The 72,089-nt window shown below is 46.3% G+C and overlaps 1 protein-coding gene across 1 annotated transcript; it reads right to left on the bottom strand.

The window, feature by feature from the left end:
- Positions 1-15,598: 15,598 nt before the first annotated feature.
- On the bottom strand, positions 15,599-65,989 carry Cds2 (CDP-diacylglycerol synthase 2). Its single transcript, XM_028878624.1, has 13 exons — positions 65,628-65,989; positions 32,400-32,536; positions 31,419-31,515; positions 30,177-30,274; positions 28,421-28,560; positions 28,079-28,137; positions 26,936-27,018; positions 23,117-23,204; positions 22,430-22,498; positions 21,505-21,657; positions 18,742-18,861; positions 18,278-18,381; positions 15,599-17,836 (listed from the first exon to the last, which is right to left on the bottom strand). The coding sequence occupies exons 1-13, from the start codon at positions 65,679-65,681 to the stop codon at positions 17,704-17,706; spliced, it is 1,335 nt and encodes a 444-aa protein (XP_028734457.1). The 5' UTR covers positions 65,682-65,989; the 3' UTR covers positions 15,599-17,703.
- Positions 65,990-72,089: the final 6,100 nt, after the last annotated feature.

Genomic DNA, 72,089 nt, shown 5'->3' with positions numbered 1-72,089 from the left:
ATGGAGTGGTGCTATGGCTTGAATGGAGAATGTCCCCCACAGGCTCAAGTACCCGGTCCCTAGCTGATGGTACCATTTGGAAAGGTTGGATAACTTTGGGGACATGGTGCTTCCAGGCAGGCCAGGGGGATGGACCTGTGAGGATCCTGTCTCACACCTACCTCCAGTCCTAGTCTCTGCCTCCTGGTCTCACAAGACACAGGGGCTGCTGCCTCCTGTCCTGTCACTATCAGGAAGCAGATGGCCACACTGCCGCTGCCATGTCTAGCCCACCACGGTGTGCTGTATCCCTCAAAGCTACGCATCCGAATAGCCCTGCCCTCCCTTACATTGCCGAAATGTAGCTCATACAGGTGGGCACTGCGTTACTCATTATCCAGTGGTTCTCAATCTGTGGGTCATGACCCCCTTTGGGGGGTCACATATCAGATATTTACAACAGCAGCAAAATAACAGTTATGAAGCAGCAACGAAATCATTTTATGGTTGGGGATCCCCACAACATGAGGCACTATATTAAAGGATCGCAGCCTTAGGAAGGTTGAGAACCACTGTGTTATTCAGTGAGGAAAAGTAACGGGCTACGGGTGGGCACTGCATTGCTCTTTACATAGTGAGAAAACCACAGTGCAGACAGGGTACCTGGCCAGGGCCACCCAGCCAATCGGGAGTCCGCCAACTGAAACAGGACAAGCCATCCACCTCTCCAGATGTGTTAGGACGTCCGTGGAGGGAGGTCCGGCGCTGGCTGAGAATCTGGACAAAGCCACGAAACAGTCAGCCGACAACATCACAATGTACTTTTCGTACCAGCTGGCCCTAGGGCGCCCGAGCTAAGTCAACTCTATAGTTATAACCTGCCCCCCTCTTTGTTCCCACGACTGAACTTGGCACACACAGCTGCAACATCCAACTCCGATTTCCCTGGAATACGGATGTCCGTTCTTTCCTTCACGTAGAAAGAGATTCACTTCTCAGACCATAGTGATCACGTTACAAACAGAAACTTCTGGCCTATGGTTATTAGATGCTAGGAACTGGACAAGTGCTTTGCATATTTTCTCAGTTACCTCTACTTCATACAGAGGAGGCTGAGTGGTTGAGCGATTTCATCAAGGCAGAAAAGCCAGTAATCCTACTCAATTGTGTCCTGTGCTGGAGCACGGGTCTAGCTCCTGATTCACTGCTGCCCTCTGCTGGGCCCATAACAGCACTGCCTGGCTGCAGTGGGTACTGCGTCTTTTGGGTGGTTGGTTTGGGTGTTTTTGTTTTTGAAAAAAACATTTCCCCTTCACTTTCCCCACTCCAAACGCTCCCAAATACCCTTCCTTGCTCTCTTACAAATTAATGGCCTCCCTTTTCATTAATTGTTGTTACACGCATATACATATACACATACATATTTCTAAATAGGTACTGTGTTTTACTCAGGTCTCTCAAACTGCAAAGACCAAGAACAGCAGTGTTTCCATGAAAGAGGAGATGGGGCAGAAAGAGAGGGAGGGCATTTCTTCTTCTCCAACCTACTGCGGGGCCCCTCAAATTTGCACCAGACAAGAGTTCACGTATTGTAGAAATGAGGATGTAGCTCAGAGACAGAGCCTGCCAAGCATGCGCAAGCCCTTCCCTTTCACAAATGATCAGGATTAAAGCTGGTAATTTCTCAGGAATTCTTCTGTGTAAAAAGACTCCGTACAAAGTAAAATGGCAATTCCTTTATTGCTGTGAAACATTCATCTATGTCACTAAAAAATACAGCAGGGTTGCTCTGGGTTTCTTTTTAAGAATCAGATACATTTTAGGTAGATAGATATGTAGATAGTAGGTAGATAAGTAAATAGATGATAAATAGGTAGGTAGGTATATAGATGATAAATAGATAGATAATAGATAGATAGATGATGATGATGATAGATAGATAGATAGATAGATAAAAGTTAGATGATAGACAGATTATAGATAGACAGATGATAGATAAATAGATAATAGATAGATAAATGATGATAGATAAAAGATAGATAGATAATAGATAGACAGATGATAGATGATAGATAATGATAGATAGATGATAGATAAAAGATAGACAGATGATAGATAAGTAGATAATAGACAGATGATAGAAGATAGATAGATGATAGATGATAGATAGATAAAAGATAGATAGGTAGATAATAGATGATAGATAGATAGATATGATAAACAGATGGTAGGTAGATAGATAGATAGATAGATAGATAGATAGATAGATATGATAAACAGATGATAGGTAGGTAGATAGATAGATAGATAGATAGATAGATAGATAGATAGATAGATATGATAGATATGATAGATAGATATGATAGACAGATGGTAGGTAGGTAGGTAGATAGATAGATAGATAGATAGATAGATAGATAGATAGATAGATAGATAGATAGTATGGTGGTCTGAACAAGAATGTCCACCATAGGCTCAGATGTTTGAATCCTCGTCCCCAGTTGGTGCTGTTTGGTTAGGTTTAGAAGATACGGCCTTGCTGGAGGAAGTAAGTCACTGGGGTGGGCTGTAAGGTTTCAAAGCCACACGCCATTACCAATTCCCTCTCTGCTTGGTGCTTGTGAGCCTTTAGCTTCCCCTCCAGCTGCCATGCCTGCCGCCTGCTGCCTCCACGCCATCCTGGACTCTTATCTCTCTGGAACTATAAGCCCAAATACACTTCCATAAGTCACTTTTGTCATGGTGTTTTACCCAACAAACAGGAAAGTAACTTTGTTTTGTTTTGTTTTGCTTTGAAGACAGGGTTTCTCTGTTTAGTCCTTGCTGTCCTGGAACTCACTTTGTAGAGTTTTGAATCGAGGCTCGCCTCGAACTCAGAGGCCTCTGCCTCCCGAAGTGCTGGGTTAAAGGTGTGCGCCACCACCGCCTGGCAGAAAAGTATTACAGATAGATAAGCCAGGTAGCTAGCTAGACAGACAGACAGACAGCTTGTGCATCGGGCATTTTGAAGCCCATGCTGAAATCCCTCCCTTTGTACAGTGTGAAAGTTGTGCATCTTTGAGTTGGATGGTTCCTGTTCTTAACAGCTGTTCCTGCTTTCTCTATTTCTGTTTGAATTATCAGGAAATGATTTAACATGTAAACAAAACCCTTAATACTAAAAATAAAATTATCCAAACCTTAAACCATTGAAATCAGTTGTTAACAAGCTAATCAATTTTTAATCATAGAAATAAATACCTTCTGTGGAAACATGCAAATGATTATGCCATTTGAAGACATCCTGCCTTAGTGAGTGGGACCAACTTGTAAAGTTTGTGACTTTAAAGAAATTTCTATGATTAAAAAGTTTGAGATCAACTCAAACTTATAAATAAGAGACTAGAGGTGGTCCCAGTGTTAGGGATGAAGGGGGATGGCAGCTTTCCAGAAAAAGACACACATACAATTATCTCCTATAGGAACTGCTAGGCAGGTGCTGTGGGACGGTCTGTATGTCAAATTGCTCTGTTTGGTCAATAAATAAAACACTGATTGGCCAGTGGCTAGGCAGGAAGTAGGTGGGACAAGGAGAGAGGAGAATTCTGGGAAGCAGAAGGCCGAGGAGGAGAGACACTGCCAGCCGCAGCCATGATCAGCAGCATGTGAAGACGCCGGTAAGCCACCAGCCACGTGGCAAGGTATAGATTTATGGAAATGGATTAATTTAAGCTGTAAGAACAGTTAGCAAGAAGTCTGCCACGGCCATACAGTTTGTAAGCAATATAAGTCTCTGTGTTTACTTGGTTGGGTCTGAGCGGCTGTGGGACTGGTGAGTGACAAAGATTTGTCCTGACTGTGGGCAAGGCAGGAAAACTCTAGCTACAGGCAGGCCTCTGAAAGGAGAGTCCCCAAACAAGGTTTTGATGCAGCCTGGTAATATGGGAGAAAATTGTGATTCAGCTCATTCAAATCCAGAAGGAACATTATTTTTACAGGAAAGTGTGTGTTTAATGGTCCTTATTTTTTTAGAAACAGGATCTCCTATGCAGCCAGTGATGGCCTCAAACTTAGGACTCTCTGCCGCTCCCTCCCAAATGTCTAGCTACAAGATAGCCCACACCTGGCCCCATTCACAATCCCCCATCCACAGCCCCCATCCACAGCCTCCTATCCACAGCCCCCCATCCACAGCCCCCATCCACAGCCCCCATCCACAGCCCCCCATCCACAGCCCCCCATCCACTGCCCCCTCCACAGCCCCCATCCACAATCCTCTATCCACAGTCCCCATCCACAACCCCATTCACAGCCCCCATTCACAGCCCCCATTCACAGCCCCCATTCACAGCTCCCACCCACAGCCCCCCATCCACAGCCCCCACCCACAGCCCCCATCCACAACCCCCATTCACAATCCCCTATCCACAGCCCCCATCCACAGTCCCCCATCCACCGCCCCCTCCACAGCCCCCATCCACAATCTTCTATCCACAGCCCCCATTCACAATCCTCTATCCACAGCCCCCATCCACAGCCCCCATTCACAATCCCCTATCCACAGCCCCCATTCACAATCCTCTATCCACAGCCCCCATCCACAGCCCCCATCCACAGCCCCCATTCACAATCCCCTATCCACAGCCCCCATCCACAGCCCCCATTCACAGCCCCCATCCACAGCCCCCATTCACAGCTCCCACCCACAGCCCCCATCCACAGCCCCCATCCACAGCCCCCACCCACAGCCCCCATTCACAATCCCCTATCCACAGCCCCCATCCACAGCCCCCCATCCACCGCCCCCCTCCCCAGCCCCCATCCACAGCCCCCATCCACAGCCCCCATCCACAGCCCCCATCCACAGTTCCCATTCACAGACCCCTATCCACAGGCCCCATCCACAGCCCCCAATCCACAGCCCCAATCCACAGCCCCATTCACAGCCCCCATTCACAATCCCCATCCACAGCCCCCGTCCACAGCCCCCTCCACAGCCCCCGTCCACAGCCCCCGTCCACAGCCCCCCGTCCACAGCCCCCGTCCACAGCCCCCGTCCACAGCCCCCATCCACAGCCCCCATCCACAGCCCCCATCCACAGCCCCATCCACAGCCCCCATCCACAGCCCCCATCCACAGCCCCCCATCCACAGCCCCCCATCCACAGCCCCCATCCACAGCCCCCATCCACAGCCCCCCCACAGCCCCCATCCACAGCCCCCTATCCACAGCCTCCTATCCACAGCCCCCACCCACAGCCCCCCATCCACAGCCCCCACCACAGCCCCCACCCACAGCCCCCACCCACAGCCCCCCATCCACAGCCCCCACCACAGCCCCCACCCACAGCCCCCACCCACAGCCCCCCACCACACCCCCACCCACAGCCCCCCATTCACAGCCCCCATCCACAGCCCCCACCCACAGCCCCCACCCACAGCCCCCACCCACAGCCCCCATTCACAGCCCCCAATCCACAGCCCCCCTCCCCAGCCCCCCTCCCCAGCCCCCATCCACAGCCCCCATCCACAGCCCCCATCCACAGTCCCCATCCACAGCCCCCAATCCACAGCCCCATTCACAATCCCCCATCCACAGCCCCCATCCACAGCCCCCATCCACAGCCCCCATCCACAGCCCCCATCCACAGTCCCCCATCCACAGCCCCCAATCCACAGCCCCCATCCACAGCCCCCATCCAAGCCCCCACCCACAGCCCCCATTCCAGCCCCCACCACAGCCCCCCATCCACAGTCCTTTTGTTTTGTTTTTCCTCTGCAGCATCAGGCTTTTACTTCTGTCTTCCACTTTCTTCAGGAATCATTTCATTGACTTTGCTGTAGTTGTGTTTGGTTCTACCCTGAGCCATCCAGCATCCCGATCCTGGCCATCTAAGCAGTGTTGGGCATGGGCTCCCTCTTGTGTCATGGGCCTCAAATTAGACCAGTCACTGGCCACTCCCACAAGCTCTGAGCCACTATTGCCCCAGCAGATCTTGCAAGCAGGACAAGTTGTGGGTCCTAGGTTTTGTGGCAGGGTTGGTGTCACAGTCCCACTGGAAGCCTAGCCTGGTTACAGAAGACGGCCAGTTCAGGCTCCATATCCTCCATTACTAGGAGTCTTCACTAGGGTCACTCTCATAAGTTCCAGGAAGTTTCCAGGACACTAGGTTTCCAGATAGCCCCCCAATGCCCACCTATTCCGGTTCTCTCTCCTTGTACTCTCCACCTCTGCCCCATCCTCCCCAGCGGATTCCTCCTGTTCCCATCACCACCCACCCCCAGTCCACCCACAAAATTTATTCTATTTCCCCTTCCCAGGGAGATTCATGATACCCCCTCGACCTCTCCTCTTTATCTAACTTCTCTGGGTCTGTGGATTGTAGCATGGTTATCCTTTACTTAACAGCTAATATCATGTTTGTCTTTCTGGGTCTGGGTTGCCTCACTCAGGATTTTTTTTTCCAAGTTCCATCCATCTGCCTGCAAATTTCATGATTTTTTTTCTAACGGTTGAGTAATACTCCATTGTGTAAATGTACCACATTTCTTTATACATTCTTCAGTTGAAAAGCATCTAGGTTGTTTCCAGTTTCTGACTATTATGAATAAAGCTGCTAGGAACATAGTTGAGCAAGTGTCCTTGTGGTAGGATAGGGTGTTTTTTGGGTATATACCTGAGTGGTATAGCACTGAGGAACTGCCATATTGATTTCCAAAGTGGCTGTGTAAGTTTGCACTCCCACCCGCAATGGAGGAGTGTTCCCCTTGTTCCACCATCTTTGAATCCCAGCATGCAGGAGGCAGAGGCAGGCGGATCTCTGAGTTCAAGGCCAGCCTGGTCTACAGAGTGAGTTCCAGGACAACCAGGGCCACACAGCGAAATCCTGCATCAAAAAAACAAAGTACTCTCTAGACATCATCCTACAAGATGAAGGTGTCTTGATTCAGAGACTGCCTTCCTGGGAAGACAGGGGTCTCTACAAGGTGGCTTCCCTTATAAGTTACTTACTATCTAAAACCATACAGTACATTTCTGATCATTGTTTCCCCTCATCTCCTCCAAGATCTTCCCCACTTCCCATTCTTCCAACTCCACACCTTTCTTTCTCTCTTTAGAAAGTAAACAAGCAAATAAAACAAACGAACAGGGCTGGAGAGATGGCTCAGCGGTTAAGAGCACTGGCAGCTCTTCCAGAGGTCCTGAGTTCAATTCCCAGCAACCACATGGTGGCTCACAGCCATCTGTAATGAGATCTGGTGCCCTCTTCTGGTGTGCAGGCATACAAGCAGGCAGAACACTGTATATATAATAAATAAATCTTAAAACAAAAACAAAAAAAAGAACAAATCAGAATTTTTTAAAAAAGCATGATAAACACATTCATATGTAAACACACACAGTCACACAGAGATGCACACAAAGACACACAGAGACATACACAGAGACACCAGCACGCACACCAACACAGACACACACACACACAAGCACAGATACACAAAGATACACACACACATAGACATTCACACACACACACACACACACACACACACACACACACACACACACACTAAAAACATGTAATTCTTAAACTACTACAAGTGAAAATTTAGAAAAATAACTAGGGCAAGCCTCAGAACCATGACAAAAGTTTTTACAAGTTGTGCATTTACTACTTGGGATCTGGAGATTGGTTTTGTTTTTTTAATAGCAACAAGAACGTGCAGTAATAGGAAAGTTCTAGAAGATGCAACCCTTCTACTTTAAAACGAGAATCTGGTGTTTCTGCATTTTATCACTTGCAATAAAACCATTCTTTTCTTCAAAAACAGATCTACAGCCGGGCGTTGGTGGCGCACGCCTTTAATCCAGCACTCGGGAGGCAGAGCCAGGCGGATCTTGTGAGTTCGAGGCAGCTGGGCTACCAAATGAGCTCCAGGAAAGGCGCAAAGCTACACAGAGAAACCCTGTCTCGAAAAACCAAAAAAAAAAAACAAAAACAAAAACAGATCTACTATGTAGCCCAGGCTAGCCTTAAGCTTGTAACTCCCCAGTCACAGTCTTCCAATTGCTAGGATTACATGTGTAAATCATCCCCACCCAAGAAAACTTCTGTTCAAAAAAGAAATTCATGTTATTTTACTGTGAAGGACACACTAAGATAACATGATGGTTGAATAAATCAGTAAAGGGACACTATGCCCACAATTTCAGAGTTCAGAAAAAAAATGTAAAGAGTGCATGAGAAAACACAATGCGGCAAAATGTTAACATCTGGGCAATTGAAGGATGTAGGGTGTTCTTTGTGCTATTCTTGTGACTGTCCTAGAAGCCTGAACTAGTCAAAATACAGGGCTAACAGCCACACCCAAGGGACCAGCGACGCTCTTTTGTGACCAGTGGCATTCATGGGTGACTGCATCTGTCATTTATGGAGCTTCCTGCTTGGCTCCTCTGCACGGTGACCACCATGGTAGGCAGGCAGTGAAAGGACCTTTTAAGGCACAGGAGGAAAGAGCTGCCTCCTGACAAGTGGCTCTGGGGATCTTCAGGGTAGAAGATACACACACACACACACACACACACACACACACACACACACACACAACTACAGGAAGTGATAGGGAACCCCAAAAGGATAAACGTATATCCAGACACTGGCCGGCACAGCAGTGGGGGGACTCGAGGAGCAGTCTGACTTAAGAATAAAGATGAGAAACTCGGGACAAAGAAACCAGGAGGCTAAAGGAGACAGATGGGAAATGTTACAACATTTGCAACTCTGAGGTGCCAGAAGGACTGGGCAGAGGTATCAGAGATACACATCATCACTCTATACCATGGGCCCCATTGGCTCAAAGAGCATGGCTACAGCAGAAGGGTCCCCTCGGAGCACCCTGGGGATGATCCAGCAAAGAGTGCCAGCCACTGTGAAGGATGGAGGATGTCAGAAGACTGTATTCCCTTCAGGGAGAGTCAACTGCTCTTATCATCCATTGCTGCACACTGGAACCAGAATGAGCTTTTTAAAAATATTGATGTACAGGTCTGATCCTCAGCATTTCTGGTTTAATTGGCCTCGGCTACCTGGGTACCGGGACTTTTTGAAACTCCTTGATATTTTTCATATGCGGCCAGGTTTGATAATCTCTGGCTTCAAACACACAGCCGTGAGGGTACTGCAAACCTAAAACAATGGACTGTGTGGTCAAGACTGGAGTCCACTCCTGCTGCAGAGATAACTCCTATTCCTGGTCATATGCGGACGGAATTTACCCTGAACGCCTCTGTCTGATGATGTGACATCTGCCAACTGTGACTGAACTCTACTACCATTCAGAAAGTTGTTGTTGTTGTTTTTTAACCATTTGGGAACTCCCTGGGTTTGGGTTGATTCCAGAACTGGTGATCATGTCTTTTGGTAACTATGGGGAGACAGAGGCTGTGACTCAGAATGCCACAGCTGAGTCCTTCCTGTAAGGATCCCCTTGACCCAGCTGCGCTGAATCATCAAACATGGAAGACTCTTGCTTTGCTTTCTTTTCTCTCCTTCGCAGGTCAAAGGTCATGTTACTCTTTCCCCCTTAAGGAGAAAACACTGCGTTTTGAGAATCCTGCCCTCCGAAGGTGGAAATTAACAGCTGCTTCTGAGTCAGGCAGGGATGGACCATCTGAAAACAAGCCTGTATATAAGGCAGGTGGAAATGGGATCTCACCTTTCTTGGGTCTGAGGATTAGGTAGAGATAAGAAGTCTCTCTAGTGGCTGGCTCCTTTACTTCTCTGATCTTTCAGCATTTACCCCAATATCTGATTCTGGGTTTTTATTATTAAGACCAATTGGAAGTCATGCTACAAAAAGGCCATGAGTTTGGGTTTGGTCATGTAAAGAAGTACCCGAAAGCACAGGCCCTGGACGCTACGGCACATGGGAATGTGGTGACAGAAGCCCTCAGAATAGTGGGAACACCTAGAAAACTAGAGCAGGCAGAGAAGCTTGGGCTGAATGCCCATCCATGAGATGGACAAGTGATGAACCACTTAGAAGGAAGGCTGAGAAGGAGCAACCCCAAGGGCGAGAAGAGGACCAGGAGAGCTGGCACTAAGACCAGGGGCAGAGATGCCCGTAGGAGCAGGGGTGGCGGGCAGTACCTTGGAAGGCAACCCTGGCTGGACACAGTGCCCACCCCAGTAGCAGGAAGTACACACACCAGGTCACCACACTCCTGTCCCACTTTCGGCTTTCCCAACTCCCTGGGTGTTGAGGAGATGGCTCAGCAGTTAAAAGCACTTGTTGGCTCTTCCAGAGGACCTGGGTTTGATGCCCAGTACCCGCATGGCATTTTACAACCATCTGTAAGTCCAATTCCAGGGGACCCAATGCCATCTTCTGACCTCCGTGGGCACCAGGCATGCAAGTGCTGCACATACATACATACATGTAGGGAAGCACCCACACATCAAATAAAAAATGAATGAATCTAATTTTAAAGTTTTTAGTATGTTAAACAAAAACAAAACCACTGCCCAGTGCTGGGGAGAGGGCTCAGCAGGTAAAAACACTTTTGCTGTACAAACCTCAGTTCAGACCTCCAGGACTCACATAAAAATTAGGTGGGCAGGACAGCCTGCCTGCAATCCCATAGTGTTGGAGAGAAGACAGGGAACCCACCAGACTATCCCAAAGCTGAGCAATGGGCTCATCATGAGACCTTGCCTCAGTATATAAGGTGGAGAGCAAATGAAGAGAGAAAGACACCCAATATCAACCTGGGGGCCTCCACACATGTGCCCACACATCCAAGTGCATCGCACACGCATACAGGCAGTAAAAACAAAAACAAGAAACAGTGATATACGCGACCCCAGCATTCAGAGGATATTACATTCAATTGTCAGCCTAAGCTACATAGTAAGACTAACTAGAAACAAACACAGAAAGCAACCTCTTGGGAACAGAGAAATGGCTCAGAGATTAAGAACACTGGCTGCTCTTCTAGAAAACCCGGGTTCGATTCCCAGCACCCATATGGTAGTTCACAACCATCCATAATTCCAGTTGCAGGGGGATCTGATGCCTTCTTTTGGCTTCTGAGGGCAACAGACACATGTATGTTACACACACATATATGCAGGCAAAACATCCATACACGTAATTTATAAAGGGCTTCTCCCATCAAAAACCACACACAGTCTAGAATTTAATATATGTTTATTTGTTTAATAGGAACATTCAGGTATATAAATAAGGTAGATACTTTCCAATATACAATATATCACATTCTTATACTGCACTAAAAAGAATCTACATGTGTCCTACACCAATCATAAGTGCAGAGAGAAAGGTGGGACATCGTGAAAACACTGATTTAGGGAAACCTGGCTTGGAGAAGTGGTCAACAGGAACACAAAAGCACAGATCTATCTGGGGAGACCCAAGGATTATCACATGGATTCCACACGGCCAAGTGCTGCGCCCCAGTCCCCCGAGTCCGAGGGCAGGAAAGCAGGCAGGCAGTGTAAGACAAGTGGACTCAGCGGGGCCCTCCACACACTGGACGAGGCTGAGAAACTGGGGTGCTCTGCCCTGCCACTGGGATCCATCCCCACTGCTGTCTGGAAGGTGTCAAACTGCAGCTGAGATCCGAGTCCACACAGGCTCTAGAAGGGGCCGATGAACCCCTAGGCTCCCAGGACATTTTTTCTGAAGTGCTGTCTGGTCCCTACAGCCACTGGGAGCACTGAACGGGTTTGAGTCTACCCTTTGGTTGTGTGACTCCCACCCCGTCCCCTGCTCTCGGTCCTGTTGTCCCCGTGGCTTCTCAGGAGCCTCTGAGCTGGACAAAGTTGCTGCCTCCCAGGGTCTGACTGGCAACCCTGCCTCCGCTCTTTTTCCCTTTGTACTCAGTCTTGGACACCCGCTCAGTGTGACCCACGACAGAAACCAAGACACAAGAAGAGATCTCACACAAAGGACTCTCATATGTATGTGCACGTTGAGCTCACTGCGAAAACACTCTGACCCTTTTGCTACATCAGTATTCCTTGGAGGAAAGCCAGGAAAACCAACACACGAGCCTAGTGGGTAAGGAAAAGATATCCACGTGAGGAGGGCAGAGATGGCCAAGAAGGTGACATCTAAAGCACACTTCCGCTTGGGGCACATGGCCGTGTGGCGAGTCTTTCTGAATGCTGTGTTCATCCAAAGTCCTTCAAGAGCCAAGGAGCTGGGCCTAGCCAGGGTCTAGGAAATCAGTGCCCCAGGACCTCTGCTAACACTGGACTTTTCTCTCCAGATAAAGGACCGCCTGGTCCATCAGAGGGCACAATGAAGGAAGAAGGGCCTGGGCTGGCCAACACAAGTCCAGAAGAGCAAGGGGAGCTCAGTGTCTGAATTCCAGCAACAGGCCTGCAGGTCCCATTAACACCCTGGGAGAGTCCACAGTCAGAACAGAAGTTCCTATTCACATGGTCTGAGAATCCCTTAGGTCATGCTAGCTAATGCCGCTCAAAGTGAAGACTTGTCCAAGACACACACACTCACTCTCTCACTCTCTCTCTCTCTCTCTCTCTCTCTCTCTCTCTCTCTCTCTCTCTCTCTCTCTCTCTCTCTCTCATTTTTTCTCCCAATTCCCTACATCCATTCAGAGAACTGATTAAGCACTTCTCCATTCATGATTAACAGTCTATGTGATATGTGATCCTGCTAATCTAGAACAGACAGAAACATCACCTGTCCTTAACGGTCACATGCTCTAACCTGTTCTTTTGAGAAACACAGAGTGGAATGGTTATGGTATCAAGAGTATAGGCAGGGCTTTTAGGGTTCTGGCTGGTGCACTCAGCCTCAGGACTGTTTTCTCTATCCTGCTCTATTCCTGAAAATACCCACTTACAGAGAGAATCATGGATTCCTGAACTGTACAACAGAGTACAGGCCTTGGCTGGGGAAAGTGGGGTCCAGAGCAAGACAGGCCCTTGCTATCCAGAGTGGAGGCACCCCAGGTCAGAGCAAACAGCCTTCCTGTGAGGGAAAAGAGGCTCGGAAGCAGCCTCACATCTTCCTTCAGTCAGGGTGGCCCTAATGCCACAGAAAATGCCAAGTTCCTGCTAGGGCTCTTTCCAATTGGACTGCTGAAGTGTGGATAGACAGTGTGATCACTTTATAGGACACAAACACCAAACTACGTGCAGGCAGTGAGAGTGTGGTGGCTGAATACCCAGCAGCCCATCAGTGTGGGCCAAACTGCTCACTGGGCTCAGTTTAAAAAATAAACTAAAAAAGCAACTACCATTTATTGAGTGCTTACTATGTGCCAGGCACCCTGCTAAACGCTTACATGCGTTAGCTCATTAAATCCTCACACACAACCTCACAGCCAGCTGGTTGGAAGTGAAGGCTGCCAGCAGCCTATAACCTGGCCAGATGTAGAGCTAGCTGAGCCTCAAGTCTGTCCTCTTCACATTGTTCTCAACCTCTAACACAGAGCTTCAGCTTTCCCATGGATAAGGTGGGATAACACCCAGCCAGAGCATCTTCTGGATTAAAGGAGATAACACATGCAAACCCTTGGCACTGTGTCTGGCACGTATTAAGCACTATATGATTACAATTGTTAATAACACACTGCTGCTATTTCGCCAGCTGGAGAATAAGATAAAGAGCCGGGCAGATAGGCACCTGACGAACGGGAAGGATGGGGACAGGGTCTTCAAACAGCCAATGGATTTGAAGATCACTGGTCAGAAAACTCTAGCTTTTGCATACTCTGCCCTTCTAGTCTCAAAAATCAACCCTATGTCCTATGACCCCAACAGCCCAGCATCCAAAGCACACCTCCGAACTGCCCCAACACCAGGGCCTTTGGACCTTTGGAAACAATAGAGTGGCTTGCCCAGTGAAGGAGCAACCCAATGGTAACCCAGGTAGGGTCGCTGCCAGTCAACCTGAGGAGAGGAAGGCTAGAGGGGGCAGAAAGGTGGACCACACTCTAGCAGAAGCCGTCAGCAGCTATGAACGCTCCTAAGCACGGGCCCACGCTCCAAGAATTTGAATGAGGACTGGCTAGGACACTGCAGACAGGCCTAGCAAAGCCCTTAAATAACGACCCTCCTCTACCACCTGATCCAAACCCTAGCACCCTCTGTGAGGTCCCCACTCAACCAGGGAAACCGAGTCAGGAAGTGGAAGCCAATAATCTCTTTAAAACCAGGATGCTGCGCAACTGCCTAGAGCGATAAAGAGGAAAGGAAGTCTCATTTACCAAGATCAGGAAGAGTCTGAAGCTGGGCCCCAGAACCAGCCTCCTCTCTTCGGCAGCTGATGGTTCCTTCTGGGTGCCCTCTGCACCCCATGCTCCAGACAGAGTCCATTCACTGACTCTCTCGTAGTCCGTCTGCAGCAGCCACCTTGTCACCCTCTCTTAGGCCTCCCTCCTCACCCTGTCCTAGAAAGAACAAGCCTGGGTGCAGGCGAAACCACCCTCCTCCCCACATGAGCCCAGTGCGCAGGAATGGTGGACACAGATATGAGACTCTGGAAGACAACAGACAACATGGCTGCGGATGGTCCTAACACAAGAACTTAGCTGTGACACCCCCACTGGTAGTGAGGACAAGTCTCCCCTGGAGATCTACCTCAGGCTGACTTCATAAGGAACATACAGTCTTGTGGGTGAGACACTGTCCTAAGCCCTTAAGTCTCTCCTCCTGCCAGTCCCATCAACACAGGGACTGACCTCAGCTTGCCATGGGCTCAGTGAACTCAGGGACTCATTCAAATCAGGCCCTTGCCAACCCAGCAATTAGCCTGTAAGGTCTTTGTTGATTCTTTTGAAATACATTGCTCAAATTTTCTTGCATATTACAGACCAGGTTACAGGATGAAAGCAAGCATTGAGTGAAATATCGTAAAATAGTTTCACAGTCCACCTATGTAAGATCACATATTAGATTTGCATACCCCTGAAGACTGATCATGTATACTACAGTACATTAAGAATCAATACATTTTAAATGTGGTTATAAAGCAGAAACTAAAAGGCTGAGACTGTGAAATAGGCCGTGTGTGTGTGTGTGTGTGTGTGTGTGTGTGTGTGTGTGTGTGTGCACTCTCCCAACTTCTTTACAGGACTTCACTTTCAGAAGTAATGCAAACAGGAGCTTTGTTTTCATACTGAAGTGGTTAAGAGGGTGGGAAATGCACACATAGAGGGAAGGCTCCGTTTCCTGGCAACACTCATGAGCAAACTCACCCTGGCTTGTTCTCTGTCAGTCTAGGTTCTGGGAGCCCATTGTCCACCAAATCCTTACCTCACCAGTTATAAGCTAACAGCCATCTAAGCACTGCCCAGGCCTGGCCTGGCTCAGGTCCTGCTCAGGCCTCTGGGGCCCGAGAGAAGGAACACCACAGCACTCCCGGTGTTGGGGACACAAGGACTGGACCCTCCTGTACGCAGGCACACTGTGAGATGGAGCACTGTCTGGTTCTACCCCACGGCTCTCATCTGAGTACCTCAGAAGGCTGTTAGGAGTAGAGGGCACACAACAGGAGAACCACGCCCTCCCAGTTAAGACTGCACAGTATTTACAGTCACCCAACGGGAACCACAAAGCCATGCATGAAAGGGACAAACACTGACTTCATGACAAGGAAAGGCACAAAATTTTATTTCTGACAAAACAAAATGAGTGTAAAGCAAGTTATGTGAGCCATTGAGATCTGCATGGTGCATGTTAAAGTAGTCTCTAGGATCTTGCCTGTTTAACGGGACAGACAGCAAGCTGGACAGACACACAGTGACATTGCTCTCCTGGCTACTTAACTGGGAAATTCTCTTTCCCGAGAACTCAGAAAAGAATCAAAACCTCTGGCTCTTGGGTTTCAGTTTTTCAGACTCCAGCAAGTGCTTCCTCAAGTCTCAGTCACTGCTGCTCAGGAGTGAGCCTCGCTGCTGGGGACTGGTGTGCCCTTCTCTATCTAGTTTGGTGATCTGAGGTCATTCTTCAGTCAGAAAAGGACAGTCTCATTCCTAACCTGAAAATCTTAAGACAACACTGACTCAACTCAAGGAGCAACTGTAAAATCTGCCTGGGTGTATTTCCTTTTTTGGGTGTCCATGACATGACTCAGTAGCAACAGGAACTTTTCTGTAGAGTTACAGAACTGGTCAACTTCAAGGTAAGTCAGAAAAGAAGAACCCTGAGAGCAAAACTTCCCACCCAGGGCCACACGAAGAACCAAACCCAAGGCAACAGCAGGTCCAACGCAGCCCTGGAACTGAGAAAGAAAAGCCACAAGGCTGACATGCAAGTTGAAGGTCAGAGCCAAAACTGTGTTCCATCCCCTCCCACGTGGGAGGCATGGTGGCGCAGGGCAGACATTCCGAGAGCGGTCTGTGCACTGGAGGGGACGGGAAGGCTGATTTGAAGACAAACTGCCCCAGACCACGGTGCTGAAAGCAAGTCTCTGCATCCTCCTCAGCAGTGGGTGTGCCATGGTGTCAACACGCTTGAGGAACAAGTTCCTTCCCTGCCGACTGCTCCTGGGCCTGACAAAGAACCAACCTCTCAACTTATCAGTCTCAACTTATGATTAAGAAGGAAAAGAACAATCACAGTTTATACAAACAACAGCAAGAGGTCCCCCAGAAAAGTACAAACTACATCTAAACTGGTCACATTTCATACAAAGTGTACACTGAGCCTTGCGGCAGTTCTAAGCAGGACTCAGGGACTCTGGGAGGAAGTCTGGGTGTGACTGAAATCGTGTAGGAAACAAGGGACTGTAAAACACACAGACACACACTCACCCCAGGTGTACTATATACACAACAGAGCAGCAACACAAGTGAGCTTCCAGGCAAAGGGGGTGTGAACCAAAGCCCCTGCCCCCACCTCTCGGGAGTCCCCGGAAGAATTCAGCAGCCGCAAACCCACAGCACAGATGTGAAGGCCTCAGCTCTGCAGACCTCCCTGGAGCCACTGGAGCCTGGGTGGCAGGGGAAGGCGGTGACAGCGTATTCTACTGCACACACTTGAAATACTACAGTGTGGGTTTCTCTTTTCAGACTCTGCGAGTTCTTCATGCCTTCTGAGAAAAATGAAGTCTGAAATCCTCTTTCGGTCTGCATGGTGAAAGCCAACTATAAACAAAGTGCATGTGCCTTCTGCAGGAGTCTGGCTTGGGCGAGATGCTCACCTGATCAGTAAGCCTCCCTCCCTCAGGTCTACAGAAGGCAGCCCTCCATTGCTCCCAGGCAGGGAGGCCTGCAGAAGCCCCAGTGAAAGGTGTTGAGCAAAAGCCACGAAGCGATCAAAGCTCTGCCAGGTGGGAAAGCCTCTCTACTATCAGACATAGATCAATGTATGGCCTCTCACAACCTGGAAACAACTAGATGCATGGGGTTAGAACCACCAAGCAGACCCCCTGAGCTGGGCAACACTGTCTTTCATGTTGTTCAATACCTGTACTTAAGAAACCCAAATGGTTCTTCCCTGTGACTTCTTTGCAACTCAAAGCTATAGCTTACACACAGCCCACATTATAAACAGACTGTATATACAGATTTTTAAAAAATGAAACAGAACTCACAATTTAAAAACAAAACAAAAACAAAACAAAACAAACAAAAAAAAAAAACAGTGAGTTGAAGCTTTTCATTATCTAAGTCACAGCATGTGGGCTGGCCTTGGTGACCTGCCCCTCACTCAGTCCTGCTCCGGCTCTCCTGGCCCCGGGTAGACACTACTCATCTTCCAAGGCAGAGGTCAGGATCCCCTTGTCAGTCAGATGAGACTTGAGTGTGTTGAAGATGTGGAGCTGCTGATCTGGCCGCAACGTCAGAAACTGCTGAATCAGTTTGCTCGGGTTTGGGCCCCTACAACAGAACATGAAACATCCCTGAGCAGGGGGCAACCACTTTGCTAACCCTGTTATCTATGTGGAACTCAGATCCATGACTTCACTATTAGTGGAGGGAGGGACCTCAGATGACTCAAACAGTAACAACTGAAAACCATACTCATGCTTAGGATGGTTTGTACTGAACTTAAGAGACTAATTGAGGATTTCACAATACTTAAATAATCCATAGCCAGGCATGGTGGCACACGCCTTAATCCTAGCACTCAGCAGGCAGAGACAGGTGGATCTCTGAGTTTGAGCCAGCCTGGTCTATAGAGCAAGTTGCAGGACAGCCAGGGCTACACAGAGAAACCCTGTCTCAAACACACACACACACACACACACACACACACACACACACACACATACACACACACACACACACTCATCTGATTCGGATAGAGTGGAACCATACCTGATAAAGCTGGCAATGTACACATTGACAAAGGTGGCCATCAGGTACTGGCAGTCAAAGCGATCCATGATGCCTCCGTGACCAGGAATGGTATTGGCAAAGTCCTGTTAGAGAATGAGGAAAGAAGAATGAGCCTGGGCTCACTGGCAGCCAAATCCCAGACTAACAGATCTACCTGCTGAGTAGAGAAGGAGATGGGAGAGGTACAGAAAACAACTGTAACTTACACAGTGTTCTTTTGTTGAAACATTAACAAACTACAAACTGACTTTTACTTTCATTTACTGCCCCCCAAATTCAGCACATGGGTCAAGAAGAGCAGACATTAACTGCCAGGGTGCATAAGCTGGTATGGTGAAGGGGTGGATGCTGATGGAACAGGGCAGAGAAGACAACATGGATAGGCAACAAGGGGTGAGGGGTGAGAGGTGAGAGGTGTAGGGTAGAGAGGAGCGCTTCCCTACTTTGATTTTAAAGGCTCGTTTGAATCCACTTGCGAAGAACCCTCCAAACGGACCAATGAGCGAGGCAAAGGTGGAGAGGGCGATGCTGTGGATCTGGAAAGGGTACATCCTCACTGTTTTCTGAGGAGAATAAGTGAAATACAAGTCAAGGAATGTGCAAGCTTGGCTTTTTACAGCTTAATGGAACAAGTTAATAAAACTAGTCCTCTCTCTGTTCAATCAGAAGACTGAGGTCAGGAGAGGCAGCCCGGGGGTTAGGCGCACCTGCTGTGTCTGCAGAGAACCTGGGTTCAGTTTCTAGTGCACACTGTGGCTCCCAACCACCCATAACTCCAGTTCAAGGAGATCTAACTAAATCTCAATCTTACCATTTTACCAATCAAGACTCGGAGTCAGATGCTGGGGTGAAAACCTGCTAGTTCAGAGAGGCCGAGGAGCAACCAGCTGACCTTCCTCTTTAGCCAACTTGAAAGAAAAGAGAGCTTTCTTCCGCCGTCCCAAACCAAAAAGGCCACTAAACTCCAAAGTCCTTCCCTACTACTTCCTACACGTTTCTCATCCGTTTTTCTGACTTCCCTCTAACTCTCTCTGGCTACTTCCTGCCAACTAGTTGCTGGCTCTGCCTCTTGACCCAAGGTTGATATTATTGAATTAACGCAATCTCAGGGTTCACAATGTGATCAAATTTCCCACAAGAGATCTGTCGCCCTCTTCTGGCCTCTACTGGCACTGTACACACATACAGCCATGTAAGCAAAACACTCATACATATAAAAGAAATTAGCCTTAAAAAAATTAAATAAAATAAAAGACTGGCCCATGCTTTTAGGTCTCTAACATCTGGCCCAATGGTAGACATTAAGATTCTGGCCTGGAGTAGTGGTATATGTCTATAATCCCAGCATTGGGAAGGCAGAAGCAGTAGGATAAGGAGTTTATGGGTACCATCAGCTACGGAGAGGGTTTAGGGCCAGTCTAAACTACAGAGAACTTGTCTCAAACAACAAACAAACAAAAGGAGAAATTCTGCAATCAATTTCTTATACTTTTTTGCAGGCAATAAATGAGGAAGTTCAGCCTTAGCTTTAAAGAGAATGTAATTTCAAAAAGATAAGTATTTCAGCAGTCTTCTCAGAGAATTGTGGGTATTCTTTATCTTTTCACCAGAACTTGACAGGCATTGTCCTTAAAGTACAAGGGCAGGCTGGGAGATGCGCATCGGTTAAAGTACTTGCCCTGCAAGCAAGAGGACCAAGTTCGGATCCCCAGAATCCATGGAAACGTTGGGTGTGCATGGCAGCCACCTGTAATTTCTGAAGAGGATCCCAGAGCAAGCTGGCTGCAAGAAGCCATAGTGGTAAGCTCATGCTTTACTCAAGAAACCCTGCCTCAAAAGAATAAGGTAGAAGACTAATTGAAAAAGATTTCTGCCATTAACCTTAGGCCTCCATACACATATGTATGTATATATACACACTTGAAAGTATGCATATATTCATACACACACACACACACACACACACACACACACACACACACAGAGAAGAAAAACAGCTGCAAGCCAGGTGGTGGCACACACCTACAATCCCAGCATTCAGCAGGAGGCAGAAGGACTCCAAGTTCACAGTGAGATCCTGTCTCACAAAAACAAAAGCTAAAAAAAGGTTAGGTACAGTGTGGAACCCGAAATCCTCCTGATGAATTTTTTAGGCTTCTTCACATAAATCCATTGGTCTACAATGTACTGTGGGTGGATCTTTTATCCAGACATGACTGTGGAAGACCATACACTGATCATTTAAGAAATACCAGGTCACTGTTGTGCAAGTCTTCCACACATCGGCACACTCGGTTATGTGACGTCAGATGGCTTCTCAGTGTCGGAAAGCCACCAGGTTCACAATGACAGGGCATGTCTTCCCAATTCTCATTTTCACCTGGTAACAGCTGCTATCAGTCATTTTCTTTGAAGAGACAGACTTACTTCACTCTTCAAGAAAAATGTCCATTGCATCCAAGTCTTTTCAAATAAAAACTATACCAAGAACTAAGCAGCAGGGAGCTGGAGAGATGGCTCATCAGTTAAGAGCACTGACTGCTCTTCCAGAAGACCGGGGTTCTACTCCCAGCACCCACATAGCAGCTCATAGCTGTCTGTGACTCCAGTTCTAGAGGACCCAACACCCACAGCAAAACACCAATGCATATAAAATAAAATAAAAATTAAAAAAAAAAAAAAGAAGAAGAACTAGGTGTTTTTTCCTTGGAACACTCTATGCTTCAGTATTTAGCAGAAATGTTTTCTGTGTATTTTCCATTTAGTACAGATAATATTAAAATGGTGTCAAGATCAGGAATATTTTAATGAAGTTACTAATTTTAGAATCCCATCAAGGGCACTCACAAGAGCAAATGGCTTGTCTACACTTGTCAGGAGGGCACATATGAATCGGCTGCTAATTCAGGCAGTGCTGTGGTTCTAACTCATATCCAGTGGCCCAAGTTTTCACCACTAATTCTGTATCATCAGGAAAATGCCATGCCAGTCAAAGAGGCACATATTATTCGGAAAGCAGCTGGGACTTCACAGAGCCCTTTAGAGATATCTCAGGATCCTCTAGAAACCCACACAATTGAGAACCACTCCTCTAAGTGACATAGAGTTGGGGAAAGGTCCTGATCCTGACCCAGAGCTCAGAGCTCTGGGATGGGGGAAGCTAAGGGGACGCCTCTCTGCAGTCACCCCATGTACATGGTACATACCCAGCCAACAATGGACTGGATCACTCCAGGAATGTTGTACTCCTGCAGGCGGAACAGGTCAGACGGCTCACAGTCCACAGTGAAGCTGTTGGTGTCATTGTTGTATTCCACAGGACAGACGAAGCATCTGTACCCAGACATCACATAGGAGAGCTAGGGATGGAGAGCAGAGGGGCAAGCAGGAACACCAGTTACAGACAGACAGCCCGGTGGGCCAGCACCTGATTGGGCCATGACTCTCAGAGTACCTCCCACCCTTGTTCACTGTATGCCATGGGCTAAAAAGAGGCTTGTGTTTCACCAACGTATATTTTATCTGAATTGTTAAGCAAAAGGTTCATATGTTTCACTAGGTACTCACACATATATGTCCAAACACAAACCTTGAAAAATCCCAGGAAAGATCTGAGCAAAGAACTGTAAGACAATTCTTTCAACCTGTGGAGCTCTGCCCCATTGTGCTAAGAATCTCTAAAGTCAGTGGTACATAGAAGCCATGGAGGGGGTGCGGGGAGGGTAGAGTGACAGCCAGCCGGCACTAGAAAGGGGAAGGCCTGAGGATCAGCAGCAGGGAATGGTGTCTTCAAAGGGCTAGAAGATGGTACTCCTCCAGGCAAGTCATGTGCAGAAGAAGATCTTGAGTGAAGCAACACTTCTTACCTCACCCCTTACTCCAAGCTGCCAGTCATCACCCCAATCTTAGTATTACCTGGTGCCTGGGCACAGAGGACATATAAGGTATGCATGGGCTCCTACACGATTACTTGAAAACCGAAAGCTGCCATGCCAGTGACAGAACATGTTCTTTTGGGCAAGCAGGAAAGAGTCTCTGCTTTGGGAAGACATATTCTCCACGCCTGCACAGGCCTTGGAAGATGGTGTGAGGCCCTGTCCCCTCCCCATCCCGACAGTATCTACCACCTACCAGAAGGCCAAACACCACAGTGGCAAAGAAGCCCCCAATGAAGCCTTCCCAGGTCTTCTTTGGAGACAGCTGCAGACAGAAAACACACTGTCAGCAAAGGATACTTCTGTAACTCCAGTTTGGTGCTCGATTACTTATGAAAAGTTATTTCCAGGCAGATGTGATAGCACAAACCTTTAATCCCAGCTTGAAGAAGGCAGAGGCAGGAGGATCTCTTTGAAGCCAGCCTGGTCTACACAGTGAGTTCCAGACCAGCCAGGGCTACACAGTAAGACCATGTCAAAACCATACAAACAAGAAGTATTTCTACATAAAAATCCCTCTTCAATTGATTAATGATCACTTTCAAAACTCCCCCAAAAAATGTTTTTTCTTGTTTCCTATCCTATGTTCTTCAAATCTCATTAGTGACTTATACATTTATTTATCATAAAAATATACATTAACAACAATAGTCAAATAAAGACCAGAGCCCCAAAAGTATGTCTACATAAAAATATTTTATTCTGTAGAGTTTGAAATAAGTATTTGCCTGTGTCTTTTTGGGCTCTTTTTTCCTCTTACATCTCCCTGGAGTGACATGAAGACAGTGGACACTCACCATCAAGATCTCCTCTCTATCCACTGACAAGCCCTAGAGAAAGCATTACCACCCTGGGACAACCCACATCAAGGTGACCCACTTACCTTAATGAGTGGGGTCCGACCGAAGAAAAAGCCAAACATATAGGCCATGATATCATTACAGATGACACATGAAATGGGAACAATGAACCTAGGAAAAAACCCGAGAGAGGAATAACTACCAAGATGATCTCAGAAGTCTACCGAAGAGCGTCAATAATAATTCAGTACCAAAGGAACTCATGGTGTATTTGTAACTCATTAAGGTTTAAGTTGAGAAGAAAGAAAACAAACATGGGAAGAGGAAAAGAATCAGTGAAAGTGGGAAGAAGTGAGAGATGGCAATAAGGGGTAAACAATCAAAATACATTGTATACACATAGGAAAGCATAGTAAAATACATTACTAGGTTTAGTTGATGTCTGTAAATAAAAGTAAGTCAGGCATGGTTGTACACGTCTCTAACACCAGCAGAGCAGGGTAAGAAAGGGCTGCTCTAAGTTCAAGGCTGGCTTAGGCTGCACACAGACACCATCTCTAAAACAAAAAGCAGCAGGGGACCACACTGCACCTGGTGCCTGGCATGACTGGTATTCAGATGTTCACTGAGTGACCGAACAAATGAAGACAGCATTTTATAAATGCCATTTGTTCGTTTTTCTTACAAAGTAGTACAGGAGCAAGAGAATAAACTGTTCAAGGTGGTGGTGGTGGTGGGGGGTGGTGCTTATTTCCCCATCCCTACTACTATTCCCCAAAATAGCCATTTAAAGTCTGTTTTTTTGTCTAGTAATGATGTATGTTTTTAAGTAACATACATCATTTATGTCACAGTTAAATTTCCCACTGTTATTACAAGCACTTATAATCTCTATGATATTTGAATGAGAATGGCCCCCACAGGCCCATATATGTGAATACTTGGTCATCAGTTGGTGGAACTGTTTGGGAAGGATTAGGTGTGTCCTCGTTAGAAGAGGTGTGTCACTGGAAGCAGGCTGTGAAGCTTCAAAAGCCCAAGCCATTTCTCTTCTCTCTCCCTCTCTCCCTCCCCCCTCTCTCCTTCCCTCCCTCCCTCTGTATGTGTTATCTCTGCCTGTGTGTGTGTGTGTGTGTGTGTGTGTGTGTGTGTGTGTGTGTGTATCCATGCCATCCTCTCTCTCTCTCTCTCTCTCTGGAGTTATAAGCCACAAATACAGTGTTTTCTTTCATGCTGGGGGGGGGGCGCAAAACAGCTGGACAACACAGCTGCCATGACATGCTTACCAGCAGGCATCACCCAAATCCAGGAAAAGAAATGAACTGAAACCACCCAGGGACCCACCCAGGTATGGGCCAGCATCTACGGGGAAGTACCTGACATCCCAACATTCTAACCCTTAGATAAGATTAGATAAAATCGCCAGATGTCCCTGAGCCTAGCACACACCTATTTTCCCTTTTTACCAAGATACCCATAGCAAATGTCAGTCATTCAGAGTCCTGAACCCTGGAAATGCCCTCATCCCAACCTCTGCTATGATAAAAACCCTACCCCACCTGGGCTCAGGGCTCTCTGCTCTCACTGCTGTGTTGGACAGAGAGACCAAGCTCAAGCTTGAAATAAAGGCTCTTTGTTTTTACATGTGGGATTCGGTCTCCGTGGTGGTCTTTTGGGAGTACCCACAATCTGGGCATAACACTTTGGTCATGGTTTTTGTCATGGCAACAGAAGTAACTAAGACAAAACCAGGGAGTGAGCTACTGCTGTAACAGGCCTGGCCATGCTGGTCTTTGAAGGAATGTGGAAGACTTGGGGGCTTTGGGCGAGGTTTCAAAAAACTTGCCATTCCAAATTGGCTCTCTCTCTGCTTCCTGGTTATATCTCAAGATGTAAGATTTCAGGATCTCAGCTACTGCTCCAGGTGCCATAGCTGCCTGCCTGATGCATGCTCCCTGCCATGATGATCAACCCTCTGGAACTATGAGCTTCAATAAATCTTTTCTAAGTTTCTTTGGTCATCATATTTCTCACAACAATAAAAAAGTAACTAAAGAAAGACACAGGGAGAACAAGTCCAGTGCTCAGAGATACCTTCTTCCTTACTCCTCTCCTGACAATGTGTCCTTCAAAACAGAACTGGTCCAGTCTGCCCTCTCCTCACTCTGACACTGTTCTAAGTTCCTCTGCTACAGTTTTATCATGCTACATGTAAACATAGTTCCTGGCCAACAACTACAGATGGTGTTTCCTGGCTTACTCTGAGGGAGTTAGAAGTGTTTGAACATCCTCACTCTCTTCACCTCCAACTCCCACAGCATCTCCTTCATGGAGGCTCCCAGCAGTCTCTGTTCTATAGAGCTGTGTGTGATGAAGCCTTTATTAGAAACATTAGTCTTAGTCACAAATGATCCTCGTGGTATGCTTGGTCCTGAACTTAGCACTCTTAAATACCTAAGTGCCTGGAGAAATGGCTCAGAGGTTAAGCAGCACTGGCTGCTCTTCCAGAGGTCCTGAGTTCAAATCCCAGCAACCACATGGTGGCTCACAACCATCTGTAGTGATACCCTCTTCTGGCATAAAGTCATACATGTAGATAGAGCACTCATATACATAAAATAAATAAACAAATCTTTAAAAAAAAAGAAAAAGAAAAAAAAGAAATACCTAATAAAAACCCAGACAGGGAAGGAGCTGGCTGGTGCCTCCCTGGGCCACTGCACTTGTTTTAAATATAATACATAAGGCTAGCATTTACAGGCACTCTTTAGAGGTGAACACACTCTGAGATGAAGCTTGTGGGCTTGTCACCCACAACATTTACCATCTCTCTCATTACACCAGTCTGTGACTTGACCTCCCACCGAGGGCATCTATCTAGCTTCTCCAATCACCCTGTGACTAACAACAGACAAGTTTCCAGGTAAAACCACACACTTAATCCAAGTCACACAGAAGCAGGATACTGTTCTGCTGACCCACTGTCAGATTCAATTCTCCAGCATTTGATTTATTTTTAATCATAAAGGAGATCAGTTTCCCATCGACTTCTCCCTCTGTATGATCTTCAGTAGGGTCAGTAACTACCTGCTCTTGCTTGACTCATCTGGCCCTGTTTCTTCTGCCAAGTGTGGAATTAGCTCAAAGCTCCTTTCAAAGCTCCTGACCTATTCAAGTGTGTATGTTGTGGAATAATGTTTTTGTATACTGTGAAGATGTGTCATTCTGATTGGTTTAATAAAAAGCTGAACAGCCAATAGCTAGGCAAGGTTTTCAGGGCAGAGAGAATGCTAGGAAGGAGGCAGAGTCACCAGTCAGGCATGGAAGAAGCAGGAAAGCAGCACAGGCAGTACAGAGTAAAGCTAATAAAGCCACAAGGCAGAAAACTAATAGAAATGGGTTAATTTACATTATAAGAGCTAGCTAGAAACAAGCCTAAGCTATCAGAAAGAATTCATAATTAACAGAAGTCTCCGTGTGGTTATTTAGAAGCTGGCTGGTGGGAGAGAAAAATCTGCCTACATGTGTATCTTCATTATCTTCCTTGTTCACAAGTTGTAGGAAATCATGATTATTTCACCTACATTATCAAGTCTGTTGCCACAGCTTTTGACCTTTGGTTCTTTAACTTTCAATTAACCTGTCAATCTAGAGCAGAGCTTCTCAGAGTCTGGCTCTCAACAACAGCATCTACATCACCTGGGATGGACTACAAATTCACATCAGCTGCCACCCCAGACCTATTGAGTCAACTACACAGTGTAAACCAGCCCACAGAAAATTCTGACAGGCTCAAGTGGGGAAGCTTGGAAATGGAGGCAGAGGTCCTTAGCCTACCTGTGTACGAGAAACAACCCCCGACCAAAAGGGAAAAAAGGCAATGTCCCAGAGTCACTACTCACCATATCATTCCTTCAAACAAGTTATGGATAACAAGGTGTGACTGGGTTACCACAATAAGCAAGGTCACATGGGTCCAGCCAAACTGCAAGAGAAGGAAAGGAATTCTACCTACCAAGTTTATTGCCAAAATAGCTTCAAACAACAGTAAGGACCAAATAGGAAACTGCTGAGAAATAAGGAAGACGTGCTTTACTGCCTGATTTACAGGCAGTAAAAAGTACAGAACAAGCTTCTCAAAGTAATGCAGTCCTTCCTAGTGACAGTCCCATCAAAGCAGGGACTTAAGTCAGACATGGACGAGGCGTGCCTGAAATCTCAGCACTCCAGAGGCAGGAGGATTGTAAATATGAGACCAGTCTTAGCTACGTAGAAATACCCAATCAAGCAAAACAACAGAAACTAGCAGGGTCTGCATCCTGCTAGTAGTAAGTCCTTTCATGCCCTCGAGTCTGGAACATTTCATTTTCCCTCTCAGGCTGAGGCACAGAATGACAGCACCAAAGAGAGATATGGAGGCTCTGCAGCAGTGTCTCTAGGGCTGCAGCAGGGCCCCCTCTGGAGCCCGCCCCCGCTGGAGCCCCGCCCCTCCTGGAGCCCGCCACCCCTGGAGCCCGCCCCTCCTGGAGCCCCCCCCCCTGGAGCCCCCCCTCCTGAGCCCCCCCCCCCCCCCCCCCCCCCGCCCCCCCCCCCCCTCCTGAGCCCCCCCCCCCCCCCCCCCCTGCCCCCCCCCTGGAGCCCCCCCCCCCCCCTCCTGGAGCCCGCCCCTCCTGGAGCCCGCCTCAGGCCCAGAGGAAAGACCGCCCAGGGTGTAAGTCGAGCGTCTGATCTGTTGGATGAAGGACTGCAGCAGGACCCTTGTTCTTCCTGCCCTAGGTTCTAGATGAATACAGATCAAACCCCGCCAAGTTTTGATTTGTCCCCAGAAAACATGAAAGGCCTGATGAGTTTCTGCAGATCATGTGGCCAACAAGCTCAGCTGGTTAGTTTCTGCAGATCTTCAAGTAAACCAAGAAATCAATTTCCATCTCTCACACATCCCCATAACATACATATTCCCCCCAGCACGCATGCATGCATGCGCGCGCGCACACACACACACACACACACACACACACACACACACACACACACACTCCCCTTACCATGTAGAACTGCAGTCGATAATGCTTCTTAACTAGACTCAGCACAAACATGCAGAACCCTAGTTGGAGACAGGAAAGAGAATAAAATGACTCACACTGCATTTCTTTCTCCTTTTCTTTAGCTGAGTTAAGTAGTCCATTGACTAACTTATTTGTAACAATTAATCAGTGCACTGATTTTAAAGCCCATGGGGAAAATTAGTTTACAGTCAATGTAAGACAGAGCTGTCAGCTCACTTCCTAGCATGGTCAGTTAACATCAGAAAACTTTAACCAACTCATACAAATGAAACATGATGGAACATGATGCCCAGAGGAGACTGGGAAACACATGATACATACCTGTGAGATACAGGGTAAAGGAAATGAACCGGTGGTATTTACTGAGAATCCGCAAAGGCTCCTCTCTTTGGACCAGAGTGAAGAAGTAGTCTGTCACTGTCTCACCATAGAAGAAGTAGTTTACACACAGGAGGAAGTACCTGGAATAAGAAGACAGTGCCAGGGGAGCGCTGCAGATCTCCTCCATGAGGCCATCAGACAGCTCGGAAAAGAGAGCAGCCCGCCATCTTGAGAGCTGATCTAGACATGTATGGCACATTTTATTAAATCACTCCCCTTTATTACAAACCTGAAGCCAGTTTCCCCCTTTTGTGGTGTCCCCACCCCTAATCTTGGGGCCCCCCAGAGTGTGCCTCGCCCACCTCCCGAGGCTCACTCCCATTATTCCCACAGGAACTCTCCACTTCTGTCAAAAGTGGTTGACTTGCCATGGTCTGTTCTGCTTTACCTCTTCCTGCTTGGAACGCCCTTCATTTACACATTGTTTTCATTTGTTGCTCCAACATCATTTAAAAAAAAAAAGCTGCATGACCTGACAGCATCTACCACATTATATTTATTTCTATAGCAAGCAGAAGCTGACGACTTCATTAGGTAACCAGGCTCCATCTCAGGACACATCCCCCTGTGGAAGCCTGGCTGTGACCCAGATCCTATGCATTTGTCTACATCCTCTCCTCAACTGGAGGAACATGAGGGCAACCACAACCAACACCTCCATTATGCTTCTGGATATGGGATCATGCTACGTCACGCCAAGCTCTCAACAGAAGAAATCGAAGAGCTTCTCTTTCCCATCTTTTAATTATAAAGTACAAAAACTCCCACATTGGGTTTATTTTCCATTGTGTGGAAAAATTTCCTTTGCGAAGTGACCATAGCAAGGGTCAGGCCTCCTGAGTACGTTAACAAAATTCAAAACACAGCTGTCTAACCAGAGAACAGCCACAAAGAGAACGGCATCTGAGCCCAGAGAGCAATCACAAGGGCAGGTGGAGGCTAGAGGCAGCTTGTACTGCTGAGTGATGGGATACATGTGGAAGAGTGTACCCAAGTCTGAGCAGGTCAGCTTCTTTGGCCATACCCAAGTTTCTTACGCACAAATCGTTACTATCCATCATTAAGTCACAAAGCAATTAGCACAGTCGGTGAGTCTTCCCAGCTCTGCTAGAATAACACCCCCTGAGAACAGTGTAGCCAACAGCAGGAGGGTCAGGAAGGGGCTCAGGAATCATAGGCACTACAGTTCTTTATCTATAGCCTTTGCTGGTAGGCAGCCAAGCCTCTCTAGGATCTAGATCTCTCGGATCCTAACCAAGCTGGCACCGAGAGCCTCAGAGGAAGCAGGGCTCCAACTGATGAAGCCTACAACAACCTGCTGTACTGATGAGAAATCAAGTTCCGAGACCACAGCCCCGACATGAGAACCTGCCAGCTCCCGCTGACTCCAGTGAGGTGCTGGGTTGCAGCATAAAACTACCCAGATCTCGGGTGGGGATGCAAACTCCCATCCCTGGCTGGAGGAATCTAAGGAACCCTACTACTGAGGTAAGCCCAGCCACAGACACATACATCTGTTTCTTCTAGGGAAGTCCCCAGCTACTGAAGACTCCACAAATCCAGCCTATGAAAGACACAGACTCAAAGGTTCTGTGCAAGTCTGTGGCAATGACTGTCTCCACCATCACTGTAAGTACCTGCCACAAATCACATCACCCACATCAGGCAAGGTGTCCCATGGACCAAGAGAGCTTACCAGCTGAGGGTCCTGAACCAGGGCAGGTCGTAGGAGTGGTATACATTGTAGCCAATAGTGATTATCTCGTGGAAACACTTAATCTGAACACACATCACCTGAAAAACACAGAGGAATTGGAGAGCTCTTCTTACGGTCTTCACAGGCCTTCAACACAGCTATGGCACTTACGAAATGTTTCCATCTTACACAGATTCTGCTATCTTCCCTTTCTCTCACACCACCCCAAGGTAATGCAGCCCTTTACGGCACAAATTCTCATAGTAAAATGCATAGTCCTGATGTCCTGATTAACCTTTTATTCTAGAACCTTCCAGGACTCAGCCAATCCTCTTCCCACTTTTGACCCTGAATAACACACGTGGGGACTTCAACTGCTTTGCTCGCATCCAGCTGTTGTCATCCAGAACTGTCTGTAATGGTTGTACGTGTTGATTAGGTTTTGTCCACCTGACACAAACTAGCGACGTCTGAGAAGAGCGAAGCTCAACTGAGAAAATGCCTCTACTAGACTGAGTGATGACAGATGTGGAAGGCCCAGCCCACTGTGGCTGGTGCCATCACTGGGCAGGTGATCCTGGATGTCTAAGAAAGCAGACTGAGCTGAGTCACGCTTTATCCAGATCGGGAGCAGAGCCAGCGATTCTGTGATCTGAGCAGCCTGCTACCAATGAGTTCAAAAAAAACACAGAGAAATGGAAAAAAACCAAAAAAAAAAGAAAGCAGACTGAGCAAGTCATGGGGAGCAAGCCAACAAGCAGTGTTCCTTTACCGCCTCTGCTTTAGTTCCTGCCTCCAATTTCCTGTCCTGACATCCCTTCATGATAGTCTAGATCAGGACATGTAAACCTAATAAACCCTTTCCTCCCAAGTTGCCTTTGGTCATGGTGTTTATCATTGCAACAGAAAGCCTAACTAAAACAGGGGGGAAGATCAGACCCTGTGGACTGTTCTTAATGAACATTCAAGTCTGTGAGGAAAGCCCCAGGAAAACAAGAAAGGAAACCAGAGTCTCACACAGACCAATAGCCAGGGTCACTGTGCACGCCAGTGACCCTGCAGCTGCACGTGAAAAATGGGAGGTTACAGGTGCTCTAAGACAGAAGGTTCTGAGGAACTCGGGGCTCCAAGGATTCCCAGAACCAACCCAACACAGGCACTGTGGGCAGCAGACATGGCAGATGACCGATGCCCCGGGGAGAGCTGGGTGCAGCACTCAGACGGCTTGTCAGTGGTACTTACGATCATCATCAAAACCATTGGTCCCAGGTAAATGATAATGAAGAAAAATGCAATCATGGCCAAAGTCAGGATGCCTCTCACCCACCAGTTCTTCCATCTAGGTGAGAGAGAAAGACCCGTCAGGCGCCCACAGAACCAAAGCACAAGCCTAAAGGAAGTGAGACTGGAGGGCTCTGAATGGAATTGTCTCCAGAGCGCCCCCTTCACCTCAACAGAGGCACAGCTGGTGAGGGCAGGACCTCCGCACCAGTGCCTGCTCACAGCCAGAAGCCACTGGTGGAGAAGCCACTCTAGAACACACCTTCAACAAAGTCTGGGGGTAGTGTGGAAGAGCCAGGGGATAAGATATGCCCTTTGCTTCTGTGTCTACGTGGATGGCTTCCATGGCCATTTCTAAGGCTAAAATTATTTTTTCCTACAGCAGGCTTCTACATGGCATGGCCCTGAAACCACAATGATAACAGCTGTCTCAGACAGAGAGAGTACCGACTACCACAAATATGCAACAGGCAAATCTATAAGAATTTTATGCATTAACCCACCCAACCCTCAACACAACTGTCTAAATAGGTTTTATTTCAAAGGGCATTTTTAAATCAGCATAAAATATTTGTACATATTATGCTGAGAAATGGAAACAGATCCTGCTGCAAGCTAATGGTAAGCTAGGCTTTGAGCCCTGGATCCACGATGCCCTTACCCACAGAAGGCACACAGAAACACTTTCAGAAAACGCTTTGGAGTCTTAGGGCCTGTGCTTCTCATACATGCACACAGCTGGGGTTAGGAGGGCTGGATTCCTGAGTCAGGAGTTTTACCCCTGATGCACTTAAGCTGAGACACTTCTTAGTTCTTCCTGGAGGACTGAAAGAAATGTTCACAGCGGCTATATGTGGAGAGGAAACATCTTGAAGTAGAAACCCTAAAAGCCTCAGTCTTACACAGCAATGGGCACAGTGCACCACTAAGCCGGTTGGTTACCTTGAAGACAAGTTGGAAAGGGCCCTGTTAAGGACCTCTGGGGTGTCATCTACGGAGGTTGGTGGGGGAGCTGCCTCGGCCCGGCTCTCGCTGTCTGATGCAGTCTCTCCATCTATTTTTGCTTCTGACTCCGATTCCTACAAGGCAAAAACAGAAGAGCGAAGGTCAAAACTGCGGGGTGAACTACTAAGAAGTGAGTAGCTAAGGCAGCAGATCCACAGGAAAAGGACTCAGAGCACCTGGCACAGGGAGGTGACAGAGCAGATGGGACACAGTAATCCTGACAGGGTTCTGACAGGAGTGGAGGCATCTGTGCCATGCACACCATGGGGGGGGTGTGCGGGGGAGGCATGAGAAGACAGACATGGCTCACTTTGATCCAGGGAATGCAAAAAGGAGGCGGCTGTGACTACTTCCTGAGGGTCTGGCTGTGAGCCATTATCTAAGTATCCCAGGCTCAGCCCTGTCAGGCCACTTCTGGAAACTCCTCTCCACCAGCACTTGAACCTGAGGGGGCAGCCCCTACTGTGCCAGGGCAGGCTGTGGACTCTCATAACCTCCAGAGTGGTCAGTGGCATTGTCCAGGCTCTCAGAAGAAGCCAGATTTGGGGCTTCTTGCCCCCAGAGATTAGTAAATACCACCACGCCCAAATCCCGGAAGACTTGTGGACTTCACCAGAATCCCTGTGTGAAAGCTGCCACAGGGCAGAGCAGAAGGCCACTTCTGGTCCATTCCAGTCACTGCTCTAGCCAGACCTGGGCACCTCACCTGCCCCACACTTGACCTTGGCCATCAGCAAACCCTCTACAATGGAACTTGCAGAGCTGCCCGCAGGATTAACCTCGAAGGAAACACCTGCAGAACTGACCTATCCCTGCCTGGGAGGGAGGAACAAACGAACACCAGCCACACACTCTACCCCAGTACCAAGCGACAGACTATTCTGAGCCTACAAACCATCCTGTTTCCCAGATCTTTTCTTTCTTAGGGGAACTGGACCAGGTGCTGTGAGAAGAGGTGGAGGGGAATCCGATCACTTAGAAGTGAACAACAGCACCACTTAGCAATCTGTGGACTGCCCCAACCCGGACTTCACACGGTATGAAGTTCAGACCCCTCCCAGTGAGTCTGGAGCAGAACTGAGAGGAAAGGAGACACAGTCGGCCCTGGCTACAAACAAGAAGCGGGTTCTGGGAAGCTAAGGGTGTAGCCCAGCAACCCGTCCTAACCATGTCTTCTAACTTCAACATGCTCATCCATTACATGTTTCTCTCCGTCTGGAATTCATTTTATTCTTCATTAAGAAATTCGCAGCCGGGCGGTGGTGGCGCACGCCTTTAATCCCAGCACTCGGGAGGCAGAGCCAGGCAGATCTCTATGAGTTCGAGGCCAGCCTGGGCTACCAAGTGAGTCCCAGGAAAGGCGCAAAGCTACACAGAGAAACCCTGTCTCAAAAAACCAAAAAAAAAAAAAAAAAAAAAGAAATTCGCAACAAAATAAACTTAAAATGACAGACATGTTATCACATCTTCAAAACCTTATGAAATATGACATAGGAACCATCACTTTTTGACCATTGTAACCTTCTTTTGTGAAGTGTTTGTCAAGTTATCGGTAAGCTTTTTTTCTTCTGAGCTTTCTGTCTTATTAGTTTGTAGAAAATGTATCCCTTATTTAAGAACTCTGTCATAGACATGTTCTCTCCCTCAGCCTCATGTTCTCTTAGCCCTGGAACCTTCCCTCTCAATGCTGCTCACAATGAGGGTTCTTTTATAAAACGGTTTCCCAGGCAGCTTCTGAAGATTGGACCATGACATCTTGTTCTCATTCCTCGTGCCTGGCCCACAGCAAAAGGCCTACCAATGGACAGAGGGGAGGGGGGGATTAAGCCCAGGTGTGACGGAGACCCAGATGCTGCCTAAGAAAGATGACTACAGCCGGGTCAGTTCACAGCGGTGATAACTCCGACACAGAGGGCCATGGCTAGATGGCCTGCAACAGAGGAGACAGCCGCTGGCTCTGGGAAAGGGTCTACAGACACGGCATGCCCGGTGAGGGGAAGCCACAGACTCTGTCGCCACTGACCCAGACGGCTCTGAATCCTCTGATTCTGTTCTCTGGGAGTTCCTTTTGTGTGTGCTGTTTTGCTTTGTTTTACAGTCCTGGAGATTAAAGCTGGGGCTTTGCACATGCCAGGCAGGCACACGACGTAACTACCACGGATCCATATCCTCCAGTCAGAGGAGGGACTCCCTGAAGAGAAAGAAGCCAATTCCACCAGAGCTGTGTCCTACTCCACTGTCGCGGAGACACGCTAACACTTTCATGATTGATCCTCTCGGCTAGAGGAAGTCCACTCCTGGCACCAACAACAGTTTCCCACTCAGGAACATTTTCACTCAGCCGGGACTGGCAACCAACTTGGCATTATTATCTTAAGATAATAATAATGCCACGGGGTGCTTATCCAGTTCTGACGCCAAGCCTCAGGACTTCACAATGTAAGCGCGTGCACGTGTGTGTGTATACACACACACACACACACACACACACACACACAAGCCACTCATTGACACACTCTAGGAGCATCCAGAAGCCCCAGGAACTGAGCCAAGCACCAGAGAAGGCTCAGCACAAGGTTATTTTTAGCTTATCTATCCTGTTGTCAAGGAGACTCACAAAGGCTGCTGGGTCCCCTGGTGGAAAGGACAAAAACAGAGGCTACTGCTGGGGAAGCTAAGAGAAGGATGCTCAGAACCTCTCTGGCCAGGGACGGTGGCGGCGCACACCTGCAACCCTGTGACCTCAGCCAGGAGGATGAAGCAGGGGGACTGCTCTGAGTCTGAGGTCTGCCGGGGCCTACAGGGAATTTCAAGTCAGTCAAGGATACATAGTAAAACTGTCTCAAAAATAAGTCTCCTGGGTCTTTCATGGACCTCAAGCCTGACACTACACCTTCCCAAACCTATTCTACTTCCCTTTTAAAGAGGAGGAGAAAGAGGTGTCCCGAGACACAAGTCAGTAAAAGGAGATAAAGAACTCTCCCAAAGCCCTTCGACTGCCGTCACTACCAAGACCTCAGGGTGACTGGGATGAGGGACTAAGAAATGAAGTCAGTCTGGAAGGATCAAGCCTGAAGGAAGGGAACTCCCCAGGTTTCACCTGCCTCCAATGAGCAACCTCAGGCTCTCTCTGGAATAAAGGCCTTGGAGCCCTACTTAGGAGTACCTCTAGACAAGAGGCCGACACCCATTCACAACCCCACACTCCTACCCAAGGGCAGGGAAAGGTGAAGCTGCCCACCTCTCCAGCTATTCATGCTTACACCCATGCGTGGAGGTCAGGACCAAGCATGCCAAGAAACAGAAACCTGCAAGAACCTAGAGCCTGCTACTTTTCTGGCTTCTCCTCAACCACAGGCAAATTGGGAAAGCGGCTGCTCATGTGGACATGAGGAAGCAGAGTGCCTGCCCACAGCAGCTTCCTGGGTGGACGGAAGGCGGGGACCTGGACCCAAATTCCAGACAGAATCAAAGCAGCACATTCCGAACCGACAAGTGAAAATGAGGGGCTGGAGGGAGGGCCGCTCTGAGGGGCTGGAGGGAGGGCCGCTCTGAGGGGCTGGAGGGAGGGCCGCTCTGAGGGGCTCGAGGGCTTGCTGCACACACATGATAATTTGAAGGTTTTGGGTTGCTTGGCATTTTACTTTGTTTTGTTAAATCAGAAGTGGAGCCAGGAAGATGACTCAGTGGGTAGAGACAGGCTGTCAGGACTGATGACCTGAGTTCAATCTCTGGGAAGCACAGAGTAGGAGAGAACTGACTTCCATGAAAGTTGTCCTCTGGCTTCCACACATGCCCTCATCCCACAATAAGTACATAAAAACAAATTGAAAAAACTAAAAATTCAGAAGTGCTGAGCTCCAGGTGATAGCAAGACAGACAGACGCCCAGGAAAGCCTTCTGCAGGAGGTGGCAGCTTCAGTCTGGGAAGCTAGGCTGGCTCATGTTCACCACACTTAGCACGAGTCTCCTTCTCTGGCCTTACAATAGGGAAAAGACTCCCTTACCTCACACATTTTGGAAAGTCTGCTGTGGCTATCCTGCCAGCCTCTCCTGCACTCACCTCTCAGTAACATGCCCCAAACACACAGTTCAGAAGCAAGAGAACCTTAAACACCCAACCAACCTGGGCATCACGCCTAAGGAGGACAGGGTCAAGGGAAAAACAGTAGGTTGGGAAACTAACAATTGTTTGAACGCAGCATTTGCCTGCAGGGCTTCCTTATTTCATATAGGCAGCCCAACAAAAAATGAAGATTCCTTAAGCCAACAGGTGATGTCTAACGCATGCAGGCTACCTGTTAAAGCAACAATGCATATATGTGCTCACTCTCCACTGGGATGCACACAATACAAATTGAGGGCCGCCTCCTCTACAAATTTGTTTTTATTTTATAAGTGTTTCGTTGTCTGCATGCATTATGTGCATCATATACATGCTTGAAGGCCATCATATACATACGCTCCTGAAGACCAGAAGAGAGTGTTGGATCCCCTGGAAATGGAGTTATACATGGTTGTGAGCCACCATGTGGGTGCTGGGGACTGAACCCAGTTCTGCTCTTAACCACTGAGCCATTTTTCCAGACCCTGGATTTCTTACACATTTCTGAGAATGGGGGTGGTTTCACAGCTGTCTGATTCCCATGCAAGAGGCAGGGAATGTGGGAAGCAGGCTATCTGGCCAATGCTCTTCGATGTATCACCTCCTAGATAAGATCCTGACACCTGGAAGTCTATTAACTAGGAAATCAGAGAGTGTCTCAGCAGAGGGCTTATGGGGATCTGTGAGAGGACTGCTGCAGGTACTGTGGTCAGCTCAGACCGGCCATGCTGTTTTTCTCTGGTACTGGGGTCTGAGTTCTCCTCAAGGCCCAAGCAATGCTATTTTCTGACTGTCTGTGCATTAATAACTCTTCAAACAAACACCATGCCCAAAACAATCCATCTCAGAGACCCTCTTGAACCTACATTCAAGACCTCCTATAGACTCGACCGAACGTACAGCAAGCTCTCACGGACAGCACACAGGCTGCCTCTGTTGCTACTCAGTGCTCCTGGAACCCACCCTTGCCTCTCTCCTGGATGGGCAAAGGTCGGTGCATGAGGAATAGGTTGTTCCCAGGGCTCTTCCTACTTCCCTATTTCTCCTCAGAACCCCCATTTCTTTATAGGGCCTCTCCTTCCCCAGGGCCCCCATTTCTTCCCAGGCCCCTCCTCCTTCCCAAGAGCCTTCCTTCCTTTCCACTCCCCAGAGCCCAGAGCAGAGGATAAGAAGAGCAGCCCCTCAGCCTCCACCCATCCTCCCACCGTCCCCGAGGAGTGGGGATGCTGATAAACAGGAAACAGCACCGCTCTGCAAGGATGGGGAAAGCCGCCCCTGTGGAAGCCTTTTCCTGTGGTCCCACACAGACCTTCAGGAAAAGGTGGTAGCAATTAGCGCGAAGGCACTTGTACAGGCCTCGACTCCAAGAGCCAAGCAAAGGACACAGGCAGTTTTGGAGAAACTGTTACTCAAAAAGTGCCCCTACCAGCCTTCCAGACTCTTCCCCCGGCCCAGGACCACACTCGTCTCAGCACAGCACAGAAGTCTGGCTCCAACAGAAGGAAATGGTGGAAGGAAGCAGAGACAGTGGGTAGGCAAGGGAGCTCCTGTGTCAAGGTCTGGCCTCTGCTGTGGAGGGACCTCACCCAGCCCGCAACAGTTCTCAAATATTATTATGGACCAGTCTTAATAATCTTCTTCCCAGGGGCCCAGAAGAGAAGCTACGAACGGCGAGGATTATTTTCCAGAAAAGAATCTAAGTACACTGAGTTCTTAGTCCATCTACTTTATTCCTCTGGGATAAAATTCTGTCTACACAGCTTCAGTTCTGTTCTCATGCCTAGCTCCTTTCTTGCCTGTTTCCCTCTACATTGATCTGCTGTCCCCTCTAAGTTCTATCTTAATTCTCTCATCTTAGTTCTGCCCCATCTAGGTTCTCGTCCATCTAGTTCTTTCCCATCTTAGCTCCTCTCCCATCTCCTTCTTTCTCATCTTGTTCTTCCCCATCTGGCTCTTCCTCATCTTCCATCTCGTCCCTCTAGTCCTCTCTTCTAGCCCTTCAATCCAGTTCTTCCCATCTAGTTCATTCCTCTCTAGTTCTTACCCATCTAGTTCTTCCATTCTCTTTTCTCTTCTCCATCTAGTTCCTCTCTGAAAATGAAACGGCCTTTTATCCTTTGACCCGTATCTCTCCAAGCTATCTCTGCTCCTGCCGTTTCTGGCAAGTGTGCTCGGTCGCTAGGCAACTTGGCTAGGCAACTTCTGTAACAGCTAGATGTACCTGTAAGTTGAAACACTTTAGTTCTGAGTTGATTGTTAAGGGTGGATCGAAAACTAGAGATAAGACTTTGGAAAGGAGAAGGTTAAGCTTAATTAGCAATCTGCGAGGCTTCTCAAACAGATAGTCGGGATGCTTAAGTCTGTTCTTAAAGAGTATAGAGGTATCTCTAGTAAGATAGTTTCATCCATCGGGGGATGGTCCTGGCCAGATGCTGCTAATGACAATAATTACAGGAAGGCCTGAAAGTAGGGATCCTGGCTGCATCATTGCACAGAAAGTTATTTAAATATTCCATTCGTAGATGGGAAATTGTGCCCAAAGAATGATGGAAAAGCTACGATAGCACACGAGAAATTCATAGCAAGAAACGGCTAATAATCAAAAGCCAATGTCACCAAGGCTCCTTGAGCCTCAGCTTGACCTCGGGAAGGCCCTTGGCTTCTTCCAGGTGTTAGCTTGTCATAATCAGCTGAACTCCTACTTCATATATTTTTTGCGGCTTGCAGCAAACAGCCTACACTAACACATGCCTGCTACTGCTTTCTAGGTGAGACCCCTGTTGTTGACTTACACCCTGTTTTCTTCCCAGTATTTCATGAAGGGCTGCCTCGGACTCAAAACCAGCAATGGTTTGAAGCTCCCCATGCGACAGAGTCTGACCTCTTAAAAGTGTGGCTGGGGCCCGGGCTGGACAGAAGTCCCTGTGGACTAGGATCCAGGTAAGTAGAACTCAGTTGGCCTGCTCTACACCCCATTTCTTTACCAGACATTGACTCTTTTGTATCCTGCTGAAAATTTCACATTTTTCCCCAGTTTGTCAAGAAGAGCTAAAAACCGGGGCAAGGAAACAAGCAGCGCCACCCATTAGGCTTCATTCTTTCATTCATTCCCACGGAAACGTCAAGTGGTGACATTTGGCACACTGGTCGCTATGTTCCCTGAGCCCTCCCCTCTCTGGGGACCAGCAGTCCAATCCATAAGTTCCACTTACTGAAGTGACTCCACAGCTCACAAACTACCTTTTGCACCGCTTTATATGAAAATCGCAAGCCTCCTCCTGGAGCAAAGACAGCCTAAGCATAACCTTAGTGTTGAGTACCAACCCTGTCATCTTAAAGAAGCCTTCGGCCAGCTGCCGGGTAATCAACTCCCCCCACTTATGGAGAGAGGTCCCTGGGAGAGAAACTGCTAGACAGAGGGTGCTCAAGAAATGTCAGGATCCCTATGTCCTTCTCAATGGGAAAGCCCAGTGGGTTTCCATCTGAGTTCTTACAGGACAAAATGATGAAAGCCTGCATGTGTACTGTATGGGGGAAGGGGGTGTTGTTAGAAGAACAAAAATACTTCTAGCCCTTTTCAATACTAATCTCATTTGACAAGTTCCCGTGTCTGAAGAAAAGGTCACAGATAAGTTTACTATAGTTTGGGACTGTAGAAGCAAAGTGAACTTCCTCCCTGCCCCACACAGATAGATCAACAGGAAAGGCAGCATACAGATTTTACCTCCAGAGGGAGGGGCAATCACAGGCAAGTGAACACTCATGAACCGCAAGCTTACTATGGGCACTCCTCATGAGATTCTGAGGGAAATGAGAGTCGGTGCTAACGGAGCAAGTCTATGCTGCATGGCATCAAGTCCTTCCTGTGATGTGGTTCGGTAGCTAGCTGCTGAGGAATCTTCAAAAAGGAAGTGACAACTGCCACTCTGCTGGAGGATATACTCTGCTGGAGGATATGGCTGGCCCTTTCAAAATATTAAAGAAGTCCCCTGAGCATCACGACACTTAGGTGGTCAGAGTGACTGCGGGAGAGAAGCACCAAAAGAAGTTGCTTCTGAGACTTAGTAAAAAATACTCAGCATGCCAAAGTGCCACACGTTGGGGTATCATTTCTGAGCCTAACAGAGCCACCCCACCATCGCATACTCCACCCTCCGAAAGTCTCAATCAATACTGAGATCTACAGAAAGTGCACTCAGCTTCCGGAGCCGAAAGTCATTACAGGCTCCCCTTCCAGCAACAGCACTCAGAGAAAAGTCAAGGTGGGGAGTGCAGTCAGCTTTGAAAAACCTAACTGGCTGTAAAGCATTTCACCAATGCAGGCAGCACTATGTAAAAGGGGTAAGGGCATTTGCAGAGGACACAGCACTGATGGCCATGGACCCACCAGGGCTCCTGGAAAGCTACATGGGGGTCGCCATGTGCTTGGCTGGCCCTTGATCCACCCACCCACTGCTTCCGTCTTCCCTCCCCTCACCACTTCCTCCCAGCCATCTAAGCAGGCTCAGCAATAAACAACTCTAAAGTTCATCCAGTAACGCACTTTCTTCAGCTCCACAGAAAACCGTAGCGGGGAGCTATCCCTGCTGCACCATTCCTTAAACCATAGCAAGCCAGCTTCATCTAAGTCCAGTCCACTAGGCAGCTCCCTCATCAACATAACCACCACTAAACCCCTCTGACCGCTCCATCCTCAGCTCAGCAGCTTCCGATACTGAGACAGGAAGAGAGAAAGAGAAAGAGAGGAGAGGAGAGAGAAGAGAGAGAGAAGAAGAGAGAGAGAGAAGAGAGAGAGAGAGAGAGAGAGAGAGAAAAAGAGAGAGAGAGAGAGAGAGAGGAGAGAGGAGAGGAGAGGGAGGGGGGGGGGGGGGGGGGGGGGGGGGGGGGGGAGGGGGGGGGGGGGGAGGGGAGGGGGAAGGGGAAGGGAAGGAAGGGAAGGGAAAGGAAAGGAAAGGAAAGGAAACTCCTTCAGCTTTAAGCAGCACAGCCCCCTGGTCGCCACCTGCCTCTCTGGCCAGGCTGTCTTAGCCTTCTCTTTAGCAGCTCCTCGTTCTCAGCCAGTCCCTTAATGTGGGGGTTCCGTGGGAGCTTGTTCTACTACTGGACATGCTCTGAGTAATCTCACTCAAATTCAGACCTCCAACTGTCCTCCTCCTTGGGGGGTGGGAGGTGCTGGGGACCAAACCCAGGGCTTTGCACATGCTAGGCAAGCTTTCTATATGGCTAAGCTATGTTCCAGCCATCAAGTCTCTCTTCTTGACTGCAGGCATCCATGTCCAAATACCCCTCAGAGGTCTCCACAAGCACCTAAAATTCTTCACGTGTCCAAAACCAAATCCATCAGTTCCTCTACCAACCTCCTCCTCCTGTGTAACCTTTCTTTCACCTTGAATGTCCTGGTGGCTCCTCCCTCAATCCTCACACCCATCACTACATTTGTAAATGCTACCTCCCAAACTGCTTCCAGCTACACTGCATCCTCTACCTCTCTGACTCCTTAATTCAAGCTGGTATCATCATCCCTCCTCTGAAAATGTCAACAGCCCAACCAGCCACCTTCCCACTCTTGACACTGCAGCAAAGAAAGAACATCTAATCTCATCCTTCCCGAGGAGGTCTGAGGAGATGTCCCCATAGTCTCGGGCATGTGACTACTGGGTCCCCAGTTGGTGATGTTTGGATACGAATAGGAAGTGCCCTTTTGGAGGAAATAAGTCACTAGGGGCGGGCTTTGAGAGTTTAAAAGACTCCCCATTCCCAGTTCACTCTTCTTGCTTCCTTTTCTCAGTTCAAGATGCAAGCTCTCAGCTGCTGCTCCAGCAGCCACGCCTTCACTCCACCCTCGTGGACTCTAGTCCTCTGGACTAGAAAAGTACTAACATACTCCTTCGTTCTACACTTCTTGCAGAGTAGTCCAGTGTCCAAATACTATGTCTAAAGCCTTTCAAGATGTCTAGAGCAGTTCTTGGCTAAACTTCCAGTTTTGTCTCTTGCAGCCATTCTAAATGAGAACTCGTGTTTAAAAACTAGTGAGTCCTCAAACCACCTAATGATGCCCCTCAAGGCTTTAGAAAAACAAAAGCTGAATCTGAAAAGATGGCTCTTCCAGTGAATTTGGTTCCCAGCAGCAACCTTGTCAGGTGAGTCCCAATCATCTGTAACTCTGGCTCCTGAGGATCCTATGCCTCTAGCTTCTGGGAGCACCTGCATTCACATTACATATATATATACACACACACACACACACACACACACACACACACACACACACACACAAATTAATAAATCTTTTGTTAAAACACCAAAGATGTTTAAAATTCTGCTTCCCACAATTAAATCATTATGTCTCTTTTTTTAAGATTTTATTTTTAACTATGAGTAGATGAGAGGAGGCAGCATGTACCATGTGGGTGCAATGCCTGCCGAGGCCTAGAGGGCGCTAGATTCCTCTGCAGGTGGAATTACTATGCAGCTATAACCCACTCAACATTGGTGCTGGCAACTGAATGAGCACTATCACCTGTTAACCACTGAGCCATATCTCCATCCCCAAACCATTATGTTTCTATAACAGCAGAAAACTCTGTGTACAGCGAGAGGGGGAAAAAAACCAGTGTATAACATATAATAGTCCTAAAACAAGCAGAATGTCACACACATCATAATACATGATGCAACCGTATGTAGTATGTACACTGCAAAGTGCATTTGTCTGTGTTCAGAACCAAGGCTTCAATGAAGTCTTCAATGTAGCATGGGTAAGCACTGCCAAAAACACCTCAGATTCATTCTGCATTTAATTTTGAAGCAATTTTTGGCCCTGGTATGTTCAGAAACCTTTATTTACTGTTGGTAATTTTTTATATAGTTTTTATTAATTCTTTTGTAAGTTCCTGTATATTTACACTATATCTTGGTAATATTCGCTCCCATCATCCTTCTCCTAACTCTCCCAGGACCTTCCTACCATGTGCCCCTCCAGCCTTCACGCCCTCTGCTTTGCTAGTTTATTAGTTAAGAATTTTATAAAATGTGTTTTGATCATATTCTCCCCTTCCTCCACTTCTCATCCCTTCCCTCTTCACCCAACTTTGTGTCCTCCTTTTAACACCTATTTGTAAAGCCATCAAGTACAGTTTATACAGCCTATATACTCTTGGGTATCTAGTCTCCACTGGAAGTTGATCTAACCACCAGGGGCCACACCCTTAAAGGAAACTGATTCTCCCTACAGCTATCAACTACCAATAGCTTCTCAGCTTGGGGCAGAAGTTCAGACCCACCTCCCCTCTCTGTTGGAATTCTGTCTGGCAGAGCTTGCACAGCTTTTGTGCATGCTGTCTCAGCTGTTGTGGATTCCTATGTTCCTATGTGACTCCCTTCTGTGTCCCGAAGGTTTCCTTGTAGTCATCCACCACCTCTATGGCTCTTACAATCTTTCCATTTCCTCTTCTACCAGGATCCCTGAGCCTTGAATGGAGCCGGTGAGATACAGATTATCCTGTTTGGGGCTGAACATTCTGTATTCTCTTATAACTGCAACTTGGTAAGGTATTGGTCTCTGTACTAATCACCATCAATAGAAAAAAGGGGAAAAAAAGCTTCTCTGGTGAGGAGTGCACTAACCTCTGAGAATAATGTAAGTCATCAGGAGTTCATTTTACCTACTGAGTACAATTAATATTGCCCATATGAGCATAAGCAACTGGCCCATGAAGAAAACACATACACAGCAGCCATACACACAGTTGCCAGTACCTTCTCATCTGGTGGTGGAGCCTCATGAGCTTCTCTATCCAGCCCGGAATTATTGACTGGCTTAATCTTGTACAGGTCTTGTCCAAGTAACCCTATGACACTAAGTTTATGAGCTACACTAAGCCATGTCCTGTCCAGAAGACAGCATTTCACAGTGCTCCTCCCATCCTTCGGCTCTTACACTTTCCATCTCCTCTTCAGCAATGTTCCCTGATGTCCCACTTTAGGCTGAGCACACACAGTCACTTATTCTCAGCACTCTGAGCAGTTATGAGTCTCTGCATTGACTGATGCCTACTGCAAAAAGAGCAGTCTAATCAAGATTGAGAACAGCACTGACCTATGGGTTTGGTGGTTTGAATGAGATGCTCCTCACAAGTCTTAGACATTTGAATACTTGGTCCCCAGCTGGTAGAACTGTTTGGGAAGAACATCACTGGTGGGGGGGGGAGTTTTGAGGTTTCAAAAGATTCACCATTCCCAAGTACATGTATGTAGCAACCTCGCCTTCTGCTTTTAGACCAAGATGTGAGCCCTTAGTTCTTTTTGCTGCCAAGTCTATGCTCTGCCACCAGGGACTCTAACCCTCTGAAACCAGAAGCCCAAATTAAAAGTTTTCTTTTACAAGTTGCTTTGGTCATGGTATTTTATGACAGCAATAAAGAAGTAGCTAAGACAATGGATATAAACATAACTATCTAGGAGACAGTTTGACAACATGCCCATTTAGCAAGACAACAGTATCAGGTCATCTTCACCAGGTATGAATTCTCTCCTATGGAGAAGGCCTCCAATCCAATCACAAAGCTTTGGTTACATCTATACTGGTCATGCCACTACTGCACCCAGGCACACATCTTGCCTGGCAGGTTAGAACTGTAGCATTTCTTCCCCAGGGGCCTACATAGCACCTTCAGCATTATAAAAGCTACCCAGCAGCTAAGAAGTTCTAGGTCAGGCCCAGCTTCATTTCTCTATGTCCTGCAAACAAGTGTGTTGAATCTTACATCTAGTTATGGTGGGTAAACAAAAGCAATGGCCATAGCCTATGCTGTTTTGGTGGCCTTTGGAGCCTCCCTGACAAATAACTCACAGAAAGTATCCCATAAGTAGCCTATGCATAGCACTGAGATATTCATTTAATTTTTTTTTTTAAAGAAAGATAAGAAAAGCAGAATCTCACTCTGTAACCCTGACTGGCCTCAAACTCAGATCTGCCCCCCTGTTTCCCAAGTCCTAACATTAAAGGCATATGCAATCACACTCAGCAAAATTCTCATTTAATAACCATGTCTTCTGGGGAAAGCACTGTCTGCTCATGCAGGGTACCAAAGGTTAAAACTCCTTTGAAATAAAAGAATGAATGAATGAATGTTTGATTAGCTTATAAATTGGATCCCTATAAGGCTTTTTCATGCATCTTTAATTTTGGTCAACCTACTCCCCATCTCTTCCTCCTCACCAGCACCACTTAAGCCTGTAACCCCAGTACTTCAGGCCCCTACTTTCCTATCCCATGTTCTGCTATCCCCTCTCCTGTCATAGGCCCTTTCTAGCTTCCTGGCACTACAGACATTCCAAATTAAACATACCAATCTAAATATTCAAAACTAAGATCCATATAGAAGAGAGATCAAGTGATATTTGTCTTTCTGGATCTGGGTTACCTCACAGCATAATATTTCCCAGATCCATCCATTTTCTTGCAAATTGCATAATTCCACTTCTCATTACAGCTGCATAAAATCCCACTAACATTTCATTATGCGCTCATCGGTTAATGGATGTCTGAGTTGATTCCATTTGTTAGCTATTGTAAACAGGGCAGCAATGCACATGCACATGCAAGGATTTCTGCTGTAGGATATGAAGTCATTTGGTATACGCCCAAATGCTACAGTCCAAATGAACTGTAAAGTCTTAACATAAATCCTTCCTTAAATAAATATATGGAGGATGGTAAGCTATTCTTTGGCCCTTATTCTACATTAAGTGGCACAAATTTCTATATGGTTTTCAAAGCAGCCAATTTATCATGCTTATCACACTGGCCCACTGCAGCAACACACATGTTAAAAATGTCTCAGTCATCTGTACAGAGGATACAGTGTAAATGAAAGTCTTGTCTTATACCATCCTCCCAACTAGATTTACATTTTGTTCATGAGGAGAACCCCAACACAATTACAGAGAACACAGTTAAAAACCACTGCACAAAACCTGGCACAGTGGTCCACCCTGTAACGCCAGCTGTTCTGGAGACTGAGGCCAGACAGAAGGAAGAGATGGCAAAGAGGAAACCAGTACACAACACTACATCTCTGGCACTAATCAGTACTGCTCAGGGACAAATCTTATGAGAGAGGAGGACCATCCAGGTACTAAATCCTGGTCAGCCCCAAACGCCCAGAAACTGCCTGGGTTCTCATTCAATTATGAAAACAAGAATTGGGAAACTGATGGTTCCGCTTGTATACTCCACCTACGTTTCACAAGCTTAATTGTTAACTGAAAAGTACACAACAGTTTATAACCTGGAAATACTTCATCTGATGATCTAGAGCCTGCAGCTAAAACATAAAAGTATGCAGATTCCATTATAATATGGAAATGGCTGAGGAGGTCTGGAGAGATATTTCAGCCTCCCTTTTAAAATTATCAAAAGACTCCAGGAATGTGCTCTTATTCTGTATAACTTCATTAACTCTTGACAGTAAGCATTCATCTGTCTCCTTCAACTCAATGGAACATAAACTCCATGTTGGGAGGGACTTGGTTTATTCACTATCTCCCTTGTCTGCCTCCCATGGTGAAGAAGAACCTGAAAATTCAAGGCTCTTGGAACTAAGTCTCAGCTAAGCATTAACAAAGTTAGGGAACATTTCCAGCCTGATAGAGTCCCTAGGTGCATCCTCGAGCAGGAATTTCTGGATATAGACTGTGGGACTTGACCTCAGCAGCTCTCGGTGTGCCAACTCCCAGGGAAGCTAGTTCGAAGCAGTAGTCTCTCAATCAGAAGGCAAGGAGGACAGGACTGCTGCACTGAGGCTTCCAGTAGGTATGCTAAGCCCTGAGACATGGGCTAGACAGAAATCTCTCAACAAGCTACACAGGGGAAGCAAGGGAGGCACTAAGCTTTTCCTACATGACAGCCCACACCATCTAGCCCTGCAGTTTCCATCTATCCTGAGACCAGAGGACAAATGTCAAGAAATTTTCCAAAACACCACCAAAGCAACAAGCAAATGAAAGTGACTCATGCTCAGAGTGCTAATATTGGCAGTTCACTAAAACGGTCTTCCTAATGACATCCATTCTGAAAGCACATTAAGAGAGATGCACTGAGCATAAAACAAAACCAGCTACAAGTGACCTTCTAAACAAGACACTCCATCTCAGGAAGAGGACAACATGGGAATGAGACAAACAGCACGAGCCATGTGATCCTGGGAGAAACCAACTCATCTTGGACTTCATCTTTTTCGTCTACAAAAAAGAAAATTCCTACTTCAAGAATAATTAGGTGAAATATGGCTAATTTTTTCCAAGTAGCAAGTTGAGACCCACTAGGTCTTGAAATTAGTTTAGTGGGTCACAACTAACACACACACACACACACACACACACACACACACACACACACACACACACAAGCACCAGAAGGCAGGCTGCTCCCATGAGAGAGGTCATCAAACAGAAGATGTCACACAGGAGCCTCCCCACAGCAGCCAGCCTCCTTAGGGACAGGGAATGCTCTGTTTGGTCTGATGCTGTTGATGGTATGTGCTTAATTTATTAAAAGTCACTGTGAAATTACCATGTGTGTATGTCTGTTACAGTCAACAAAGATTTACAGAAAGAGTAGATACGATAAAATCAAAGAGCAGCAAACTTAACATGTTCACAGACAGTAAGATTACTGTTTTGCAGCTGGGAGGTGGTGGCGCACGCCTTTAATCCCAACACTTGGGAAGCAAAGGCAGGCAGATCTCTGTGAGTTCGAGGCCAGCCTCATCTACAGAGGCCAGCCTGACCTTCCAGAACAGCCAGGGATGTACTGTTTTGTGAAGCTTTTATTCCCAAATAACATGTACATGGAAGCAGACATACACAGATGCAAATCCTCGTGTTGGGGGCCAACAAGGGTGTTGGCAGAGGACACCCTTTATTACAATGAAAATCTTGGGTTTGAGGGTACAGTTTAGCAGAAGAGCACTGGGGTAGCATGTGCCAGGCCCTGGGTGTGATCACCAGCACCACACCCCAGCCCTGCACCACACCCCAGCCCTGCACCACATCCCAGCCCTGCACCAGACCCCAGCCCTGCATGATACAATGCACTCTGAAGGACAAGCCTGTATTCACTGGCAGGCTCACCTGCACCACGTGTCAGAAGCCGCCTTCTCTGCATAACCCTCAGGAGAAGAAAAACAACCAACAAGGCAAAGGTTCTGTCTGAAGACCATCTCATCACGTTCAAGGACTTTCTAAAGAGATGAAACCGAAAGGCAGCAAGACAAACAGGAAGTCCTGTGTTGGAGACATAGACCAGAGCCCACTGGTCTCAATGTCCTCGAAGTTACCACACGACAGGGGACCCAGCAGCAATGGAGGACTAAGAGGAAAGTGGCAGTAAACGGTCCCACCATTCCCTCTCCTAGAGGGAACAAAAATACCTAAGTCAATGTCACCACTGAGGTACATCTTAAAACGGCATTTCACTTTAAATCTATGTTTTGGTTTTGTATTTAATACACTCAGTTAACGTGGACATTTTGGTAAATTTTAACTGGAAATAATATTTAAACTTTATCTACTAACCTACCCAGGAACAATAACTGATGTTCAAAATTACATTTTTATTAACTTAGGTTTTTAATTACTATTCTGTGGTACGTCCAAACACTGACTATTTGAACTATTTGACTTTATTCATTTCTTAAATCCTAAGTCCTCTGGAATAAAATCCTTGGGTGTGTTAATGAAGCATTAGCACAGGCACTGCAGCACTAAAATAAAACACTGACAGGCCCGTTTTCTTTGTGCTTCCCAACACTTCGGTCACTAACTGCCCCCTAGATCAAAGGACTGCTTCTCACTGCCAAGCAGCTGTTACTTCCCAGCTGACCACCACCAACTCCACCTCAACCTCCTGCCAAGCCACACATGCTAGGACCTCGGTCCAGCCATCTGAGAGGAGTTCATGACTGAGTCTGCAAGAGAGCCAAACCTGGGAGTCGAACACACATACACACACACACACACACACACACACACACACACACACACACATACACACAACAATTGCAGAAATCTAAGACCATCTGCTGAGAGGATGGCCGGAGATGCCAACTAATGGAGGTGTGGACGTGATTTCCACAGATGAAAGGGGAAGAATAGAGATGGAAATGGGCTGGAAGAGTCCAGAGAGCTTCTCAGAAGAGGCGGGGCTGATGGGGTCTCAGGAGACAGGCTCTGTGGTACATCATTTCACACTGCTCCAGGATGCTCCCGCTTCCAGTAGGCAAGCCTCAAGGAACTGTAAGCACTCCCAACACCTCCGCTCCGCAAAACTGGGTGCAGAGGAAGCTGGGGTTCTCCTGAGACACTCAGAAGCCTTCCTTCCTTGGGAGGCTCTTTCACCAAACCCGAGGAGAAAACTGACTTAGGAAGTGACGTGTTCTGCAAGACCAAAGGGGAGAAAGTGGACCAAGCCCACATACTCTGCAGCCCCTTCCCAGTTAAAGTTTTCCTGGGACAACATACAGAGACAAACACACAAACTTCATGAAGATATCCTTAGTATGGTCTCAGTCTAAGCTTATGTAGAAAGTAAAAGTCTTGTAACTCAAAACCCAGTCAACACTGTAAATGAATGCATAGGAAAATCCTCACAAAAAAAATTCACATAACAGAGAAACCATCCATTCTGCAAAGTATACAAAATTTCAAATGTGTAGTCCCCAAAGCTACTGACATTTTGAAGCTGGCATTAATAATATGTTCTTTGTGGCAATACAATGGAGAAATACTTCCCTTTAAAAAAAAAATGAGGGGCTGGAGAGATGACTCCATGGCTTAGGAGCATGTGCTGCTCTTCCAGAGGACCTGAGTTTAGTCCCATTTGTGGGTGTGGCTTACAACCTCTTGTAACTCCATCTCAGAGGATCCCACATCCTCTTGTGGCCTCAGGTACCCTCACTCATCTGACATTCACTTACACACAAATACCTATAAAAATAAGTAGATAATTTTAAAATAGAGGTCCAACATTTAACTAAAATGTCTTATAACGCCTTCAATTAAGTCTTTTCTTATAATAAAGTATCACTCTACCCTTTTTTCAGCCTAGAGCTTGACTATTCAGAGTCCACAGGTCAATTAAAGATTGACAGCAACACAGATACTGAAGGAACCCATACCATCATTGTGATTTCACCCAAACCAGAACACTAGGGAGCAGAGGGTGTGTCACCCTGCTCATGATCCAGTCACACACCGTCACTTCCATACCCAAAGACAGTGGCAGCTCTGGTCCTCTGCTGCTTGATGAGTAACACACTTCATTCATTATAGTGGCTGCTCTTAGGGTGGGGTTGGGGGAGCCAAGACAGGTATTTGCACACTCATGTTGAAAGCAACACTTTTCACAACACTCCCTGTACTGCAGGACTCCTACATCTTTGAAGGACAGTCTAGACTTTGTCTTTCAGAGGCTATAGGTAGAGAATTTCCATTGGGCAATCAATCACCTATGACTGGAAAGGCTTGATCACAAAACGGAGGAGTGTTATTGTTTTCAGACAACCCATGCTGGCCTCAAGTTCACTATGTAGGTGAGGGTGACCTTGATCTCTTGATCCTCTCATCTGCCTCCAGTGCTAGGATTCCAGTGTGAGCAGGAATATGCCTCCAAACCTAGCTGGTTCGGGTATATATAGCTTCCATACATACTGCCCAGCAACTTTCTACATTACTTGCACCACCTTATACTCCCCAAACAATGCATTTATTCTGCATATTTGTTAACTCTTAGTACTTTCATCCCCTTTTCAATTTTAGCCATTGAGAAGGACAGTTTTATCATGGATTTAAATTTTCAGTGTTCTGATGATATTGATATTAGATAGAAAAATCAGCACTTCAGATGATCAAACCGTAAGAAAAAGTATTCAGGGTTAGAGAGATGGCTCAGCAGTTAAGAAAGCTTGCTGCTCTTATAGAGGACCTGAGTTCATTTCCCAGCATCCACGGTGAATGTCTCATAACTTGCCTAGAACTCCAGCTCCAAGGAATCCAACAACCTCTTCTGGCCAATGCAGGCACAGACACATGCACACACAAGCAAAATAAAATCTTTTTTTAAAAAAAACAAAAACAACACTTAGCCTGGTAAATGCCTTTAATCCCAGCACTAGTGAGGGAGAGACAGGCAGATTTCTAAGAGTTCCAGGCCAGCCTGGTCTACACAGTGAACTCTAGGACAGCTAATACTACATAGTAAGACTATTTCAAAAAGAAAAAAAATCTTACAGAAAATTAAGTTCATTATATTATAATAAATACCCAATATTAAAGAGCCAGAGGATGGATGTGCCTGTAGTTGAAGCTACTTGCAAGCCGAGCAGAGGACCTGTTAGAGCCCGGGAGTTCAGAGCAAGCCTGGACACAGCAAGACCACACCTCTTTTGTTTCAGGTTTTGTTTGTTTCTTTGAGACAGGGTCTCACTATGTAGTCCTGGCTGTCCTGGAATTCTCTATGTAGACCAGGCTGGCCTCGAACTCATAGAGATCTGCTTGCCTCTGACTTGCAAGTACTGGGATTAAAAGGCATGCTGGCTTTTACCACACATGGCTAAGAACACATATCTTCAAAAAAATAAAAATTTAAAAATATAAATATGAAATATTCAAATATACCCAATAATTTCAATTATTTTTCTGCATAAGTTTGATTGAATCAATATTCAAATAAAGTTCAGAAATCATTAATATTCTTTAAGTCTGTCAATGTGACAAGTGATTTTACCTTCCCACCATCTCTACCTTCCCCTCACACTCCCTGTCTCAAGGGGAAGTAGAGTATCTCTGAGCCATTTATTTACAGAAGCACCTAGGCCATTAGTCCAGTGTGTTTTTCAGAGTATTCTTCTGTCCTTCAATTTCCTGTCAATTAGTCTTTACAACTAAAGTACGGATCACTTGCAAGTGAGATTTTTCTAAGAACACTCTCCAGTCAGAAGCTACGGAATATATCTGGCTACCTCTATGACAGCACAATTACTTCTCATTCCATTAATTCAATGTGGGCTGATGCAGCTCCATTATTGTTTTGGTAGTAATGGAGACTGAACCCAGGGTCTGACTACTCATCTACAGTTCCCCAGGCCCTAATACTCTATCACTCCATTGCCACTTTCTATAGAGACATACTTTCCCTAATCAACTACTTGGTTGCTCTAAAGTTCAGTGTGGTGGCTAGTTTTATGTCAATTTGACACAAGCTAGGGTCATTTTGGAAGAGGGAATCTCAGTTAAGAAGATGTCATCTTGCCAGGTGGTAGTGGCATGTGCCTTTATTCAATTCCAACACTCAAGAGGCAGAGGCAGAGGCAGGCAGATGGAGCTCTGTGAGTTCCAGGCCAGCCTGGTCTACAGAACTAGTTCCAGGACAGCCAGGGCTACACAAAGAAATTCTGTCTTGAAAAACCAAAGGAAAAAAAGAAAAAAGAAAATGCCTCCAGCCTGTGGTGCATTTTCTTGATAAACAGTGCTACCCTTGGGCTGGTAGTCCTGGGTGCTAGATACAAAAGCAGGCTGAGCAAGTCAGAAGGAAAGACTCCTCCACGGCCTCCGCATCAGCTCCTGCCTCCTGGTTCCTGCCCTGTGTGAGTCCCTGCTCTGACTCCCCTCGGGATGGACTGACTGTGAGGTGGGATGCAGGCGGAAACCAACCCTTCCTCCCTTGCTTTGGTCACCGTGTTAGACGACAGCTGAACCCTCACTAAGACTCAATCCTACTCCTGCGCTTTGGGTCCCTGTTGTCACTGTTCTGTTGTTTGTTTCACTGTTTCCAGATGGGTCTCTCTGTAGCCCAGGCTGTCCTGGAACTCGCTATGTAGACCAGGCTGGCCTCCAACTCTGTCAACTCAGAGAGATCTGCCTGCCTCTGGCTCCAAGTGCTGGGATTAAAGGCGTGCGCCACCACACCCAGCAACACACACACACCAATTCTTAAATCATGGGTGTCAACTCCATATAGAGCAGTGGTTGGCAACCTTCCTAATGCTGCAACTTTTTAATACAATCCCACATGTTTGGGTGACCCCCAACTATAAAATCATTTTCATTGCTACTTCATAACTGTAATTTTGTTATTTGTCATAACTGCTACATATAAAGTGTAATGTAAATATCTGATGTGCAGGATATCTGATTTGACCTCTGTGAAAGGGATATTCGACCCCAAAGGGGTCACAACTCACAGGCTGAGAACCGCTGATACAGTCACCCAACTGAATATGGTCTCATATTTGGCAACAGTAAGAGCTTTCTATGGGAGGAATAACCAAAAATTCTAAATCAAACACATAATGAATCCAAGATGTTTGTGAGAGCATTCCCACACTTTGCACAGCGTGGGGCCCTGGTTCTGAGCACAGAGAAAGGGTACTTTGCACACGTACACTATCAAAGCACCTAGCACCAATGAACAAGCAGTGCCTGAAACTCTTGGCCCAAATTCCAGGCAACTGTGTTGTGGATTTGAAATGTCTTTACACACAGTTTTCTGTGCTGATAGAAGAATAGTTTAATTATGAAAAGCACAGACTCAATATGCTGTTGTCACTCAATAGGTATTAAATTGGTTTTAATTTAATTTAATTGTACTAAATTCACTTTGTATATCTTTATATTGTATTGTGTTAGAATATTTGATTTTAAAAACAGCTGTATGAGTTGCTGACTTAGGTTTCATAAAAAAATTATTAAATGAATTTTGGCTTCAGATCAATTTCCAACAATTTCTGCCGTTTGAGAGATGGCTCAGTGGTTAAGAGCACTGGTTGCTCTTCCAGAGGTCCTGAGTTCAATTCCCAGCAACCACATGGTGGCTCAGAACCATTTACAATGGGATCTGATGCCCTCTTCTGTCATGAAGATGTACAGGAAGACAGAACACTCACATACATAAATAAATAAATTAAATAAATAAATAAGTCTAAAAACATAAGTAAATAAATAAATCTAAAAAACATAAATAAATAAATCTAAAAAAAAAAAGAGTACTTGCTGCTCTTGCTGAGGACCTAGGGTTTTGGTTTCCAGCACTCACATGGCAGCTAATAGCTGTCTGTAACTCTAGTTTCCAATGATATATTGCCCCCTTCTGGCCTCTGGAGGCACTGCATACACATGGTGCATAGACATGCAGGGAAAATACTCACGCACAATTTTTTTTTTTTTTTTTTTTTTTTTTTTTTTTTTTTTGAGACAGAGTTTCTCTGTGTAACAGGCCTGGCTGTCCTAGAACTCACTCTGCAGACCAGGCTTTCTTTGAACTCAGAGATCCACCTGCCTCTGATTACCTAGTGCTGGAATTAAAGGCATGTGCCACCATGCCCAGCAGTTTTTAAACTTAAGATTTCCTTTATGGTTTTCTAACTTTGTGTGTATCGATGTGTGGGTAAGTGCCAGAGGCCTCAGGCCCATCAGAGCTGGAATTCCAAACAGCTGTGAGCCACCTCATGTGGGTGCTGGAAACCGAACCTGGGTCCTCTGCAAGAGCAGTGTGCACTCCTAACCACTGAGCCGTTACTCCAGGGCCCCCAGAAGAGAAAACCTTAAAAAAAGGAAGGCAAGAAACTAAGACAGCAGGTAAAGCCACTTGTTACCAAGTCTGACAAGTGAATTTGATCTCCCAGACCCACATGATGAGAAAGAGAATCAACTCCTGAAAGCTGTTCTCCGACACCACACATACACCACGGCTGGTACACTCACACTCACACACACACACACACACACACACACACACACACACACTCACAGTAAATCATAATATTTTGTTTGACTTTTGAGATAGGGTCCCTCTACCACATAGTTCCTGCTGTCCTAGAACTCACCATGTAGACCAGGCTGATGTCACATTCACAGATCTGCGTCTCTTTCCCTCAGAGCGCAAGATTACAAGATGTGCCACCATGTCTGGCTTTTTGGGATGGGTTCTGGGTACCAAACTCAATTCCTCATGCTCATGTAGGAAGCAATTTGATAGCTAAGATATTAGGGATGGCCCCAATCCCTAAAATAAACTTACAAATTTAATTAAATGCTTGATTTGTATAGCTACTTTATTTACCTATATACCCAGAGTCAGGTAAAAATTCCTCTGGAGAAAAAGGGGTAGCCTGTTCAAAAGTATGCTTCATTCAGAGAACAAAAGAATGCCTCAGAACAATAATAATAATATGCCCTCATTCCCAGCCCACTGTTAGATGGCAAATTAGTACAGTGCTACAGTATAAAGCAGGCAAGCCACCCCCAAGGCTGCACTGTAATCACCAGGCTATAATACGTCTCTTGAAAATCAAGAAGCAAGTGAAGGAAAGATTACACATTGTGGAATCTACCAATTTCCTGTAGAAGGAAATGCACTCATTGTATCAAAGGCTTAAACAATGGACATCCTTTTCTGGGTCAGTAATTCTAAACAAAAGAATCTTCCAAGAAGATAATGCACGAATAAGAATTTAGTGTTGTTTTTAATCACAGCTCTCATATAGCACTACTTCTAATAGCCAAACCAGTTTATTAGACTAAGGCTCAGCACACAACACAATGGCCTATCGCTATTAAAATGAAGAAGGATGGGGCTGGAGAGATGGCTAAGGGGTAAAAGTACTTGCTGCTCTTGCAAAAGACCTGAGTTTGGTTCCTAGCACCTACATGGCAGCTCATAACCTCCTATAACTCCAGTTCTAGGGGATCCAACACTCTCCTCTGGCTTCTACAGGTTCCTTCACATATGGGGTGCACACAAACTTATGCAGGCACATACACATAAAAATAATAATCTTTTTAAGTTTAAAAAAATGATAGTAAGGGCCAGCAAGACAGCTCATAAAGGAATGGCACCAGCCACCAAGCCTGGTGGCCTAAATTAAGTCTCCAAAATCCACAAAGAGAAAAGAAAAAACCAAGTCCCGCAAACTGTTCTCTGCCACATACACAGAAATAAATAAATATAATAAAAAAAAAATATGTTTTAAGGATGCCAAGGAGCTGAAGAGATGCCTCAGTAGTTGAGAGCCCTGGCTGCTCTTGCAGAAGACTCAGGTCCAATTCCCAGCATTGATGTGATAGCTCACAACCTTCTGTAACTCCAGTTCCAAGGAATCTGAAACCCACTTTGGGCCTCTGCAGGCATCAGTCATGCATTTGGTACTCAGATATGTACATGCAGACAAAAAGCGCGCGCGCGCGCGCACACACACACACACACACACACACACACAAACAAAAATAAAATAAAATTAACTAAATCTTAAAAAAATACTGAGTTAAAAATCTCAATATTCAAATTACATTTTTAGAAAAATGGGGAAATCATGAGTCATAGAGTAGCTGTATACATAGAACGCAACAATGTGTAAAGTATCTAAAATGAAATGACTTATATATCAAAATATTAGAGTGGTACCTAAAGCAGAATTAAGACCTTTTCTCTCTCTCTTTTTGGTGCTTCTACAGTAAGTATCTTTATCTTCATCTGTTTCTTCATAATCATGAATAAGTTTGAAACACTGTCTACAAAGAACCGTAAGGGCATTGTTTCCATCAGCACAAAGAGGAAAGATAACTCCTGGCCACTATTTCAGTCACACAGCGGCCTCCACAGGAGCTGAACTGTGCTTGGGTCTCTCATGGCTTCACAGATTTTATTCGGACATATACACATTCGTTTGTTTCTGTAATACAGGCCTGAATCGTTTCCACTGAGAAAGCGAGATGTAAACAAGCCAGAGTGGAAGAGGATGACAGGGAAAGCTACTTTGGAGGTTGGGGCCAAGGACCAAGATCAGTGACAGAGGTATCCAGCAGGAGGCACCAGGGGAGACACAAAGGACTCTATGCTTGGTTCCACAATTCACAGGGTGGCTTCAGAAGGGCTGGAGAGGCAAAGCACAGATGGACCTGAACAGCAGGTGCTGAGAGCCAGGCCTGAGGAGCCAGAGGAAGCTCAATGGGAAGAGTTTAAAGGTGAAGGCCTCGAGTCCTGAACTCCTGGCAATGTGCCAGGGCAGCAGGTAAGAAATCCAGGAAACACTGGGTCAGAACCGGAGTCCCAGACTGGGCAGAAGAGCAGAGGAGATACACAAGACTAACAGATTTCTTTTTAATAATATAGATTAACTTAGTGAGTGTGTGCGCGCGCGCGCATCATGGCACACGTATGGAAGTCAGAGGACAATTTCCAATAGTTGGCTGTCTCCTTCCACCATGTGGAACTCGGGGATCAACCTCAGGTTGTCCGACTTGGCAGCAAGCTTATCCACTGGGCCCAAAGACTAGCAGATTCAAGCCTGAGTAACTGAGGAGTAAAAAGCTGTAGGCACAGGGTCATCATAGAGAACCCGACAAACTCAGAAACCAGACAAACCCAGTCTGCACTGCCAGAAGGCCGGAGGAACACATTCAGACTAGGAAACGAGGCGGGGAAGACACAGCTCCAAAAGTCACTAAGTTGGGGGTGGGGAGGTGTGTATGACGGGCATCTCTGAGTATCCAAGACTCAAAAACACAGCAGAGCCTGCAGATCCTAGGTCCCAGAGGCCTTTTCAAACTCTCAGCCAAGTCTTCAGGACATTCAAGATGGCTCTGTGGGGACCCTACTGCAAAGAGGTTGATGCCACAGGCCCCAAATCAAAAGGACATCGGATCTTGGCAAGACAGGCCAGGCCTTTGCACAGGTACCAGCAGCCCTCGGGAGCTCCACAGCTTACCATGGAAGGGGGTGTGTCTCTGGAGAAACACAAGCAGGAGAAAGGCGCCTCCCAGAGCACCCTTCCCTTCCAATCCTGACCCAGCAAGCTCGGCCACTGAAATAACACGATAAAACTGAACTGTCTTTTTGAGGTCGGGCAGCTCTGTGGACCCAGTGCCATCCCTACTGTTGGATAAACACGAGGTCAAAGATCAGTGACCCCACGGGGAAGGTGGCTAAGGGGGCAGGGGCACCTGACCACTCCCCCAATCAGACAGCTACTACAGAACAAGACTTGGGAAGCAGAAACTCTGCGTAATGCCAGGAACCAATCAGTATTCACTCAACAGGACTCTGGCGAACTTAACAGTCAAGAGCCCAAGTCTCCTTTCCAAACTGGAGGAGTGGCTGTTCGTTAACCCCACAGCCTCCTGTGCCAATCAAGGACTAGAAACTGTCACAGCACAAGCACGGGCAAACAAGCTGTATGAAGGAATCCACTCAGCCTATGCAACGTCACAATGACAGACAATTATGAAAACGAGAAATATGGACACAGATGCTTTAAACGAGCTAAAGAATGAGTATTTGCACTGTGAGATGTATGACAAGAGTCACTTTCAATGAGTTTCTCACCTGGGGACAGTGATGCATGCCTATAATCTCAGCACTTAGGAAGTAGAAACAGAATGATCAAGAGTTCAGGGCTACATAGAACCATAGAGGCTATATATATAGTATGGAGGTCCCTAGGGCGACTGTGGCTTATAATAAATTTCGGTTCTACTCAATTATTGAAAAAAAAAAAATAGCCAAATGAATGGAAACACATGAACTATGAACCAAAGGCTGAGGGGCCCCCAGCTGGATCAAGCCCTCTGAATAGGTGAGACAGTTGATTGGCTTGATCTGTTTGGGAGGCAACTAGGCAGTGGGACCAAGTCCTGGCTCATTGCATGAGTTGGCTGTTTGAAACCTGGAGCTTATGTAGGGACATTTGGCTCAGGCTGGGAGAAAGGGACTGGACCTGCCTGGACTGAGTCTACCAGGTTGATCGCAATCCTCGGGGGAGGACTTGTCCTGGAGGAGGTGGGAATGGGGGGGGGGTAAGGGAAGGGGGTGGGAGGGGGAAGAATAGGGGAACCCGTGGCTGATATGTAGAACTGAATGGTATTGTAAAATAAAATAAAATAAAAAAAGAGTTCAGGGCTAGCTTGAATGTCTCAAAAAACCAAGGGCTTGGCCTGAGAGATGGTTTGAACCTGAGTTCAAACCCAGGAACACACATAGAAGTGGAAGGAGAGAACTGACTCCACAAAGCTGTCCTCCAACCTCCACACACTCATTGTAGGGTGTTTCCCTACCTACAGATACACACACAGACATACACACACACACACACATATACACACAGAGACATACATACACACACACACACATATACACACACACACACACATACACACACACAGACATATATACACATACACACACACACAGTAATTTTTTAAGGGCTAGGGGTATAGAATACTACATACATACATACACACAAAATAATTGTTTAATTTTTTTTTTAAAGGGCTAGGGGTATAGAATACTTGAAGTGCAACCATTATGGCCTGGGTTTGACCCCCTGCCAAAAACAAAAACAATTATTTAAATCAGAAAAGAAAAAAGATCACTGGAAATCAAATTGGTATAGTGCCTGTGGACATAGGTCAGTTGGTAGATGACCTACCTAGCATGTATAAGACCCTGGGTTCCATCCCACATGTGAGCATGAGCACACATACTGGAACTAAACTATAGATATGACCCAGACATACTGATATCAACATCAACCAGAGCCACCAAGTATATTAGAGCCACAGGCAATGTACAAAGCTGACTGGAAGAGAGAATGTTCTGGGAGCTGCTGACACTGATGACTGATGAAGCTAGAACACATAGTTCTGATGCTTAGTCATGCCAGCCAGCACTTCCTCTAAGAGCCTCACACACTGCCCTGAGTGGAGTTCTGTGGTGGCCAAGGCCAAACTGAGTTCCACTCAAGGATGCCCCGGTGGCTACTCTCAGGGATGGACTTCAAAATATAAAATCAGAGAACAAATGACTGAGAATTGTCTAATCTACTCTCTCCCTCTTTTGTTTGTTTTTGTTTTGCTTTGTTTTTTGAGACAGTGTGTAACAGGCCTGGCAGTCCCGAACTCACTAAAGCTGGCCTCAAACTCAGAGATCTGCCTGCCTCTGCCTCCCAAATGCTATGATTAAAGGCCTGTGCCACCACTGCCCAGCCTGGAGAGGCTTTCCTGACCAGGAATAAAACTCAGGCCATGGGGATTAAAGTGCCAAACCCTAACCACTAGACTACCAGGGTTCTCCCCAACACTCACTACATACACTGAAACCAGACTTGCTTTTACATTTTACATTTTAAAAGATGATTGTGCAACTTTTTATTTATAACTACATAAGAAAATTAGGCAAGTAGTGGCACATACCTTTAATCCCAACACTCAGGAGGCGGGGGATTTTTGAGTTCAAGGTCATCCTGGTCTACACACTGAGTTCCCAGACAGCGAGGAATATATAGTGAGATTCTGTCTCAAAAAAAATAAATAAATAAGGAATAAAGAAAAACATAAAACTTAGGCTTTTTTTCCAAATCAAAACTCATCAAAATAGGAACTCCTAAAGACTGTAAATTAAAGCATTAATCCTATATTCTTAAAGACATCATTTTGCAGCATAAGAGAAAAACTTCACACTATCAACCCCTCTACATCTAACTAGCTATGTTACTTAAAGAAATATGCAAATGCATGCAGAGTATTTTAAATGAAATTAGCTTTGTGGGAAAAAATGATTTAAGTAGTCATAAATTGGGAAGTACCTGAGTCTTTAAAATAAAATAATATTGTTTTACCAACATAAATACCAGCAAGATGGCTCAATGGGTAGAGGTGTTTACTGCCAACCCAACAGCCTAAATGCAATCTCCGGGATCCGACAGGTGGAGGAAAGAACCCATTCCTCAAGTTATCCTCCGACCTCCACAGGTGCCAATGCACGCCTCACACAGGATGGCTCAGCAGTCAACAGCACAAAGGACCAGGGTTCAGTTCCTAGCACCTACACGGCTGCTCACAACCATCAATAAATAATTCCAGTTCCGGGGGATCTGATGCCCTCTTCTGACTCTGTGGGCACACATGCAGGCAAAACACCGATACATATAAAATAATCTTTTTTTTTTTTTTTGGTGTTTGTTTGAGACAGTTTCTCAGTAAAACCATCCTGGCTTTTCTGGAACTCACTCTGTAGACCAGGCTGGCCTCAAACTCACAGAAATCTGCCTGCCTCTGCCTCCCAAGCGCTGGTATTAAAGGCATGTGCCACCACTGTCCAGTAAAATAATCTTTTTTTAATTATAAAACTAGATATAAATTGTGCTTCCAAAAACCTAGTTATAGCTCTTAAAATAAGATTTCAGTAGTTTATTCCCAAAACCTACGAGAAAACCACTTTAATTATTCAGGAGAGTCTTGAAGTATATCCTGCTAATGCTATGGAAGAAGGTAACTACAACCCAGACCTGGTGGCACAAGCCTGTAGCCTACCCATTCTCAGGATGCTGACGCAGGAGGAGCTCAACTTCAAGACCAGCCTAGTCAACTTAATGACACTCACTCTCTGATGAAAGAAAAAAGTAAAAAGAGGACTGGAGATATGGCTCAGCGGCAGAGCACTCCTAATGTTCCTGAAGCCCTGGGATCCACTTTTCCTGGCACCAAAGAGCCGAAGACTGCACAAACTAACACCTAGTGTCCTTCTACAATTAAAGTGTGCCATTTGAGCACTGAAAAATTCATCAAGAAAATGAGTTCAAAACAGGTCACAAAAGGCCAAGCAATATTCTAAACATCACTTGAAGGTTTAAATGCATGCCAAAACAAGTCATAATAATAATAATTGAAACCCCCAAAAAATCGACTTGAACCAGCAGCAACAGTAGCTGACATGTTCTGACAATGCACCACACTTGGGGTATACCCATGCACACACTGAATCCTGAATCCAGTCAGATGACTGGAAGCACATGCAGTTTCACCGCCTATAGTTTAGGGCTTGACAAACTGACTTAGAGAAGTGGTCAGTGGCAGAGCCCAGGCACGAGGTAGATTATTTGCAGTTAAAATGAATTCTCCTTTCTAGCCAGATGTGGCATACACCTGTAAGACCAGTCCTGGGAAGGTAGAGACAGAAGGACTTCAGTTCAAGACCAGCCTGTGTTACGCAGCAAGCAAGTCTGAGATCAGCCTGTGTGCCAGCAGGGAACACGACAAGACCCTGTTTCAAAATACATACATACATAGGTGGATCAATCAATAACTTGCTACCTGTCTATACTAACTTTATCCATCCTGAATGGAAGCCTTTGAAACAACTAAAGCTGTAACTTTCACACCATTGCAGCATCTAAGTAAAGCAAAAACCCCAGAACCTTCCATTTAAGTCCAAAACAAAAGTCTCCCGAAATGCCAAACCAAACATTTCTAGTGTTTTGGTCCAAGTTTCATCCTTTTTGCTGAGAAAACATGGCCAGGCAGCATAGAACTGTGCTAAATCTTAACTTCCAAGGGTCTTAGTTTGGCAACTGCTTTGGGACTCTAGATCCCAGAGAACATTTCCTTTATTAGCAACTGGCTTTGAGAATTCCATTCTCAGATGCTAAATATAACGAAATACCTTCTGACTTTTATAAACACATTCTCCAGCTTATTTTGATCGTGGTGATTGTCTACTAACGAGACGGATTTGCAAACAGTTTAGCAACTGTAACATTTTGAGGAATCTTTCAAAATTGTCCTTTAAAGAATTGACCTGAAAAATGTTCCCTGGATTCTTGTACTATGAAGTAACAGAGCTCAAATTCCATAATTTCATCTCCCTAAAAAGGCACAGAAACACAAATAAAAACAAATCCTTTTTAAAAAAATAAGATTTTTAAAATTTTACTACATACTCATCAAAAGAAAATAATGTATTACACTGTTTCCTAAATGTACTTTATTAAAAATATTTTTATTGTTTGATTTTTATTTTTTAAATTCCATTTTTATCTTACTAAAATAATTTGTATTTTTTTATTTTTATAAACCCCATACAGAACCCCATAATAAGTAACCATTACCCTGCATCAGCTAATTGCCTACAACAATCTTTTAAGCAGAATGCATCACTGCTATATTTTAGGGAGCATATACCTAGCAGACCTCACAACCACAAGCCTCCATCGCTGCACACGTGGTTTAAACGCACTTGTAATTACTAAGGCTGGACAGCTCCTCGGAGCTTCTCTCTATAAAATATGGATGTGAATGGCAGAATCAACGGGCACTAAATGTTTTGGGAATGGCGCCAACGAGCTGGGGGAGTGTAAAAACTGCTTCACCTACTAATATCACAGTGGCTTTGTCTTATCTAGTTATTATAGTTAACTTTTAGAGAGAGAGAGTAACTGTATTCCACCAGCTATCAGGCTCCCCCTCAAAAACAAATAAACAGAGTTTCTCTATGCAGCCCTGACTATCCTGGAACTTGCTCTGTATACCAGGGTGGCCTCACCCAGAGGATTCAGATCCTCCACCTCTGCCGGGACTCTGCCCCTCTAGGCCCTCTTCTCCCACTTCTCATACCTCCTGGGTCGAGAACCCCCATTAACTTTAAGCATGCAGTCACCCTTCACTAGACAGGGTCACAGGGTAGCCTTCAAACTCACCAGCGAGTATCCAAGGTGAATACAGCAGCATTCTTCAGGGCCAATCTACCATACCACAAGGGGAAGATTAGAGATTTTTAAGTACTGTCTTTGCAAGATCCTCCTAAGTCTGGACCTCAGCCCCAAGCTTTCTCCAAAGGGATAGAGAGTTCTCCTCTGATGATCCACTGTCTACAGTAGTAACAGTTATTTAAGCCCTTTATCTTTCATCTGGAACATTCTTCCTAGTAAAATTACTGTTGGCATACTGTCACCAAAGCTTACGCTCATTTCCTTCCTGATGTTCTCTCTAACCAATTCAAACATAGCCAAATGGTACAAGCTGGCTGGGTGGCTTTAACTCTAGCACAGGGTAGGCAGAAATGGATGATGTCCAAGCTAGCCAGGGCTTCATAGAGAGATTCTGTCTAAAACCAAACCAAAGTTCAGAGGACAAAAGTGGGTGCTGTAGGGCTTGATGTAAAAAAACCAGAATGGGGGGAGGGGGGTAATACTAAGCCAGGCATGGTGGCCCACACCTTTTATCCCAGCACTCGGGCGGCAGAGGCAGGTGGATCTCTGGGTTCAAGGCCAGCCTGATCTACAGAGCCAGTTCCAGGACACCCGGGGCTACACAGAGAAACCCTGTCTCAAACAAACAGTCTCATCAGAGGAAACGCGGCAAATGCTCCAGTATTGAAGACAGGCTAGAAACCGTCAGAAGAACCCTTATTTCCTTATCAGCTTGTGGGCTTAAGAAAGCAGCTGCAGGTCACCAGCTGACAACCCTGAGCTAACCAGTCTCCATCATTCTGGTCCAGGATCCCTCACCATGTTCTACCCTTCATCACTGATTCTGACCACTGCTAAGTCGGGAAGCACAAACGCTGCCATACAACGTCCACAGTAACACAACCACTCTCCACCTTTCTCAACTTCTCCACACAAACCTTGCACTTTCAGTTAAAGGAGCGCCCCCACATTGGTTGTGTCCCTGCCAAAATGGCCTCCTCCTTACCATCTTCCTTTACCCCATCAATGCCCACACTTGGCGCAGTAAACAAACCCACCATTGGGAGCACGCACACACCTGCTCATTAACCCGGACGGCCCACGGCGTGAATCTAGATGCCTCCCTGATAGAACCCAACAGATTTCATGTTTTAATCCATCAAATTCAAGAATGGGTTTTAACCTCCCAGGGGACAAATGCTGTGGCCTGAAGTCTCCCCCACTCCCCCAATTAACAGCAGCATTTTTTTAAACGAGCGGTGAGCTTAACATCGCATTCACGGGGCGCCAGGCAAGGTCTGTGGGGTGTCCAGTCTCCACATTAGGAAGGCCTAGGGAAGGCGTGGACACCCCCCAGCCCCCAGGCTACTCTCCGCGCCCACAGGCGGCTGTCGCCACGAGCGGAGGACGCCGGCCGACCCTCTGCGCAGCCCAGGCCTGGTGCCTAAGGCCGCGACAAAGGTCAGAGGGCGAGGCAGCCGGCACCCGCGCCCCTCTCCGCACCCCACTCCCCGACCCCGCCGCACTCAACGACGCCTCTACCTTGTCCTCCGGCGGTGCGTCCTCGCGGACAGCCCTCTGCCGTAGCTCGGTCATGCTGGGGACCCCGGGACGACGTCACCCAGGGCGAGCAGCGCGGTGGCCGCGGAGGTCGGCTCAGCGCGCACGGCCTCTCCGCGGGCCCGAGCGCCTCGCAGCCCCGCAGTGCCTCGCACAGCCCCTGCAGCCGCGCCGCTAGCCCCGAGCCCGGCCCCGCCCAGCACCGCTGCCGCCGCCCTTGCCGAGAGAGGGGAGCCGCTGCCTGCCTAGCGGCCGCTGGCTCCTCCTCCTCCTCCTCCTCCCGGGAAGCTGTAAGCCAGCGCGCACGCGCACCGCCGCCATCTCGGCCCGGGAGCCTAGACGCCAGGGGGCGGAGCAGCGGGACCGGGGAGGCGGAGTTCGAGGCGCTCATTGGACAACGACGGGAGGGAGGGGCACAACGAACCAATAGGCGCTTGCGTCCTACCGCGTGTGCCCGCGCAGGAGGTAACCCGTTACTGGGGTGGGGACGACAGCGCCTCTCAGCGGTCGGGATTGGCCAGCACTTGCGGCTCTCAGAGTGGAGTCCAAGTGGAGAGCCCAGGTGGACCTCTGAACAGAAGACATCATAGCAGAGACGAAACCCAAACTTCAGAGCACGTTGCCTTGCCAAGCCGTGGCTGCTAGTAAATTAGTGAGCACTGATTCTGTCTAGGCACCGAGCTCAGAAATCGCTTTGGTTTGTCGCGTTCAAATCACATGCCTTTTTTCTTCCGAGCACAAATGAAGAGACAGAGACAAGCGGATCTGATCTATGTAGCCTGTTCCAGAGCTACACAATGAGACCTTGTCTCAAAACACACACACACACACACACACACACACACACAAAAAAAAAAAAAAAAAAAAAAAAAAAAAAAAAAAAAAAAAAAAAACAAAAAAAATACTGACAAAAAAAAAAATGACACAGTAATCCAGAAAACAACCAATGAGACACAAAAAATATAAAACAAAACAAGCAGCGTACATGGTTAAGCATTGCTAACTCAGCGAGCATAATCAGCTGAACCCATCTGATGAGTACTCAGCCTCCATCTGAGAACAAGACACTGAGGATCCGCGATGATAGCTTCTTGTTTGTCTTCTATTTACAGCATGACCCAATAACTGCTCATTTATTTATTAATAAGAACTTTGAAGATTTCTGCTACACACACACACACACACTTGGAAATGGATAGATATGATTTTTGCAAGTAAGATCATCCAAAGTATTACAAATTTCTTGTCTTAAGTCTTTGTCTCATTTTGTGCTGAAGATAGAACCCAGGCCTATCTTATGTTAACAAATTGTACCAGTGAGCTTTTCCTACAATTGATTATTGGAAGATCTTTTGGCTGACAGGAATGTTTTCTATGGCTCCCCTATAACCCTGATACAGCCTAATCAGTTGATGATTTTAAACTTCTAAAGGAAAAATATTTAGCTGGAAACTACAAAAATAACTAGTAAGAATTAGAACCTGTGGCTCAGAGGTTAAGAGCACTGTCTGATCTTCCAGAGGTCCTGAGTTCGATTCCCAGCAACCACATGATGGCTCACACCCATCTGTAATGAGATCTGGTGCCCTCTTATGGCATTCAGGTGTACATGAGGGCAGAACACTGTATACATAATAAATCTTAAAAAAAAAAAAAAAAAAAAAAAAAAAAAAAAAAGAATTAGAACCCAGATGTTTGTTACCAAAATCACACTGTTCTCCTGGGCTGCCTGAGCTCAGTAACACTGGTATTGTGCCAGCATTGCCCTGTGCAAACCAGGGGCTCCCAGTCCTAAACCATATTGTAATCTAACAGTAAGAGGGCTTCGCCACAGGCAAGATTCAGTTTCCTAGCGATTTTGATCTGAGCTGTGAGTTTTCAGGAAATATCTGAAAAAAGACATTAATAGCACTGGTCTCTGTGAGTATATTCTGAAGTTCTTGTTAAGACGATTCAAAGTGACAGTAAAATATTTAGACAGCCTTCAGAACCTCTGAACTCTGAATTTTGTTTCCTGTTGAACAGCTTTGCACAAATACTTGGGTGCTCTTGTTGCTTGGCTGGTTGATGTTTTTGTTGGGTTTGGGTTTGGTTTGGTTTTGGCCTTCGGACCACAAAAGCTGTTCTGTCTTGTCTCTAAAAATAAACATGCAGATGATAATTTTAAAAGTCTTATAAATGCTTTGGAGTCTGTGTGAACACCAGTTTGACCTACACCTTTTGTCACTGCTTTATCAAAGTATCTAAAGGACTTAGAAGAGCATCAGTTCAGAGTGACCACATCTATGGGACAAGTAAAGGTATTACTATGCAGAGCCACACCTTTTGGGTACCAATCATGTAGTTGAAGAATGCTGCATTGGCCTGTACAAGCTCAGCTCTTCCATTTCAAGCCCAGTCTAATATAAGAAGGCTAGAGGGCTAGGGATGTAGCTCAATTGGTAGAGTGCTTGCCTAGCATCCACAAAGCCTTCGTTCAGCCCCCAGCACCACACAAACTGGGTGTGGTGTGAGGAATACCAGTATGTGAAAGGAGAATCAAAAGTTTGAAGTCATCTTCATCTATATAGTGAGTTCAAGTCCAGCCTAGAATACATGAGACCCTGTCTCCAAAACCGAAATACGAGGCTAGAGAGACGGCTCAGTGGTTAGGAGCACCTATGGGTCTTGCCGAGCCATTTGTTTGATTCTCGGCACTCACATGGTGGCTCACACCTGCCTGTAATTCTGGTTCCAACTTCCTCCCGAGGCCTCCAGGAGCTCCTGCATGCACATGGTCCACATGCACACATAAACCCATGCAGGCCCACACATACACAAAAATAAATATTTTAAAAAATAAAACTGAAGGCAAAAAAAAAGCCAGGTAGTGGTGCCACACACCTTTAATCTCAGCAATCAAGAAGCAGAGGCAAGTGGATCTCTGTGAGTTCGAGGACAGCCTGGTCTACAAATCGAGTTCCAGGACAGCCAGAGCTGTTACACAGAGAAACCCTGTGTAACATGAAATCTGATTTGGTCTTTATAATTAAAAAAAAAAAATCCAGAGCCAGATATTGGAGAAAATGCTGAAAGATCAGAGAGACAAAGGAACAAGCCACTGCCACATCTTAGGACTCCTCAGCCTGAAAAGCTTTAGTTCCTGTCTCCTCATGCCTTATCTACTTTTCTCTGCCCAGTCATATCACTTCCTTCTTAGGTGTGTGTGCTTCCCAAGCAAAGGCATGAGATCTCAAGTGCTGGGATTAAAGGTGTGTGACTCCCAAGTATTGAGATTAAAGGTGTGTGCCACCACTGCCTGGCCTCTATGTTTAATAGTGGCTTCTTCTGTTCTCTGGCCTTCACACAAATTTTATTAGGGTACACAATATATCACCTCAACCCTGCCTCAAAAAAAACTAAACAAGGCCGGGCGGTGGTGGCGCACGCCTTTAATCCCAGCACTCGGGAGGCAGAGCCAGGTGGATCTCTGTGAGTTCGAGGCCAGCCTGGGCTACCAAGTGAATCCCAGAAAAGGTGCAAAGCTACACAGAGAAACCCTGTCTTGAAAAACCAAAAAAAAAAAAAAAAAAAACCTAAACAAACAAGTAAATAAATAAAACAAGACTAGAGAGATAACTCAATGGCTGCTCTTCCAGAGGACCCAGGTTCAATTCTCAGCACCCACATGGTAGCCCACAATGTCTTTGACTCCAGTCCTAGGGGATACAATATCCTCTTCTGGCCTCTGAGGGCACCAGTTGTACACATAGGGCACAGACATGCATGGAGACAAAACACCCACATATATCCAATAAAATTAACCAAGACCTGGAAACCAATTAACATAAGTCAGAGTTATGGAGTCATGAAACATGTACTCAACTAGATAATGCCTTAGAATTTGACCTAAACAAAGTTCTCAGTTATCATCATCAGACCTACTGGGTTAATTGAACTCACACCAAGTAGTGAATTGAACTGGTTAAATGAACTCACACCTAACATCAGTGTTGTGGGGAGCAAGAATTCATTAATCAGACATTTCTAGAAGTCATGCTAATGGCACTTGGTATCTGTTTTAATGGCTCCCCTTCAGCTGCAGAAAAAAATTAACAGTAACAAGTCTTCCTCAGCTGGGCAGTGGTGGTGCACATCTTCAATACCAGCACTTGGGAGCTGGTGGCAGGCAGATCTCTTTGAGGCCAGCCTGGTCTACATAATGAGTTCCAGGACAGTCAAGGATACACAAAGAAACCCTGTCTCAAAAAAACAAAAAAAAAAAAAAAAAAAAAAAAAAAAAAAAAAAAAAAAAGTCTTCCTCTATCCCCAGCCAAAGCATCTGGTTCCCTCACATTCTCTTGTGTCTCCTTAATTCCTGGGCTTGGTTCTATTATTTTTTCCCTGCTCATTATATTTAGCCTCTCCTCTGTGTCTTAGTTGGGATTTTTATTGCTGTGAAGAGATACCATGACCACAGCAACTCTCATAAAGGAAAACATTTAATTGGGGCTGGCTTACAGTTTCAGATGTTTAGTCCATTATCATCATGATGGGACATGGTGGTGTTCAGGCAGACATGGTACTGGAGAAAGAACAGAGTTCTACATCGTGATCCACAGGCAACAGGAAGTGAACTGTCTCTACACTAAGCATAGCTTGAGCATAGGGGACCTCAAAGCCCACCCCCACAGTGACACACTTTCTCCAGTAAGGCCAAACCTACTCCAGCAAGGACAGACCTCCTAATAGTGCCATTTCCTGTGAGCTTATGGGGGCCAATTAATTGAAACTACCACACTCTGAATTCATTTTTCCAGGACTCAGACATTTTGTAAAATTTCTTTTTAGATTAATTTTCTTTCATGTATATGTGCCTGGTAACTGCATAGGTCAAAATCAGAAGAAGGCATTGGATCCCCTGGACCTGGAGTTACAGATGGTTGAGTCATCATGTGGGTGCTGTGAATCAAACCTGGGTCCTCTGCAAGAGCAATGGAGTGCTCTAAACCACTGAGCCATCTCTCCAACCCTCAGGTGTATTTTATTATACATAGTGTTTTCCCTTCATTACAACCCTTTGTTATTTCCTTTATTTTTAAATACTGTGTTGATTAATAGAGCTTGGGGTTCTAGTCTCCCAGAATGTGCAGACTGACTGCAACCCCAGACTAAGAGGCAGTTACTATTATTGGATATAATATCATTTCAAAATCAAACACCTCCCATCTGTTGTTTGCTTGGTTTCTCCTTTCTTTTCCTTCCTTCCTTCCATAACCCACCAAATAAACCAAAGACTGCCATGCTCCCAAAGTCTTGGAAATGTAGGCAGAGTTTTCTCCACACTGCTTCCTGCTGTCTGTGGACTAAGTATCTTTAGGATCCCAGAGAGAAAATTTGAGATAACGGCCAAATCCTGGGAAGACCAGCTATAATCTTTGTTGATAGATATCACCTGTCAAGGTTCAGGAGGTCTCCCTTGATCAAACCTGATCCATATTACTCCTTTTTTTCTTAAAGATTTATTTATGTATAGTGTTCTTCCTGCATGTATGCCTGCAGACCAGAAGAGGGCGCCAGCTATCATTACGGATGGTTGTGAGCCACCATGTGGTTGCAGGAAAATAACTCAGGACCTCTGCAAGAACAACCAGTGCTCTTAACCACTGAGCCATCTCTCCAGCCCTCCATATTATTCCTAAAGGAATCCACAACCTCTCATCTGTGGGAACAAAACTCCAAAGCATTTTTTATTTTCATTTGACAAATATATATATATGTTTTTCGAGACAGGGTTTCTCTGCGTAGCTTTGCGCCTTTCCTGGAGCTCACTTGGTAGCCCAGGCTGGCCTCGAACTCACAGAGATCCGCCTGGCTCTGCTTCCCGAGTGCTGGGATTAAAGGCGTGCACCACCAACGCCCGGCTGACAAATATATTTTATGACTCTCTTAAAGTATTAGTAGCCCTAAAATATCTAGGTTGGTTCAATTTAGCAGTCCTGCTCACAATCCCATGTCTCCCAGCAGCTGTTGTTTGCTTATCAAAAATCAAAAAATTCAAAGTCAACAATAACATACAGGATCCAGACTCCCTGTGTTTACCCCAGCTCTATGTGGCTATTCTTTTTTATTATTTTACTTCTCTTTAAAGACTTTATTTTTAAACTATTCTTTTTTGTTACTATACATACCCTTTTTCTTTTCTTAAGCCCACACACATGGTTAAACATACTGTAAACCATTTAGAAGGTTTTTTTCTTTCTTTTTCTTTTTTTTTTTTTTTTTAAAGATTTATTTATTATGTATACAATGTTCTGCCTGCATGTATGTCTGCAAGCCAGAAGAGGGCACCAGATCTCATTACAGATGGTTGTGAGCCACTGTGTGGTTGCTGGGAATTGAACTCAGGACCTTTAGGAAGAACAAGCAGTGCTCTTAACCTCTGAGCCATCTCTCCAGCCCCCA

This window comes from Peromyscus leucopus, chromosome 4 (assembly GCF_004664715.2).
Source record: "Peromyscus leucopus breed LL Stock chromosome 4, UCI_PerLeu_2.1, whole genome shotgun sequence".
Classification (NCBI taxonomy): domain Eukaryota; kingdom Metazoa; phylum Chordata; class Mammalia; order Rodentia; family Cricetidae; genus Peromyscus; species Peromyscus leucopus.
The sequence above is the reverse complement of the archived record's forward strand: the minus strand, read 5'-3'. Positions and strand labels throughout refer to the sequence as shown.

What these genes read in the sequence shown, in the direction of transcription:
- Cds2 (XM_028878624.1), bottom strand. Translation starts at nt 65,681, where the DNA reads ATGACCGAGCTACGGCAGAGGGCTGTCCGCGAGGACGCACCGCCGGAG. An exon ending in ATCGACTGCAGTTCTACATG is followed by an intron (nt 27,019 to 28,078) that starts GTAAGGGGAGTG and finishes CTTCTCTTGCAG; the next exon opens with TTTGGCTGGACCCATGTGAC. An exon ending in AACGAGCCTTTAAAATCAAA is followed by an intron (nt 18,382 to 18,741) that starts GTAGGGAAGCGC and finishes ATTCTCTAACAG; the next exon opens with GACTTTGCCAATACCATTCC.